Here is a 72,089-nt window from a genome sequence, read left to right as displayed (position 1 = left end):
AGATTTAAAACAAATTGTACTGTCGATGTTTAATTTTGTTTCAGAGTTCGAGGGGATCAAGGGGTGGAAAATGTTGGAATAGCAAGATGCATGTTCACCATCCGGGGCTGTGGAAGAGGAAGCTTTCTGTCAGGCAAGAGTGTTCACAACCAAAGGTATGTGTAGTATTTGTATAAATGTCCCATGGAAATAAGAAAAATGTTCTTATATATTTTTCAATTCAGTGAATTTCTGGGTAAAATTCTGAAAACGTTGCCATATTTTGATGTTGAACAGAATAGAGCGCCTGTGGCGAGATGTGTGGATGGCTGTTTCAAGCGTGCACTATGAAACCCTTCACAACCTCGAGGATGAAGGCCTTCTGGATCCAACTGATGGTGTCCACATGTTTTGTGCCCAACATACATTTCTTCCACGTCTGCAGAGGGATCTGGATGTCTTTAGACAGGGTTGGGATAACCACCCTCTAAGGACAGAGAGGAATCTGTCCCCACAACAACTGTGGACACTGGGACTCCACCAGAATCCAGTTGATACTCCAGACACAGTGGAGGTACTAAAACAAATCTAAATTATACAATCCCTCTTTAATCAAGTTTCAAAAAGTGCACTTGGAGATGTTGAAAAAAACACGGTGTGCTGTCACTGCAGACTATCAGCTTTAAGTTGAGGGTATTTGCATCCAAATCAGTTAAAAGTTGTAGGAGTTACAACAGTCTGCATGTGTACCCCCCACTTGTTAAGTTACCAAAAGTAATGAGACAGAACATTAATCATAACTGAAACTGGATCGCAGAGACTTCAGCAGATGTTGGGCTTCATACCTGCTGATGCTCTGTCAGGCCTCTACTGCAACTGTCTTCGCTTCCAGCTATTATTGAGGCATTTGCCCTTCAATTTTGTCTTCAGCAATGAAACACTGCTCCGTCAGATTCAGGTCAAGTGATTGACGTGGCCACTGCATAACATTCCACTTCTTTTAACTATTTGTTTTTTTTCTGCAGAATGCTTTAAGTGATTGTCCATCTGGACCATCAAGTGCTGCCTCATGAGTTTCAAAGCATTTGGCTGAATATGAGCAGATATATTGCCCAAAACACTTCAAAATTTATCCTGCTGTTTTTGTCAGGAGTTGCTTCACTAAATACAAGAATATCACATCCCTGGCCATGGAACATCAGAGAAGCCAATTGTTCCATTACTTTTGGTCCCTTAAGTGGAAGGCACATATGAAAACAGTTCAAATACCTCTGCAGTTATAGCCAATCGTGTTAGTTTCATTTCAAATCCATTGCGTGGCATATAGAGCCAAAAGTAGAATTCCCATGTTCCAATATTTATGGAGCTGACTGTTTGTCTTGAATTTCCCAACACTGTTTTTGAATTGTCATTTGAAATATCTTTTTTTTAAAAATCATCACAGGAAATCGAGGATGCGTACTTGGATGTCAACTCTATTGGTGAGCTGGATGGGAGCAATCCTGGAGTAATTCTTCCATCTGTTGAATGTCCTCTATCTGAGGAGGACATGGCAAGACTAAGAGACACTGTCAATGTAACAAGGCCCTCTCAGTCACATGGCCGAGACATTTATTTGGATGTACTTAACTTTGTACTAACTCACCGTTCCTAGGCGGCAACATTTTTATTTTGAATTTTCAACCCAGAGAAGGTTCATGAATAGCTCAGACTTTTATTTGATGTGATATACATGTAAAATGAACCTGCCAGGAAATTTTTATGTGAACACTCAAACATCACATTACAAACTATTTTTTTTGTCTCTGGCACATTTTTCAACAGTAAACCTGTATGTTTTTGTGTGCTTCATGCCACTCATTAAAGAACTCTGGCTGTCAATCTCCAACTTTGATGAAATGTGCTTCCTGAACATTAAATGGAAGGAGCAGCATTTTGAGTTACACCTCAAAACTATTGATAGACAATGCTATGCTTTACACATTGTTAAATTCCTGGCCAAGATGAAAAGCCTCCAGCAGAACCATTCTGAATTGACTATAGGACTTCATATGTTTCACAGGCAGGACAATGGTCTTAGCACAGGATGATACAACAGGATAGCAGATGCTGTGATTTCCAAAGTCAGCTTCACAATTGTGATTAAATTTTACCACCACAGCAAAGTCCTTCTTTTCTGAGGGGAGGAGAGGAACATGGCCTTGACCGGTGATCCATTGCAGAAACCTGGCAGGTGTGATAGATCTTGGGCCATCTTCGTCAGCTACATGTTCTTGACCTTCTGTTAGGATAAGAGTGAATTTTAAGACGTTTTGAAGAACCCTGGCCTTTTGGACAAAAAAAATATCTAAATATTTGAATTCGATACAAGTGTAACTTTTGTCACAAAAACCTTAGAATATAATTTTGGAATGTGACAACTATAAACTAGACAAAAATAACCATTTACCTTCTGACTCATAAAGCAAGTCCTGAATGAAGTTAACCAGGTCCAGCTCAACCTGATGCTTGGAGGTTCCCTTCTCACTCAGCTGAGGGTGAATGGACGCCATGACAAACTCGGCACTGACCTATGATGATATTAGAAAGCAAAGCAACCCAACGGCTTGATTACTTCAGGGCTGCAGTATTCGGGCCCTAGAACTTTTCCACAGTTTGTCACATTATAGCCACAAACATGAATATATTTTATTGGAATTCAACATAAAAGACCAATAAAAAGTGGTAAACAATTGAGAATTGTAACAAAATTCATCCATGATTCCAAACATTTTTTTACAAATAAATAACTGAAAAGTGTGGTGTGTGTAATTATTCAGCCCCCTCAGTCAATACTTTTTAGAAACACCTTTTGCTGCAATTACAGCTCCCAGTCTTTTAGGGTATTTTTCTACCAGCTTTGCACATCTACAGACTGACATTCTTGCTCATTCTTCTTTGCCAAACTGCTCCAGCTCAGTCAGATTAGATAGACAGCGTTTGTGAACAGCAGTTTTCAGATCTTGCCACAGATTCTGGATTGGATTTAGATCTGGACATTGACTGGGCTGTTCTAACACATGGAAATGTTTTGTTTTTCTATTGTTGCCCTGGCTTTACTGTATGTTTAGCAATCATCAGGAAATGTCTATGGGCAACTGACTACACTGAGACCAAAGGGGGCTGAATAATTACACACACCACACTTTTCAGTTATTTATTTGTAATAAATATTTGGCATCATGTATGATTTTTGTTCCACTTCTCTAATGTACACCACTTTGTGTAGGTGTTTCATTTAGAGTTCAAATAAAATAGATTCATATTTGTGTCTGTAATGTAACAAAATGTGTAAATGTATGTAATACATACATGTAAAACTGAAAATACGTTTGTACTCACTTTCACATCTCCCCCAAGGACGAAGAGAGGCTGGCAGATTTCTGGGTATTGCTTAATCAGCAGGTGGAGGCCATACAGCTGCAAACCCTCCTTGAGTTGTTCCAACATTGGCTGCAATCTAAGCACAGCATGGAGTGTAATGGCTCTGTGGGTACAAAAAAGAGATTAAACAACATCTTCAGATGCTATTTTTCTTACATTCATATAGAAAAACGAAAACATGTCACAGCATACCGGACAATCGGTTCCTTGTTTTGAACTGAGATGGCTCCAGTGAATCCACAGTTTAAAATCTCATCAGTAAGGCCCTGAAGTGACTGCTCAGTTGAAGATTCCACCTAAAAGTAATTTAACAGATGAAATTATATAGCTGCAATGTGTACTAAGGCAATATTTTTACTAGTTATACAGCACCTGGTCAATCAGTAACCGCAACTGTGAATCTGCCACTGTATTTTTATCCAGCTGTGTTGGGTTGATCTGCCCATTGCAGAGGTAACTGTAAGCCCACTGGCTGAAAAATGTAGGGGCAGGACCTCCTTGTGCCAAACTGACGGCCAGAATCTCACCAACAGTCCTACTTATACAAACAGCATGAGTGTATTGCTTATAGTATAAAACATGACAGTTTTCCCTTTCTTTAAAATAAACATGCCTGAAGAGTCCACTGTCAAAGTCAGTAAGGGAATAGCGTGGACTTTTTTGGTGTGGTGGTCCTTCAAAGAAACGAGTCTCGATTCCGGCGACCATTTCTATTGAGAGAAGAAAGTTATGAATTATCCGATGTAAAACATTCATTTAGAGCTGGGTGAAATAAGATTTTTTTCATATCACAGTATTTTTTTCATTTGAGGCAATACTGATATATATATATATATATATATATATCATAATGTGTCTCACTGATTTTGAAGGCTTAACATGACAGATGTACTGAAGGAACATCATACATCTGTTCCAGATATGTAAAAATTCCATTCAAAATGAAAATATTGATTCAAAAAAGATGCCCTGCGATGGACTGGCGACCCATCCAGGTTGTACCCCGCCTCTCGCCCTGTGACCGCTGGAGATAGGCACCAGCACTCCCCGCGACCCCACAAGGGATAAGCGGCCAAGAAAATGGATGGATGGATGGATGATTCAAAAAAGAAATCATAGTATACAGAAAGGTGTACTTGAGACAATAATATTGACACCTTTTATCAACACCAAACCAGTAAGCTCATAACACAACATAGTCACATCACAGCCATGCTATGGTAAAAAAAAAAAAGACTATTTTCCCTGTGTTACCGGTGTTTTGGTTTTCGACCTTGGTTTTCTCATTTTTGGTTTCGGCCAAGAACTTTCATATCAGTCCATCCCAAATTATAAACATGATTGATGTATAGTTTAGTAAAGGAGAAATATAGTCATATTTACAACACAACTGGAGCAGAGTTCACTTAGAAGATAAAATATATATTACAGAAGTATAAAATTTAGGGATTGGTCATTTCTTCAACATAAATAATACGATAGGAAAAGTAATTGATCTCTTTAAGTTCACCTGTGAGAAATTCTTTTCGAAGGGCACCAGTGTCGATTCCTGCTTCCCCAAAGAAGGACACCTTCAACATGGCAGTGGGTGAATTTTTCTTTTGACGTTGCCACTGCAGAAGGCCTCTCTCCAGAATGTTTGTTCTTGAAATAAGGATGCTGAACTGCTTCTCCACATCAACTCTTTGACAAATCGCATCCAACACATCGTCGACACTAAAAAAATCCATAAATGAAAGAATAAACACTCTTTATTCAGTTCAGAGTATTAATAGTCATCTGTGTGTGTGATGTTTTTTACCTTTTCATATGGTCCTCTTCTACTATGTTCTCCTCAATTTCATCCACGTCTATTACATTTTTGCTTCTAATAAAAATAAAGAAAAAGTTGGTGTGTCAATGGGAAATTCTCAAGATGTTATATCCTATATGTAATTTTAAAAGCCCTGCTTTTTCAACTACCTTTCTCCACATGTGCTTGCATGGATTTCAAGGAAATAAGGTGCAAATTTCAAGTTACAGATAGGACACTGAAGTTTCTAAAACAGAAATGAGAGTTAAAATATTGAATAGAGTTCCATTGTAGTTATGTTAATGGTCTATACTCATTTCTATTAAGATATTACTTCTTCATCCAATTCCTCTGTGTCGGTGTGCTCTTCAGAAGGCTGCAGGGACACTATTTGGACCTCGGTTTGACATGCCTATCATAATTAATAGACATATAACATTGCTGATTAAGATAAAAAAAAGTGGGACAATTTTTTTATTGCCATTTCAATGCAATGCAATTTCATTAAAATAAATGCATATATTGTTCTAAGATGTATGTACCTCTGTGTCCTCAGCTGAAGACCTAGACTCTGTGCACTCCTGCACATGAAGAGCCAAAATATGCAATGGCAGACTTACTTTGCATGTTTGGCATTGTGCTTTGGGCATATTTTTAAATTCAACTGCATCAGGAGGTAACGGAGTAAGGTCAAATTCTTGCTGTAAAGGTACTATATACAGCAAGTTTTTCCCATTTCCTGTCATACTGCGTATTAGGGTCCCTGTGTAACCTTCAGAATCAGGAGGGACCAGTGTCAGTTTCCTTTTACCCTGACCGTCTGAAAAAAGTAGAGCCCAGATCTAGTTCACATAGGTGCAAATTATGGGACTATCATGTAATAAACATTTGTTACCCCAACCTGTAGCCTTGTAGAGCAACCATCCTCCAGTCAGACCCTGCATTTTAGGATATTCACTTTGAAGAAGTCCAAATAACTGCTGAAGAAGATCAATATTGTGATGCCTGCAGACTTGATGATCTTTACAGAGACATATAAGTATATATATATATTCCTTTAACCTCTTCATGGTTCATGTCCCTGGACATTGTGAGATGTCTTTTACCCAGTCCTGCCTGTGCAAGCTGAAATTCCTCAGAGGAGGTAGGTGTTGTTTCTGCATTACAGTTCAGCAAGTATACATAGAAACTGAAAGGCTTCCATGCTTCAAAAGGTGGTGTCACAGGGATCTTTGGATTATGCATCTTTCGTTTTCCAAGAAAACTTTTTTTTCCAAAGAAACCAGGGAAAGATCTGAACGGAATTAGAAAAATACATGAAAATGACAGCACAGTTATAACACACCAAAAAGGTTAAAAACTTTTTAAATAATTTATTTTCATATTTAATTTAAAACCTTGCCATCTCTTGATCTACAGAGGGAGGTCCCTGTTCCTGCCTTACTCCCTGTGCTGCCTGGTGCTGTCCCTGAGAAAGATTCTGAGTGAGCACAGTAATAAGATTCTGTGCAGCGGCTTCCACTGTAGAATTGTAGTTCACATTCTAAAAAACACATATATAAAAAAAAATAATAGGTAAAACATAACAGAAATTATGAAATATGTTAAACATAGGGATGCACCGATACCGGTGTCGGCCTCGATACCAGATTTTCTAAAGTACTCGTTAAAACTCCCCCGATACCATGGTTTGAGAAATGTCTATGTTTGAGCGTCGTGTGAGGGGTTAATCACGTTTTTTTTCTCTAAATAATTAGTTATTCTATAATATGTTACATACAGCATGCTTTAGTTTTCATTTTAAATAAATGTTCTTAATTCCATAATAGTCCCTTGTTTTTCTGTAAAATCATATGACTATGTGACTGTAACTTGTAAATTTAAATCATGTTTTTATTAAGTACTCGGTATCGGCATCAGCGTGTACTGAAATGCAAGTACTCGTACCCGTACTCGTTTTCCAAAAAAGTGGTATCGGTGCATCCCTAGTTAAACATAAATAAGTATGCATCAGCATGATAGTGTATAATGCTAGCACAAACAAAAATCTGGGAGACACTCAAGAATGTTTGCCTCCACTTAATTAATTCTTGTTTTTAATGGCCTTTCATTTTCTATGTGATGACCAGTGAATCACCAGTGCTGTTTTCACATGCTCTAAAGTAATAATTGCAAATAACATGTTGACACATCATTTATTGTTATTTACTTAAACATGACACATAGTTTAGGGAAGATTTCGCAGTTCTGTCATTTCAACTGGAATCATTCAGCTGCACATTACTTGGGGGAAAAAAGGCCTTCTGAAAAAGATCTCTTACTTCTTGCTTTAGAACATGATACTATTATTGCTTTTTATCTATAACTCACGCATATGTATATTGTAGGAAAACCGTGAAAATTTGACACGTTTTTCCCTCGTGATAATTTGTAGCATTGCAAAGGCGTACATTATTGAACCAGATAATGGATGGATGAGAGTCTTGCAACATTGCCGTAGCGCAGGTGATGAAGACTGCATCCCAAGCCCGATTAGTTATGGAGTCTTTTAAAATGTTTTCCATATTTTTGGGGAAGGATCAAATTGTTAATATTACTTTACCTTTCGAAGTAAGTTTCAGCCGAAAATGATAGCGAGGCGTTTCTGTTGAGCTAGCATTTCAGCAAAAAACGTTATAAAATAAAAAAACAGAATAGCTGAAAAATTAACCGTAACAATAGCCACTTCTTAAATTCGTAGTATTCACAGACTGCAGTGTAATTGTTCCAAACTTAAACACTCACCTGATTGTTCGCGCCAGCAGTGTTGTTGGAAGACGACGCCATCGTTCACTGAGGGACAAGTTAACAGCAGCCCCCACCCGATACAATGCGCGCTACTTTGACCACTTCTCACGTAGTGGCTGGGAAAACGTCTCATAATTGATCAGTTACGGCGTAATTTGTACACATTACTGCTTGAAAGAGCTTTAGTAACTGAGTTTTAGCAGTTATGCATGACATGTTTTCTAAACATTATCAAATAATACAGTGCAGGAGGTGTTTGATAAATTATGTTCATTCCCAGGTTTCCTGAAGGCAACATGAAAAATGGACCATCTTGAGCCTGCAGCGGTCTGCTGTCACTCATGATTCCCCGCCCCTCTCTGTGTAGCCACGCCCACCAGGCCAAAACAGGGCCAAAAGTCTGTAACTGAAAAATAGAGATCTGAAAGTGAAAAAAAAAAAATTGAAGCTGAGAGAAAAATCCGAACCTGAAGAATTTTTTTTTGTACATTAATTTAAAAGATCTGAATCTGAAAAAATGTAATCTGAGACTGAATAGATTTTTTAAAAATAATAATAATAATAAAAAGATTACTGAAAATTTTTAAATAAAGTTTACTCAGAGAAATTATAGATAAAAGAACCATTGGGTTTTCAGTTAATACAAATATTCAAAACGTTTGATTTTATTTTAAATCCAACTCTTTCTTTTTCAAAGTTCACTCTAAAAATGTGACTTTTGCTTTCAGTTTACATATTTTCGATTTCAAATTTTTCTTTTAACTACACAAACATTATGGCCCTGATTTAACTCCATAGATTTGTACTTTTTGTGATTTCCTTGTTCATTTCGGTTTTTGTTGCTGTGTATTTTGAACTTTCAGACATAAATGCTAAATGAGGTTGACTCCTGCCCCCCATAGTCCCAGACTTTCTTTAAAACTTCTCTACAACAAACATCAGAGCAAAGCCAACATTGCATCTGTAGAGCTCTTTCTCAGCATGAAGCCATACTATTGCTCACTGTTCATCACCTTTTGTCTTAACCTAGCTTCAACAACTTTCCCATATCTTCACTTATTAGTCCTTTATTTATCCAGGTAAAAATCTCATTTACATTAAAATCTCATTACCAAGAGAGACCTGGCATCAAGGCAGCAAAAGTCAAAAACACATGCATCTCAATAACAATTTAAAAAAATACAACATTCTGTACAAACATGAAAAATATACAATAACAGATCAGGAAGGCTGGCTCTGTGGTCAGCATAAAGCTAGACACTGATGACAATGGCAGAGAAGAGGACACTACAAAAACGGCTAGACATTATGGACAATGTTGGGTATCCTCTGCATATAGTCATAAACAACCAGAGGAGTCTCCTCAGCGAACGATTGCATCTCCCATAATCTTAGACCAACTGTCATGGTCCTGAGTCCGTGGACTCAGTAATTTTGTGTTTGGTGTATTTATTGTTGTTATCATCATTATTATTTGTGGGCTTTTTTGGGATGGTTTGTGTTTTGGGGTTTTGGATACTGGGTTTCTGAGTTTGTGCTCCCTCTGTTGGTCCCTGCTGTTAGTGTTCCCCTGTCTCGTCAGGTTAATCAGGTCCAGCTGTGTCTCCCACCTGTGTGTGATTTCCCAGTGTCCCTCTGTGTATTTAAAGTGTGTGTCTGCCTCTGTTCCTCATCGCGTCGTCTGTATTCATCCTCTGTGTTCATTCCCTGTGTTTCTCTGCATTACTCCGCATTACTCCGTCATCTCCGTGAATCCACTGCGAGTTCTCCCTGCTGTCCTCCCTTTGTGTTCAGGTTTGCTGTTCTATGGTTTAGTTTCTCACAGTTTAGTTTATCCTTAGTTCTGTTTTGCCATCCCCACTTTGTATTCTGTTTTCATAATAAACTACGCTCACATCTCAGTAAGTGCTGCCTTCAAGTCCTCTTTTCCACACAACACACGGCTGCTGCCCCAGTCGTGACACCAACAGACTCCTTTGTCCCACTCTGCACTATGTGTAATTGTCCTCAGCTGTGCTCCTCGCGTGTTCCCACGTCCCTCATTGCCTTCTGTGTATTTATGTCATCCCTCATGCTGTTCCCTAGTGTGCCTCTCTGTGAAGTTTATATTTTCCCAGTCTAGTTTAGTATCTCTCCTTTGAGTTAATAAATAAAGCTTTATTTTGAGTTCATTCCCGTGTGTTGTGAGTCCTGCATTTTGGGTCCAATTTCCTGCCTGCACACAGCGCTTCTTGATGCTCGGGCTTCTCACAGCGTAGGAGGGCCAGGAGAGAAAGATGCCAACTCCACGGAACATCAAGTGGTTACCTTTATGGTCCAATGGTGTTAAAGTGGACTACAACAACACTGAGGCTTGCCACCCTCTACCCTGAAAAAATGACAGTGACAAACCAGCCATCTTCAACACAAATCGCACTGATAAAACAAGGAAAGAATCTGAAAGGATCCGATGTCTTCATGAAGGAAGACATGATGAAAAAACTAAATGCGGACATTGACAGGAAAGCACGCTACTTGAAGAAAGAGGGAAAAATTCAAAATACATGGACCACAAACTGTAAAGTATTCATTAAACTCAATGGAACACAGGAACAAGCCAAAGTCATCTGATGACCAACACTTTGGCTTGGTCCTGGAGCTGGACAAATACTGATGTTCATCTTACACTGGAGGTACGAATACATATGTGACATGATACACAACGCATGGCACAATCTGAAAGAACTTCATCTGTATCCGGCAACAATATCACTATAATTCATTGAATTTCTGGTTATGAGAATCTGGAACTGAGAACATTTCAATACACAGACCATAATGTTCTAGACTTGGAAAAGGATCCAGAAAAAAAGAAAAAATAAGAAGATCCAGAGAGTGAATTCTTCTACAGCATCAACAATAATTTCTGCTACTTCACTGATGAACACTTTAAACACACCACCAACACGGAAAACAAATAATACATTTAATAGCAGAGGTCTGTATGCCATTTCAATAATATAAAGGAATATGTAAATCAGTTGACAAAACCATTCGGAATTATTGCCATATCTGAAACATGGATCAATGCAGAGAAAGGACTGGACTTTGGACTGGAGGGATATGATGTGAATTGTGTAAATAGAAGGAACAAAAGTGGACAAAAGTGGAGGGGGAGTAGCTGTGTATGTGGATAAAAATTTAAATTATAAGGTGGTAGAAAGTATGACAACTGCAATTGATAATTTATAAGAATGTATAACAATTGAAATGTTTAAGGAAAAAGAGAAAAGTACAATAATTAGCTGTATATAGAGAACACCTGTCTCTAGTATTCAAGTTTAGTGACTTCATAGAAGAAGTATTCTCTAAAACAAATTTAAAAAGTTATGTTTCTCTGTGATGGTTTTAACATTGACCTGTTGAATCCAAAAAAGCATAAAATGACCGAAGATGTTCTAAACACTATGTAAAGTTTACATCCTAAAATAACCAGGCCCACTGCACCACCTGGTGGAAAAACACATTGTGACTGGATTATTAATTAATTACATCAATGATCACTTACCAGTTTTTGCAGTTTATGACACTAATTACAAGAGAAATCATGGAGAGGAACAACTGAGACATGTATGGACAGAAGAAACCATGAATGCACTTAAGAATCACTGCCATCTGTAGACTGTAGTGAAAAGCCTGATTGATAGGAACCCTAACAGCAGTGGAGGAAAAAGAAATAATTGATATTGTAAACATGTAAATACAAAACATCCACTGATCGTGACGATATTGAAATGAAAATTGTCAAGAAGGTCATAGAAGGAATCGTAGAACCACTAACATACATCTGCAACTTATCATTTCAGACTGTAAAAGTTCCAAACAAAATGAAAATAGCTGAAGTTGTGCCAATGTATAAAACTGGGGATAGACACCACTTCACAAATTACATGTCTGTTTCTTTACAACCACAATTCTCCAAAATCCTACAAAACCTGTTTAATAAACTATTAGACAAATTCTTAGATGAATATAAATTACTCTCTGACAGTTAATATGGATTCAGATCGAAAATGGCATCATTGTCATTAATCAAATAAATTGAGGAGATTACAAATGCTAGACAGTGGGATGCAAAAGTTTGGGCAACCTTGTTAATAGTCATCATTTTCCTGTATAAATCATTGGTTGTTACAATAAAAAATGTCAGTTAAATATATCATATAGGAGACACACACAGTGATATTTGAGAAGTGAAATGAAGTTTATTGGATTTACAGAAAGTGTGCAATAATTGTTTAAACAAAATCAGGCAGGTGCATAAATTTGGGCACTGTTGTCATTGTATTGATTCCAAAACCTTTAGAACTAATTGTTGGAAGCTGGTATACCCGCCAAAACACCGTGCATTTATCGAGACTTTCAACCCCAGGTAGGTCAATTATGGATCTTCGGATCCACATCATGTCAGCAGCTATTCTCCACCATGAACTATGTTAAAAACGCCGCTCACACCTCACAGATGACAGCTTACAGTCCTGCGTAAAGATGAAAGTGACTTCGTATAGCCCCGATTTGCAGACGCAGTGCGCAGAGGTTCAGGAGCAGAAGTCCCATTGTAAACATACCACGGCAGACCCGATGATGTTTCCATGAACATGCTTTTCAGCATCTCTTTATTGACCACTTTTCACACACGGTCGCTGTACGCATGCAGCCGGCTGTTAAAAGATAAAGAAAATATTGTCAATGTTTAGATCACATGCTACCCTTTCTCTGAAAAAGCACATCACCCACCTGCAGAAGTGGAAGAAGGCTATGAAGTGAAGGAAAGTGATGAAGATGATGATGAGGAAGAATCTGAACTATGTTCAAGTAGGTTCTCAGGCATCCAGGACATGGTAGTCTGAGGAGCTTGGAAAGAAAGTGACTGGGCTTCTTGAAGTTTCTTTAATTTTCAGAATGTGAAACTGAAATAGAAGATGTGTCAGAGGACTACACATCTTCCATTTCAATTATGATGAAGAAAAGAATCAAGCAGGAAAGAAGAGTCAGCTGAGACAGAGGAATATTTGCAGTAATGTGAGGAAACATTGATCTGGTCTTCTATCCTTCCCAGTGACAGACGATGCATGACTCTCTCATGTGCCTCAGAGAAAGACAATCTACCACAGTCCAAGCACGTGTGCCAGGTCCCATACTCCTTCAGTGGCTTTTGTACTCGAGTACTGAAAGCATTACACACCATGTATTCTGCTTGTATTCTGCTTTTTAACGTTCACATGCCAATAGATGCATCAGAGACCAAGTTGGGGTTCAGTAACTTGCCCAAGGACACCTTGGTAAGAACTCCAGACTAGATCACACAGAGATTGAACCAACAACCATCCAATTAGCAGATGACCTGCTCTACAGCCAACTCAATGACGAACAAGGAGGGACAACGAGAGAGGAAGAAAAATGGACCGAATGCAGCTGTAGGCATATGTGGGTGTGTTGATTCTTACTGCCGTGCATCCAGTAGAGTCGCTACGGCCAGTTTATGACATCCTGAGTCTGGTAGAGAAGTTTTAAAGGTGACTCAAGATTAATCATAGAAGCACAAAAAGGATATAATTTCTTGATAAAGACACAATAGATGATCATCGTTCATGACACAAGCGTGCTCCCATTTGAGGTGTATGGAACAAGTGGGTGTTTCTCCTGCTGTGATGTAAGATCCTGGTACTGATGTGACTGTATGAGCACCAAGTCCCCTTCAGAGGACTCTGTCCAACAGAACATCCAAGTAAACCAGGGAGCTATGAGATACAAACATGGGCAGCATGTGATGCAGGTCCAGCTGTACATGGAACATGCTAGTGTACGATGGCAAACCGTCTGTCCTGCAGTCAGGACACGCGAGTTTTCCCTAACATTGCAGGTTTCCAAAAGAAAACAATCACCAGTAACAACTTGTTTACTGTATATGACCCTTGGCCTGCAACTGCAGAAAAGAAAGCTGTCCATGATGGGACCAGTGCAGAGGAATAAACCTGAGCTTCCTCCTGCACTTGGGTCAAATATGAACACGCCTTTGTCCTCATGAAAGTTTGCCTTCACTCAGACCCATGCCCTGGTGTTCCTACCATGCCAAAATACAGAAAACCATCAGGTAATGAGTTGGAATAAAGTTGAATAAAACCTTGAAACACAGAGATGGATGATATTTTATACTTGTTGCTTTATAAACAGTCAAAGCAAACAGGGTCATTTTTGAGCCCAGAAGACAACAGATGTGATTATTTGCTGCCAGTAAAAAACTTGAAGTAGTTTAAAAACAGCTTTCAAGGTTCAAGGTTCAAGGTTCTTTATTTGTCACATGCATAGTTATACAAGTATAACACACAGTGAAATGTTACCTGACACGCTCCTCGACATGTGCAAAAATGGGGGGGGGCAGAGGAAGGACATTATATATATATATATATATATATATATATATATATATATATATATATATATAGTATATACATTGGGTGAATGTGCAGTAGTAGCAGCAAGCAGGTGAATTCTGTACATTAATAAGAATAGACAATCTGACTATTTTACAGAATAGACAATATAAACATATTTAAAATTAAAGGAATTTGGAATGTACATTGTGCCTTGGTTTAGAGTGTCTGGAAGAGAGTCCTGTCTCAGTCAATTATAGATGATGTGAGAGGGCGGGTGTGTGTGTGTTTAGGGCCCGGATGGCTTGGGGATAGAAGCTCCTCTTGAGTCTCTCTGTCCTTGCCCGGATGATGCGGAACCTTCTACCAGATTGCAGAAGTTGGAACAGTTTGTTGGCAGGATGGGACGGGTCCTTCAGTATCTGCGCTGCTCTAGTCCGGCATCTCCTGGTGTAGGTGTCCTGAAGCGGGGGGAGAGCAATCCTGCAGCAGCGTTCTGCTGTACGGATCACTCTCTGGAGAGCTTTTTGGTCCTTCACACAGCTGTTCCCAAACCACGATGTCATGTTCTGTGTGAGGATGCTCTCCACAGAGCCTGTATAGAAAATCCTGAGGATCTTTGGAGAGACCCTGAACTTCCTCAGTTGTCGTAGGTGATACAGGCGCTGCCTAGCCTTTTTGGTCTGGACCTGAATGTGGGCAGCCCATGTCAGGTCTGAGGAGATGTGGACACTGAGATACTTGAAGGACTGCACCCTCTCCACTGGAGCTCCATTGATGATAATGGGCTTGTAGTCTCTGTGCTGACCCCTTCTGAAGTCCACCACCAGCTCCTTGGTCTTGCCGACGTTCAGCTGGAGGTGGTTGTCCTGGCACCATGATGCCAGATTCTTCACTTCATCCATGTAGGCCGCCTCATCGTTGTTGGAGATGGCACCCAACACCACTGTGTCGTCAGCAAACTTCACAATGGTGTTGGAGCCATGGGTGGCCACACAGTCTGAAGTGTAGAGGGAGTAGAGCAGTGGCGAGAGGACACATCCCTGAGGTGCTCCTGTGTTGATGGTGATGCTGTTAGAGACGCATCTACCCACCCTCACCACCTGAGTTCTGCCAGTGAGGAAGTCCAACACCCATGCACATAGACGGCTGTTAAGTCCCAGATCCCTGAGCTTTGTGAACAGTCTGCAGGGCACTATTGTGTTAAACGCTGAACTGTAATCAACAAACAGCATTCGCACATAGTTACCCTGTTTCTTGTCCACGTGGCTGAGGGTGGTGTGCAGGACGTGGGCGATGGCATCCTCTGTGGATCTGTTGGATCGGTAGGCGAACTGCAGCGGATCTGTGGTGTCTGGGATGGAGGAGGAGATGATGTTCTTCAGCAGCCTCTCAAACACCTTCATTACTACCGAGGTCAATGCAACTGGCCGGTAATCGTTCAGGGATGAGGGTTTGCTGTTCTTGGGCACAGGGATGATTCAATTCAATTCAATTCAATTTTTTTTTTATATAGCGCCAAATCACAACAAAAGTCGCCTCAAGGCGCTTCATAGATACAGAGAAAAACCCAACAATCATATGACCCCCTATGAGCAAGCACTTTGGCGACAGTGGGAAGGAAAAACTCCCTTTTAACAGGAAGAAACCTCCGGCAGAACCAGGCTCAGGGAGGGGCGGCCATCTGCTGCGACCGGTTGGGGTGAGAGAAGGAAGACAGGATAAAAGACATGCTGTGGAAGAGAGACAGAGGTTAATAACAGATATGATTCAATGCAGAGAGGTCTATTAATACATAGTGAGTGAGAAAGGTGACTGGAAAGGAAAAACTCAATGCATCTTGGGAATCCCCCGGCAGCCTACGTCTATTGCAGCATAACTAAGGGAGGATTCAGGGTCACCTGGTCCAGCCCTAACTATATGCTTTAGCAAAAAGGAAAGTTTTAAGCCTAATCTTAAAAGTAGAGATAGTTTCTGTCTCCCGAATCCAAACTGGAAGCTGGTTACACAGAAGAGGGGCCTGAAAACTGAAGGCTCTGCCTCCCATTCTACTTTTAAATACTCTAGGAACAACAAGTAGGCCTGCAGACCGAGAGCGAAGTGCTCTAATAGGGTGATATGGTACTACAAGGTCATTAAGATAAGATGGGGCCTGATTATTTAAGACCTTGTATGTGAGGAGCAGGATTTTGAATTCAATTCTGGATTTAACAGGAAGCCAATGAAGGGAAGCCAAAACAGGAGAAATATGCTCTCTCCTTCTAGTCCCTGTCAGTACTCTTGCTGCAGCATTTTGGATTAGCTGAAGGCTTTTCAGTGAGTTTTTTGGACATCCTAATAATAATGAATTACAGTAGTCCAGCCTGGAAGTAATAAATGCATGAACTAGTTTTTTAGCGTCACTCTGAGACAGGATATTTCTAATTTTAGAGATGTTGCGCAAATGGAAGAAAGCAGTCTTACATATTTGTTTAATATGTGCGTTGAAGGACAAGGATGATGGTGGATCTTTTGAAGCATGTGGGGACCACAGACTTCGCCAGGGACTCGTTGAAGATGTAAGTGAACACACCTGCTAGCTGGTCAGCACAGCAGCGCAGCAGACGGCCGGTGATGCCGTCTGACCCCGCCGCTTTCCTTGTGTTCACTCTCCTCAATGCCGCTCGGACGTCATGCTCCGCGATGCTGGTCACCGGTCTCTCGCTGATGACGTCACTGTCCTCGGTATTCAGGCGGTAGATAGCATTAGCCGCCTGGCTAACCTCGAAACGGGCGTAGAACTGATTCAGCTCGTTGGTGAATGCAGAGTCGGCGTTGATCGGCGCAGTGTCCCTGGCTTTGTAGTCCGTAATGGTGCGTAGTCCGTGCCACATACTCCGTGTGTCGCCCTGGTGGAAGCGGGACTCCACACGCTCCCGGTACCAGCGTTTGGCATCTCTCACCGCACGCCGTATGAGGCCGCTTTGTAGGCGCTCATATCGCCAGTGGCGAGACCCGCGTTGTAGGAGGCGGTCCTGGCGTTTACTGCAGTGCGGATCGATCTGTCCATCCACGGTTTCTGGTTTGGGAATGTGGTGACCCTCGCAGTGGGGATAATCTCCTCCGCTAGCATATTGACGAAGCATACTGCTACTTCCGTAAACTCGTTGATGTCGACTGCGCATACTCTGAACATGTCCCAGTCGACGTCGTCGAGTGCGTCCTGTAGCGTAGCTTCTGATTGGGCAGTCCACCGTTTTACCTCCCTCGTGGTTACGTCTTCCCTCCGTATGTTTTGTTTATACTGGGGAATGAGGAAGATGGCGTTGTGGTCAGACTTCCCAAAAGCCGGGTGTGAGACAGCTTTGTAGCCCTGCTTGTATGGCGTGTAGCAGTGATCCAAAATTCGATCCCCTCTCATTGGACACGAGACATGCTGGTAAAAGTTTGGCATGACTTGTCTGAGGTTTGCTTTATTAAAGTCTCCTGCTACAATGAGGGCTGCGCCCGGGTCCTTGTTTTGAAGCAAGCTCAGCACATCATGTAATTCGGACAAAGCCATACCTGTGTCCGCTTGGGGTGGGATGTAGACCACCGTGGCGATGACCGAGGTGAACTCACGGGGCAGATAGAAAGGGCGGCACTTAATGCTCAGGAACTCCAGATGCGGCGAGCAGCCGCTGGAGAGAGTAGAAATGCTCCTGGCATCACACCACTTTCTGTTTACCATGAAACACATTCCTCCACCTTTGGTTTTGTTCGACAGCCATGTCTCCGTGAAGCACAGAATGTTGCAGTCCCTCATGTCACGTTGGAAGGTGACCCTTGCTCTTAGGTCATCGAGCTTGTTCTCCATGGATTGTACGTTGGCCAGTAGGATACTGGGCAGTGGTGCGCGATGCGCCTGCTGTCTCAGTCTGTTCCTAATGCCAGCGCGGTTCCCCCGGCGCTTCTTTGTTCTGCGCCTCGGATGAGCGGCCCGTCCTTAGTTGTTCTCCGCGCCGCGTAGAATCTCTGGCGGCCAGGAAGGGTCGGGTTTAAAAGTGTCCAAGATTAGATGTGCAACCTTGTCACCGATGTTTACAAGTGATCCGCTGTCGTATACTATAAGACTAGAGGATTTTGGGATGTAAACCAGAGCAAAAAATAAGTAAAAAACAAGAAAAGTGGATAGTCGGAGCGGAGCGGTCAGGAAGGCGTCTGGACGTGGCCGCGCCATCTTGTACATTCTAAATTAACTTTGACATAAACCCGTCTGTGATCATCTGTTAAAGCAACCGACTCTGGTTGTGAAACAATAATCACAATAACTGATGATTTAATTTATTTTTTGCCCGAAAACAGAAAAAAATTATTTTTATGAGGTTTGTATCAGACTTAAGATTAAAAAAATGGTTTGATGTAAATAAATTATCTTTGAATCTGACAAAAACGAAATTCATGATATTTGGCAATCGTGTAAAGGAGGAAGAAGTCATTATGTCCATTAATGGAAAATTGATTGAAAGATTTACTGAATTTCGCTTTTTGGGTGTAATAGTAGATGAAAATTTGACGTGGAAATCACATATTGAGTATATTAGAAAGAAGATGGTTAAAAACATTTATATTTTGGGAAATGTAAGAGATTTATTAGACTACAAAGCAATGCACATTTTATATTGTTCATTGTTTTTCTCATACTTTAGTTACTGTGTCGAAGTTTGGGGGAATACATATGAGAATACTATAAAACCTCTAAACTTATTACAGAAGAAAGTGATACGAATGATTCATAACGTTAAATATAGAGAACATACAAATAAATTATTTATAAAAATCTAAATTATTAAAATTAGGAGATGTAGTGAAACTACGGACACTATTAATTATGTTTAAGGCTAAAAATAATATTTTGCCTTTTAAGTTACAAAGAGTATTTTTAATGTGTTCGGGGGGAGAAGACAGCAGAAAGAAATTTTATTTTAAGCATCAGCTAGCTAGGACAACACAAAGATTAATGAGTCCAACGGTTAGAGGTATACGACTGTGGAACTCTCTTCATTATAATTTAAAGAATTGTATAAATTTACATCGTTTCAAAAAGTGTTACATGTCTAAAACGATAACTCAATATGAAGAATGTGAATGAAATTGGAGTTACTATGTGGAGTGGTATATTCTGATTGTAAATTTGTTGTTTGGTTTGAGTTAGGACCGGAGATAAATGTTAATGTTAGTTTGTTCCTTGATTTTTGGTGCCCACTTGCAATATAAGTTGGATTGTAGATAGGGGGCGGGGTTTAATAAGAATATATTCTTCTTCCTGCTTTACTGATAGAAAGTGTGGTTGGTTTGTCTGAAAGAACTAACTGTGGAAACTGTTGTACCAAGTGTGAAATAAATAAATACATGAAATGAAAATGAAAGTTTAGAGTGGGCTTGTATGAGTGGGGGTGAATGAGGCATGTTGTATAGAGTGCTTTGAGTACTCCGGGAGAGTAGAAAAGCGCTATATAAGAATCAGTTCATTTACCATTTACTCTACAGGAAAGGGCAGAGCAGGCTGTATCTGCTGTGGAGACTTTTGGAGTGAAGGGCCCACTCCTGAAGACCTATGACTCTGTGGTGGCCTCAGCTATCTTTTGTGTGGTCTGCTGGGCAACCTCTTGTGGGAATTATATCATTTTTATATCATGTTTATTCTTTTATATCCTTTTTATTAAGCTTTGAGCAGTGGCAGTTGATGAAAACATTTATTCAATTTATTAAACATATAGTTTAATCATGTTATTACACACATTGCATATGTGCTCATGAGAGAGTTAAGCACTCAGTCCTGTGAAGGTCGTCGGAAGCTTCGTTCAGCGTGATGTCTGAACTGATATATAGTAGGAATGACTTGGAGTGCTGTGAATGAATGCGCAACATGCTTACATACACACAGACATTAAGTACAATTTCTAGGGTAAAGGTGAAGCACATCTTGCTCTGCTTGTCTCTGCTTAGCAACGAGTGACGCAGAAGGTGTTAAAGATAAGCATGCCATGAATAAGTCTACAGGAAACATCTGGAGAAGCCAGACAACCATATAGGGCAAAATGCTGTTGAACACGGAAACTTGTTTAACTGTCATTAATTAGAACCTATGCATGTGATATTCTTTCTGACGCGAGAAGAGGCATGAACCCTGACATAATAAAACTATTCTGAAAGTATGTTTTAACGGGAGATCTGTGTTGACAATATTGAGCTGTGTATCTTCCCATACATGTGTTTAATAAAATCATTGTTTTGACGCACTTGGACCAGTGGTCGTTTGTCTCACAACTCAATCACAAATCGGGACACTCTCTACCGGGGGACAGGAAGAGACTGAACAGGCCAGCTCTGTTCTAGGATGCCCTCTGGACCCAGTGGAGGAGGTGAATGACAGGAGAATGGTGGCTAAGCTGTCATCCCTGTCGGACAACATCTCCGACCCCATGCAGGAGACTCTAAAAGCACTGAGCAGGTCCTTCAGTGGCTGCGGCACCCACGATGTGGGACGGAGCGATTTCGCAGGTCTTTCCTCCCCACTGCTGTTAGACTCTACAACAAAGACTTCAACTGATCAATTTATTAATTGTATATAGCATTTGTATTCTATTTTATTCGATTGTATATAGTATTTTATTTTATTTCATTTTATTCTATTCTATTGTGTACAGTATCTCATAGATATATTATTCCAGTTTTATTTCTCTAATTTCTCTGTGCAACTTTGCACTGTCCACTGCTGTAACAAAACAAATTTCCCACACGTGGGACTAATAAAGTTTATCTTATTTTATCTTGTCTTATCTTATCTTATCACAAGAAGAAAGCTTTAAAAAAAATCACTATTATTTGATTATTAAAATGTTACTGTGTGTCTTGCTTTGTTTTAAAAAAACAAACAACAACAACAAAAACGTAATTTTCTATTTTTCTCCCTTTTAATCATTGTCTCTATCTTATTTGTTTAGTTATACATACTCTTCCACTTTATTATAATTTTGCACTACAATTGTACAACGTCTCCTCCATGTATAATATTTGCTGTTATTGTTCCAGTTGAAATAAAGCTAGAGGGAAAAAAAGCTAAACAAAAAACAAACAATCAGCCAATCACGAGTTTTGCAGCTCGGCGATTGGCTGATTTAATGCGTGATTGGAGCGTGCACCTTAGATTTATTGCTGCGAACTAACAGACGTTTCCAGCCACTCTGTTTCGCTGTTTTTCTCAGAGGCTTTGCATTTGAAGAGGAACAAACAGCAGCTGGGGTGGAACATTTTCACCTGACACATACCTGACAGCAACTTTTCTCACTGGCAGAGCTATTAGCGGACACGCCTGTGCAGCAAAGCTCCCGACCGGACAGAGAAGGGCGCTGGAGAAGCATGCGGGACTGCGGTCCACTAAACCCGGCGAGTAGGAGAAGAAGTAGGAACCTTATTATTTATCAAGTTTTTATTGTCTGTGGGGGTTCTGGCAGTGTTAGCATAACCGCTCTCGCTGATATTTTTCACCTGTTAGGTAAGCTAACTTTTTCTTTTTCGTCAGTCTGTGAGCAGAAACCAGATTTAACCAGTTTGAAGACACAAATTTCACCTCTTAACTTTATTGTCCGTTGTTATTTCGACACATGGTGCTTGTTTAGATTTTCTCCTAATTAAACCGCTGGTAACATGGATAAATTTATGCACATAACAAAGTAATGTCATTGTAATATTACCGTCCTTAACTGTTAGCGACGGAAAGCAGCGGTGAAAGCCCAGAGGCCTCTAGCTGAATTTGATCTCACATTTTGCTGCTAAATAAGATTATTAGGCCTTAATACTCTGAACAGTCCCCAAACCTGAGTTGGCCTGTATCTCACTGCTGTTAATGAAGACCAAAGGTCTTTAGCTCGCTAAATGTTGACTTCAAATTAGAGTCTGAGTTGCTGTTAATTTTTATCCTTCTGTTTTTAAACTGACATTTTAGTTTTAGTGTTATCAACAAAAAATGCATGTCCTGCTTCAGCAACAGTGAGTTAGAAGCTCTTCCCCTACTGGGTACTCCCGCTATTCTGTTTTCAGTTGTCAATGTTTTTTGTCCCTCCAGATTTTCCACTTATTTCTGTGTTCCAAGGGTGTAGATTTGGTTTTGGCATTGGTGGGGACGGATGATTCAACCACCAAACCCTGCCCTGTTTCTTTGTTTTTCCTTTTTGTCTTGGCTTCTTGATAAAAAAAAAAGGGAGAAATATACTTGCCTACATATGCTATTCTACATGCTTTTAAACCATTTAATTCATAGTTTAATATGTGAATTATATAATGTTAAATTACTATTAAACAAATGTATTTTATACTTTAGTTTACTTCAGCCATATTCCATATAAATCAGGTATCATACAAAAATAAAAATAGCTTCAAATACAGTCATGACAATAAAAGAATATGACTTTAAGGGCTTAACAACATTACTTCAGTTATAGTACACCAACATCTCTTATATACTAGTGATGGGATTTCCGGCTCTTTTTACAGAACCGGCTCTTTCGGCTCCGAACCGGCTCTTCAGGTTGTTTTGTTGCTTTAATTAATTTATTATTAACAATAATATAAAATTATGCACAAAAGGAATTACTAACGTAAAAAAAAGTGGTTTTATTTATATATGTTTATATACAAATATATGCGGTGGCCCCTAGAGACAAAACACGTACAAACTCCAAAACACATTGCTAGTGTTAACTGACCTTCCAAAACAGCTACCTAGATCACTTAAATTACACAATTGAAAGCATGTGTGTATTGTTTGTGTATTTATACACAGGAACTCATATATATTCAAATCATTTTAAAAAAAAGTTAATTTACCTGTTACTACCACACACCAAATCCGGTCGTTGGTACTTGCTGGCTTGTGTAGCCACAAGATAACAAAAGCTCAACACTGCGCCCAGCATCCTGGAGCACTTCTGTTGTCTTTTGTACGTGTTTTGAGTTTTTATGTGCTTCTGAGTTTTTACGTGTTTTGGAGTTTTTACGTGTTTTGGAGTTTGTACGTGTTTTTACGTGTTTTGGAGTTTGTACGTGCTTCAGAGTTCGTATGTGATTTGAAGTTTGTATGTGCTTTGTCTCTAGGGGCCACCGTAAATATACTTTTATTTATTCACTCCACATAAAATGTAATAAATAAATCATATAATACAAAAAACAACTATTCACATTTCAACTTTTAACTATTTAAATTTTCAGCTTTTTCCTTTTACAAATTTAAAGTGAAAACAACACAAAACACTGCAAACCACAACACAATTAAATATAAATTATAATATGAAAACAAAAAGAACATGCATATTCTCTGTCATATGGGCCTGCATGAATAAACTTTCTGAATCCTTTATCATCTGCAACCGAAAATAGTTGTGGATGATTACTATACCTTTCTAATGTGACGTTGTTGTCCCTGGCTCTCTTTCTCTCTCTCTCCCTCTGGCTCTGTTCCTGTGCTACTGAGTGTAACTACCGCCCCTCCCCCCTCTGCCCAGCGTAAAGCACAAGGCTCGCGTGCAGAGTGAAGCGGAAAAAAAGTGCGAGAGAGAGAGGGTGAGAGAAAGAAAAAAAAAAAACCCACGTGACGGCTCGCGATAAGGAGCCGGCTCGCGTCGTTCACGTCAAAGAGCCGGCTCTAAGAGCCATTTCGTTTGCGAACGACCCATCACTATTATATACATTAGCACTAAAGGAACACTGAATGACCTGGTGGGTTTTGTCCATAAAACTACTCATCTAAGATTACCACAAAGTAACAGATCTCTCAGCAAAATTATGCAACATTTGAGGCACACTATACAAACATGACTGATGAGTCACTCATCAGTCATGTTTGTAAGGTGAGTGCATTTTTAAAACAATTTGTGCAAACTGCACTACAAGGTGGAATATTTGCAAAATCATGGCTACCTCATGATATATTGTCTCAAAAATTAACCCTATGAATATGTCAGTGCCATTAGGATGAAATTTTAACATTAGACGTATAACTTTAACAGCCTCTGTGAACTAATATCCTGGGTTGCCCGAGCCTGCCGTTTTCTCTGACAGTTTCAATCAAAATTAGAAATGTTACTCTGGGAGACTGAGAGAACTAATAGGGCTGCCTGTTGTGTAGTTAGTTTCCAAAACACGTTATTCATGGTTACATACAATTTTAAAATGATGTGGGCCAAAACCTAGCATAGCCTGTAACGTTATTATGACGGACACATTTTATGAGTGAGCTTGACTTTAGGCGACTTACAGGTTTCTTTGAAAAATACTTTCTTATATCCAGGTTCTTCCTTTTTGCTGCCGTCCTCCTCTCCTCCTCGCAGTGCAGGCTTGCCGCTGCTAAAACTAAACAGAGCGCCCTGAAAGGCTCAGCCAATCACATTGGCCATATTTGTTACATGAGGTAGGACTCCAGTAGAGAACGTAATTTAACTCTTTCTGCACCGCTGGTTGAATGAGACGGTGACAGATCGCTTTTTCTTTCTATCGGGTTTTTTTTTTCTTTACTCGAAGAGATCAAATTATTGGTGGGGAAAATTCAATAATCGCTGGATATTGGTGGGGACATGTCCCTTCCGTCTATGCCAAATCTACGCCCTTGCTGTGTTCACATCCATTCTCATAGCTTTAGAAATGGCCCTCCAGGAATCTGCTGACGTGTAAGTCATTAAGGTAATGCTGTGATTATTATTCCTTAAAGTATAAGTATTCTCTCGCTGATAAATTTAAAAATGCGATTAAAAAGTATCTAGAAATGCACAGGAGGAATCGAGAGTGCTGAACAGACCAATCACAGCAGCTGTGATTTCCTGCTGAAATGTAATCCTGATTCTGATATTTCCGTTGACCAAACTGGGTTTAAAACAAGACATAGTGTGGAGCTGAAGTACTCTGTGTATTCTGTGTGTACTGTATATCCCTTATTTTAGGGTTGCACAGCAGGGTTTTCTAACATTCTGGTGTCCTTTTGTGTCCGACCTGTCGTGCTCCATTCCTGCAGCCCTGTCAGTCCTAGATGGATTTAGTCTGGATATAAGCTAAATCAGAGTCAGGTGTTGGCTGTTAACAGGCAAAAGAGTATCTGCCTGAAAATCTAAATTTACGATCTCTAACTCTGGGTTTTTGTGTCTTGCAGTGCATGTAGCTGACAAAATGATTAATCTTTATGAGAAAATTAAATATTACTCAGTGATGGTCCCTCCTAAAGCCTAGTTTGTCTGCTATGTATACCTTCTGATGATACTGCCTAAGAGAAGCATGTATAATGTAAACAGAATTGATTCTAGCACTGAACCCTGTGGAACTCCATAATTAACCTTACTGTGTGAAGAGGACTCTCCATTTACATGAACAAATTGGAGTTTATTAGATATGATATAAACCACTGCAGTACAAACCACCTACAGCGTGCTCTAATAGGATATTATGGTTGACAGTAATGCATGTTGCACTGAAGTCTAGCAGGACAAGCACAGAAATGAGTCCACTGTCAGAGGCGATAAAAAGATCATTTGTAACTTTAAATAAAGCTGTTTCTGTGCTGTGATGGGCTCTGAAACCTGACTGAAACGTCTCTGCTACAAACCTAGTAGGCAGAAAGCCGACTGACCTGGAGCAGCATCTAGTTGTGTTTGAGGTCAAGCAGGATAATTTCACGATGTCGTCGTACATTAGTGATGGGAATTCCAGCTCTTTTTAGAGAACCAGCTCTTTGGGCTCGGCTCACTAAAAAGAGTCTATTCTTTCGGCTCCCAACCGGCTCTTCAAGTTGTTTTGTTGCTTTAATTAATTTATAATCAACAACAATATAAAATTATGCAAAAAAAGAAATTACTAATGTAAAAAAACGTGGTTTTATTTATATGTTTACATATAAATATATACGGTGGCCCTAGAGACAAAGCATGTACAAACTCCAAAACACGTACAAACTCCAAAACACAAAACAGAGCTACCTAGATCACTTAAATTACACAATTGAAAGCATATGTGTATGGTTTGTGTATTTATACACAGGCACTCATATATATTCAAATAATTTAAAAAAATGTTTGTTTACCTGTTACTACCACACACCAAATCCGGTCGTTGGTACTTCCTGGCTTGTGTAGCCACTAGGTAACAAAAGCTCAACACTGCCCCCTAGCATCCTGGAGCACTTCTGTTGTGTTTTGGAGCTTGTACGTGCTTCTGAGTTTGTACGTGTTTTGTCTCTAGAGGCCACTGTAAATATACGTTTATTTATTCACTCCACATAAAATGTAATAAATAAATCTTATATTACAAAAAACAACTATTTACATTTCAACTTTTAACTATTTAAATTTTCAGCTTTTTCCTTTCAAACAAATTTAAAGTGAAACAACACAAAACACTGCAAACCACAACACAATTAAATATAAATTAAAATATGAAAACAAAAAGAAGATGCACATTCTCTGTCATATGGGCCTGCATGAATAAACTTTCTGAATCCTTTATCACCTGCAACTGAAAATAGTTGTGGACCATTACTATATCTTTCTAATGTGACAATGTTGTCTCTTGTTGTTGTTGTCCCTGGCTCTCTTTCCCTCCGGCTGTTTCTGTGCCACTGCGAGTGTAACTACCGCCCCTCTGCCCAGCGCAAAGCACAAGGCTCGCGTGCGGAGTGAAGCGGGAAAAAAGTGCGAGAGAGAGGGTGAGAGAAAGAAAAAAAACACGGCTCCCAACAAGGAGCCGGCTCGCGTCGTTCACTTCAAATAGTCGGCTCTTAGAGTCATTTCGTTCGCGACCGACACATCACTATCGTACAATCAGTACCAGTGCCTAAGTTGAATTATGAACGCACTTCTTACCAAATGCAGCGATGTGATTGACGCGATCCATTTAAAAAAACACACACACACGCACCTCTCTCATATATAGGGTATGACTTGATTAAAAAAATGATGCTTTCTAATTAATCTCAATTAATCACATTTAATCACACAGGAAAATTTGCCCCAAAGTGCAATTTTTTATTTATTTGTTTTTTTTATGTTAAAGGGTTTTAGTGGGCAACAGAATAAATAAATAAACATGAATATTGTAAATTCGAGCTCTTTTAATTTATGGGGGAGAAAAAAAAGAAAAGAAAGGCAGATATACAAAAGGTTATTTGAACAGCTTCACCTTGAAACTCTGAGTAACCTTGTCATGTACAGCGTGCGGGCGGCAGGAATGGTGGACCCAAAGTGCAGACTACAGCAGGCCACAGTGCATTCAAAACAACTTCTATTGCTGGAAAGCAAAAAAAGAGAACTAAACTGGAAATATAAACTAAGCATAAACAGGTTGACAAGCAGAACAGACAGCATGGTAAGGTGGAGATGGCGACACAGACCAAGGAAAACAGTGTTTAAATACACAGGAGTAATAAGGGAATAGGAGACACAGCTGGGACAAATCAGGGCTAATGAGACTAGGAAAGCAAGAGTAGAAATGCTGACATGAGACATAATGCAGACATTCAAAATAAAACAACAGGAATTTCTATTCCTGTTATCAGGGAGTCTTGTCTTGTCTTTGCGCTAATGGCTCAATTTACAAGGCAAATTAAGTTGGACTTAGTCTACGTTCACACTGCAGGTCTTAATGCTCAATTCCGATTTTTTGATCAAATCCGATTTTTTTGTCTGCTCGTTCACACTACAAATAAAATGTGACAGCAAACGCGCTCCAGTGTGAACGCTCAAAGCGGCCGCATGCGCAAAAGAAGACGTCACACACAACGCGCTCTGTTTAGACCCAGAGCAAACAATATTGCTTGACTGATGGCCCTTAATATAAAGACTTCGGACTTTACGTTTCCCAATTTTTGCTTTAAGTTAATTTGTTATTTACATAATAATGTAAATAACCTAATAATTATCCTTATTGCTGTTTTAGAGGAGCGGTGCTTCAAAGGATAGTTGCAGATTTCTGTCAGAATCTGCAGATTATACAGTACAAATAAAATGTTCACGTTTCTCCAACGTTGTCTTCCCAACAGTTTCACTAACATCTACGCTGGATGGCCAGGAAGCGTTCGCGATGTCTTCTCAGGCGCTCATAATTGGCGTCTGTCTTGTGTCGGTGACGTAAAAGACGGATTTAATACGACATGACCGTTCAAACAGCAGTCGCTGTATCGGATTCAGTACCACATACGAAAGTGACCCAGATCGGATTTGAAAATATCGGATTTGCGCCGTTTACACTGTCATACCGTGATCGGATATGGGTCGCATAGGGTCAAAAAAATCGGATTTGATGCGCTTTCGCCTGCAGTGTGAATGTAGCCTTAGACAGCAAAGCTGTCTAGTTCCTCTCTCTAGTTGGAATCTCTTTTTCAATGAGCCGTTAACTTTTATTCTTGCAGTCGGTTTGTCATAGAGAGATTTGATACATTGAGTTGATTTTGTATTGAACCCAAACTTTGCCATGCTTAGGTACAAGAAGTCCCAGCTGACTTGATCAAAGGCTTTCTAATATTATCTTGTACCTGTCTATTTTTGACAAAACCTGCTTGGTCCTCATTTATCAGGTCTGGTATAAACGACTGGAGCCTATTTGATAAGATTGTATCGTAGATTTTATAATCAACATTTAACACTGATATAGGCCTGTAATTTTGGCAGTATTTTTTTTTTATTATTGTTTGGCAGCACCGTGATAATTGCCTCCCTCCAAGAGGGGGGAATCACATGTTTAGTGTGAATCCAATTAAAAGTCAAGGGTATAAGTTCTTTTCCAAATTTTTTTATACCATTCAGCAGGAAACCCATCACTGCCTGGCGCCTTGTTTGTTCTTAACTTTGCAATCACTTTCTAAATTCCTCTACTGTTATCCGTGCTGTCATGTGATAATTTTGTATTTTTCCAATAGAGGGTAGATCCAAGGAGTCTAAAAACGTTTAAATATCATATAAGTCATTATTAGTAAGTGCATTTTGGTTATACAGGTCCTTATAATATATATATATATATATATATATATATATATATATATATATATATATATATATATATATAAAACACCCAGCACGCCCCTGCGGGCGGTTTTATCCTTCAAGCTCGGGTCCTCTACCAGAGGCCTGGGAGCTTGAGGGTCCTGCGCAGTATCTTAGCTGTTCCCAGGACTGCGCTCTTCTGGACAGAGATCTCCGATGTTGTTCCTGGGATCTGCTGGAGCCACTCGCCTAGCTTGGGAGTCACCGCACCTAGTGCTCCGATTACCACGGGGACCACTGTTACCTTCACCCTCCACATCCTCTCGAGCTCTTCTCTGAGCCCTTGGTATTTCTCCAGCTTCTCGTGTTCCTTCTTCCTGATGTTGCTGTCATTTGGAACCGCTACATTCATCACTACGGCCGTCTTCTTCTGTTTGTCTACCACCACTATGTCCGGTTGGTTAGCCACCACCATTTTGTCCGTCTGTATCTGGAAGTCCCACAGGATCTTAGCTCGGTCATTCTCCACTACCCTTGGGGGCATCTCCCATTTTGACCTCGGGACTTCCAGGTTATACTCGGCACAGATGTTCCTGTACACTATGCCGGCCACTTAGTTATGGCGTTCCATGTATGCCTTCCCTGCTAGCATCTTGCACTCCGCTGTTATGTGCTGGATTGTCTCTGAGGCATCTTTACACAGCCTGCACCTGGGGTCTTGCCTGGTGTGATAGACCCCAGCCTCTATGGATCTTGTACTCAGAGCTTGTTCTTGTGCTGCCATGATTAGTGCCTCTGTGCTGTCTTTCAGTCCAGCTTTGTCCAGCCACTGGTAGGATTTCTGGATATCAGCCACCTTCTCTATCTGCCGGTGGTACATACCGTGCAGGGGCCTGTCCTTCCATGCTGGTTCCTCGTCTCCCTCCTCTTTCTTGGGTTTCTGCTGCCTGAGGTATTCACTGAGCACTCGGTCAGTTGGGGCCATCTTCCCAATGTATTCTTGGATGTTCGTTGTCTCATCCTGGACTGTGGTGCTGACACTCACCAGTCCCCGGCCCCCTTCCTTCGGCTTAGCGTACAGCCTCAGGGTGCTGGACTTGGGGTGAAACCCTCCATGCATGGTAAGGAGCTTTCTTGTCTTTATGTCAGTGGCTTCTATCTCCTCCTTTGGCCAGCCTATTACCCCAGCAGGGTACCTGATCACGGGCAGGGCGTAGGTGTTGATGGCCCGGATCTTGTTCTTACCATTCAGCTGACTCCTCAGGACTTGCCTGACCCTCTGCAGGTACTTGGTGGTTGCAGCTTTTCTAGCGGCCTCTTCATGGTTCCCATTCGCCTGCGGGATCCCCAGGTACTTGTAACTGTCCTCTATGTCTGCAATGTTGCCTTCTGGTAGTTCAATCCCCTCAGTTCTGACTACCTTCCCTCTCTTTGTTACCATCTGAATACACTTCTCCAGTCCGAACGACATTCCAATGTCATTGCTGTATATCCTGGTGGTGTGGATCAGTGAATCGATGTCTCGTTCACTCTTGGCATACAGCTTGATGTCATCCATGTACAGGAGGTGGCTGACAACTGAATAGGATGAGGGACCTATGGATATATATATATATATATACATATATATATATATATATATATATATATATATATATATATATATATTAGGGGTGCAACGATACACAAAATTCACGGTTCGGTTCGATACTTTGGTGTCACGGTTCGATATTTTTTCGATACAAAAAAAAATGTTCATGTTTTTTTAATTTGTCATTTATTAAAATTATAAATATATATTTTAATTCAAAAGTACAGTTTTTAAATTTAATGTTGCTGAAACAACAAAGTAATAAAAAAATACATCTATCTGATCGAGGAATTACTCATCTTTGGAAAAGAGAGTTTATTACAGAGAAATTGCTCTGTCCAAAATAAAAGCTATACTATACGCTTCTTCTGGGCTATAATCTCAGCAGCATATTAAACATATCAGGTCCCCATAAGGAGAATCATGTGCTAACGGCTGTCTAAATGACTCGGGTAAAGTTTGTAGCATGCGTGCTTGTTGTTTTTGTCTGCTTCCACTTGTCTTTGCACTAGGATGCTGTCAGAGTAAATGTGCAGTCATATTCGTTGTGTTCCCACTAGTGCTGTCAGCGTTAATCTGAAATGACGTTAACGCCACAACACGGCAAATCTCCGTTAACGAGCTACCGCGGATCGCCCCGTGCACGGGGCTGGACAGCCAACATGTTAACGAGCAAACTGCGCTAACACAGTAGTTCCCACCCATGTAATTGAGCATTGCGGGGCACATCCAACATACTGTTTTACTTTTGTCCATGACGCGCTTACCTTCAGGGTCATACGTCACATGAAAACCAAAATAGTTCCAAACGCCAGATCTGAATGAGGGTGGGGGAGGTTCAATTTGCCATGTTGCAACGAGCTTAGCTTCTGTCTCGCTAGCTTGCCCTGCGCTCAGTGAATCTGCGTTCGACTACGCCTAGGCTGCACTGTCGAGCGCAGATCCACTGAGCGCTCAACACAGACAGCATCGTCAGAAGGAAAGTTGATCAAATAAATTACAATTTTTGTATTGTTCGATACATATGCGTACCGAACCGAAAGCACTGTATCGAACGGTTCAATATCGATACGAGTATTGTTGCACCCCTAATATATATATATATATATAATATATAATAATAATCTGTAAAAATACTTTCTATCTCTTCTAGGTTATGTGTCATTTGTTCTGTCTTGGGATTGTGCAGTTTACTGACTGTTGTTTCTGCCTGTTGTTTTCGTAAACGTCTTGGCAATAGCCGTGCAGCTTTAGGGACTGATTGATAATAGCTCTGTTATACATACCTTGCCTTGCTTTTATTTCTGTTTCATATTAGAGTAGATTATTCATTTTCTTATTAATATCTTTCATTTGTTGTTGTATTTTGACATCTACCTTGAGTTTGTGTTTATTCTCCAATTGTGACAATTCAGGTACATATTTGTTATATTGCTTCATCCTTTCTCTTTTAAGGTTGCTTGATATTGCAGTTAGTTTCCCACGTATAACTGCCTTCAAAAATCCCATAGAATAACTGGATCGGTTTCACCGTTGTCATTTTCTTCTACATATGTTTTGACATCTTTTTGTATTTGTTCTACCACAGATTTATGTCCCACATTCAGTCTCCATATTGTGTTTTTGGTCTAACTTCCAAATGGATTTTTAAGTAGATAGCACTATGATCTGATACATCTGCCACTCCAATCCAACAATCTCTTATTATATCTCTATTCCCTTTTTGCATGAAGAAGTAATCTATTCTTGACTATACAGAATGTGTTGCTGAATAATGACTATAATTCCTCCGTAGCAGATGCAAAGCTATACTATAACATATCTAGCTTCCTTATCCTTTATTTCATTGTGAGATTCAAACTTAAGGGAATTAGTTATGAGAATTGCAACCCCTCTTTTCCTTGAATTTGTATGAGAGCTATAGAAGGTATTTTTGAACCCAAATTTCCTTAATTTTTCGTGTTCTATTTTTGATAAATGAGTTTCTTGTAGGAAAATTATCTGTCTTCTCCTTTTTGAGTTTAGTGATAATATTGGCTCTTTTAACTGGGTTACCAATGCCATTAACATTTAAGGACACACTTTATTTCTTCATGTGTTCTAGAGCAGGGCGATATGACCAAAAATATTTATCACGATATACATTTGAAAATTTGCGATAACGATATAACTGACGATATAATTGACACTAGACAAAATACTTTACAACTCCACTACTTTATTCGTGCAAAAAAAAAAAAAAAAAATCAATGTATTTTCACTTAAACAAGCAGCTGTTTTTTTTATGTGCATTAAAGTTATATAAAAATTTAACAGTGCAAATGAAAATTCTTTGCTGACAGTTTAACCAAAAGGCATTTCCAGTGGAAACTGGCCGACATATCCTCAGCATAACCGTGTATAACATCCACACAACTTAAAAAGAGGTTATACACACACAATACGGTAATATTATGTTGAAGCACAGTACATATCACTCCACGAGGCTCCTGCCTACGATAGCCGTAATGCTCCGACAGTCCATCAAGCGGTGCGGCTTCGTAGCTTAGCAAAGTCGCACTAAAACATTTGACAGATTTTCCAGCGCCGTGTACATAAAATCATTTCAAGGTCAGTAAACACAACCAGAATTCATACATAAGGCACACGGGATTATAAGGGGCACTGTCGACTTTCAGAAAAATCAAAGGATTGATTTTAAGTGTGCCGTATTTTCCAAACAACACGGTAATAACGACGGCCCGCTAGCATGCGCTACCAAAAATAGCACTTTGTTGTGTATCTGACGGACGAAAGCCAAACCAGTTCCACACCACTGAAGTTGCAGCATTTTTACAAACCAGTTCTGGTTCATCTGTTTCATTCAACGATCCGCTTTCACCCTTCTCGTTCTCCCTCGCCGCCATGCTTTTTCCGCCATGTGCGTATGAAAACAAAGGCACTGCGCATGCGCGCTTTACCCATATTCTATCGCCATGTTTCATTTTCTTATCGTTGCCCGACATTACACCGGTATTACCGTGAACGGTATGATATGGCCCAGCCCTAATGTGTAGTATGCATTATTCCTCTGTGATTTACTGACTGTCTTTTGAGGCCCCCACAGGCACTCCATTGAACCCTTGTTTAAACAAAGCATTTTCATTAACAAACTGCATAGTTTAACTATGTACAAATAAGAGGACTTCCATAAAGAGGTACCAGCCACCTTCCTCGTCTGTTGTTCCTCTTTTTGTTTTTGGGGGGTATGTCCCTCCAGTAATGAGACTCACGAAAGATTGTCACACTCATACTAGAGCTGGGCGATAGAACAATAATGATATGTCTTGCGAAATAACTTTTTCTCTATAGAAAAATGAAACTATTGCAATAGACCTCATCTCTCTCTTTTCCTCTCTTAAAAAAACAACAGCCAATCCAAATTAAGTAGCGCAGAGCCAAACCAATCACAGCCGCAGCGTCACGTAACGTGACTTGTTACGTACAGCAAAAGTGCCAAGCCGCACATGTTTATTTGTTTGGGAAGCAGCCGGCCGCCGTGCCGGCCGTGTAATGGAGGAAATGAGTGTGCCGACTAGAGAAAAATCAACCGAGAGCTTGGGTGACCAGGTTACCGAAGAGAACACAGATGACGGTTCCAATGCCGGCGAGATTGTGGAAAGGAAGGGCCAGAGAAGTTCCGTAGTGTGGAGGTATTTCGGCTATTTGAAGTCTGACAAAAAACAGTAGCGCGCACTGTAGATTGTGCCGAAAGCATGTTCCAAAGCAAAGGCAAAGCGTTACCTGTGCATCCCCGCAACCAGCAGCCCCTCTGAGAGGGTATTTAGTACAGGGGGTAATATTGTGACTTGCCACAGGGCCGCTTTAAAGCCTGAAGCAGTGGATAGACTTATCTTCCTGTCCCCCAACCTGTAGGTTTTTGTCAGACTAAAGTTTTATATATATATAGTTGCACCTTGGATGTGCACCTATGATTTGATTTAAAATAAACCCTGCTTCCGTCCAGACTGACTGTTTTCTTTTCCCATGCCTTTTTGAGTATCATCTCTTTGGTTGTGAATTGTTGGAAATTGACAATGACTGACGTCGGGGGGAGACCCGCTCTCAGTTTTGGAGTTAACGCTCGGTGTGCGCGTTGAATCTTTAAGTTAGCTCAACATTGAGCTCCTCTCTGAGCCAGACTTCTAGAAACTGAGCCAGCGATTCTTCCTTAGATTCAGCTCCCTTTTGTATTCCATAAATCCATAGATTGTTATGTGTAGATCATAGTTCCAAGTCATCCAATTTGGCCATCATCGATTTTTGTTCTCTCATTAGTTCCGTGCGGGTCAGCGCAGCTTCTGATTTCCCTTCTTGTTCTTTAGGTTCTGTATTACTGTAGGGTCTACCTTAAAAACTCTGATTCAGGAAAATGACTAGATGTTATAGTCCCTGATATTGCATTGCTTTAAATGGAGAGAATTTTGAGGAATGGCTGTTATGAGGAAAGGCAGCCCAGAAACTTTACCAGCAGCACACATCGTTGTGTGCCTCAACTTTCGGTCTTTTACCCAAGCTAATCTGCCATTTTTGGGGATCTGGCTTCCCACACCTCCCCGCCGGATCAGGCTGTACGCTCTACCTCCCCACTGCCTCCCAGAAAAGGGAAGAAGAGCGGAATATTTTCCTTTCTCTCGCAGTTAGCTGACTGCCTTAGCTGCCCAAGTGATGTCAGCCCTTTTTAATCATAGCCAGTGGCTGGTCCTCTCAGCAGTGTTAGCTAATTCTCTTATAGCCTGCCATTGCACCTGTCCTCTGATCCCAATCTCTCTAAGCAGTTTTGATGTTGTACTGGCAACAAAGCCCCTGCACCCCACTGAAACTCCTCTTGGTTCGTGAAAGGTTGAGGGTTGATGGTTTTTCTTTGTACTCAACTTTCTCTGCTAGACACCTGAGGACCTGGTTGTGTCTCCATGTGTATCTGCCCTGGGTAAGTCTTGTCCTACAACCAACCAAGATGTGCTTGAGTGTGGCTGGGACTGTACACAGGGGGCAGGATGGGTCCTTTCCAAACCAAAGCTGCAGATTTATTGGGGAAGGTAGCACATCATATGTCGCTCAGATGATGAAACTTATTCTATTAGACTCAATTCCTCAGATGTCACTCCATGAGAGTTTTCTCTTTTCTACATTCTCCCAATTCATCCAGCGACCCTGCTTAGCCAGTGCTATGGCTCTTACATGCCTGGCTGTTTCCTCCTGTCGACACACCTTCTCCACCACCATTTTTCGACGTTCGGTTACAGATGCCTGTTGCCACGGAGGTGTTACTGCTCCAAGACCAAATCCTCCACTGCCCTGTTGAACGTGACCCACCACGTCACGATGCTGAAGAGCAGATTTGGCCTGTGTCACAGATGTGGCTGGGGTCCACTTCCTCCCCGTTGCTAGGGTGGGAGCAGTGCCTCTCACTATGTGGTCCCAGGAGTCCGTGAGTGACAACTCAAGCCTCAATTTTGCACATTTAAACTCCTCTACCACACTAAGGATAGGCAATGACAGTATCCCGTTGCTATAGAGTCCAATGCTGCTGAGGCATTTGGGAAGTCCGAACCACTTCTTAGCGTAGGAGCTCACTGGCCTCTCTAGTCGATTGGCATGCTTGAGTCAGACCTTGTACATTGTCAACGGCCACAGTAGTCTGAGTAATAACCCAAACTGGAAGCACCAGAGCTTCAGGCTTTAAAATATAAAGCCCCTTGAGGCGACTGTTGTTGTGATTTGGCACTATATAAATAAAATTGAATTGAATTGAATTGTAGTTATTAGAACTACCACGACTAGTCACGATTACGTCGACTATTAAAATCGTTGAGGACTAATTTAATAGTCGACACGTCGTTTGAAGCTTTGTAAGATCCCGAAAAATGCAGGAATAAGTAGTAGGATTTAAGAGTTTAATCACGGAATGAAACAGAAGATGGCAGCACTGCATGTCCAGGGATGCCAGCTGCCGTTAAACCCCGAAAAAGAAGAAGCAGTGTCCGGTTTCATAGCTGTGTCCAAATTTAGCGGCTGCATCCTTCGGAGGCTGCATTTGTAGGCCAATTGTCAGGTTGCTGCGTGCGGATGCGAAGAAGTGACCCAAACGCAGGACTTGTGGATAGTGATGAACTTAAGATGGTTTATTATAAAGAGTGGATGAACAGAAGATGAACGAACACTGACTGGCTGGATAACTGAATGGCTGGCTGAACTGAGAGCACACACGGGAAAGACGCCATCAATGACGCGACGGTGAACAGAAGGAAACTGAAGACTTAAATACTCTAATGGATGATGACGATTGGAGACCGGTGAGTACACAGCTGAACATAATCTGACTAATGACACATGCAGTGGAACTAGAACATAATGCACAGAGACAGAAGGTTGGCACAGTGAAACACGAGCATATGGATAATAAACTGAACCCGAACAAACTGAAATCACTGGGTCAACGACCCAGGAACCCTAACACCAATTACGTTACAGCAACGCGGCAAAGCCTGTCCAAATTCGAAGACTCGGCCAAACGCGGCCGAAAAATGCATCCTTTATTACCCCAGATTTGAAGGATGGGTCGGGTGTATCCTTCGTGGCCCAACCTATCTCACAATTCATAGCGCGGCCCAGCCAATTCCAGTTTTCAACCGTGGCGGCAGCTACTTAGTTTTAATATTACTCTTATTTCTCTTTCTGGGTCACAAAATAAAACTTTCAACATATTTTCAGGCGAGAATGTAGCTATGTAAACTTTAAATATCTGCTCGTTTTTTTTAAGACATCACACAGTTGCAGAAGTGCTCCGACGTTTTCGGAGACCCACCAGCTCGTTAGCTAGAGGTCTTTCGCTACTCAGGTTAAACATGATATATAGGTCACTCAGATCATTTAAAAATGTTATTGTTTGGCTTTTTTCAGTGTGTTATTTGTTCCTCAGTAAATTGGTTTGGCTGAGATTAAAGTTAGAGTTTTTACACAGATGAATAAATGTCAAACAGAGAACTGATTAAACAGAAGTGTGAGATGGTAGAGAATTTACACCAGTATCCTGTTATATTTTACATAGAAAGAACAGATGGCAGAGTTTATTAAACTCCACCGAGTCCACCAATCTGCAAATTTCATTAAAAGTTTAACAAATTATCATCTCGTCTTTATTTTTAGTTAGCACATGCCTTAAACACTTCAAGCTGTAAGCTAATGATAGTTATTTAAGAGCAGATGCATGCTGGTGCAATAAGCTGTACATTTTACGTCCAGCGGATGCATGATCTGATTAGTCAACTAATCGCAAAAATCATCGGTGACTAGTCGACTATCAAAATAATTTTTTGTGGCAGCCCTAGTAGTCATGTTCTTAAACTTCTGGTCGATGTCTTCTTTGAATTTATTCAGTTCGTGTTTCATTTGACCGGTAATTTCTTCTTTGAATGTTATGAAGTCCGATTTCAGGTTGTTTTGGAGGGATTGAATTTGTTTGCTAATACAGTCTAGCCCGTTTTGAAAGGTAGCCATATTAGCTTTGGGTGGTAGCTTGCCCTCGTTGTTCAGGTGTTTTATGTCTTTACCTTGGGTTTCTGGGGATTTTTTATTCTTTGCTTTTGTTGTCCCTCCCCTCATCTTCCAAAGTTGTTTTGCCTCAAGCTTTAATTCGTGTTTTAGCTGAGTTTATCTGGTTGGCTTGCGGGAGGTCTGTACTTATGTGACCATACTGCTCTACCGTCACACCGGTGTTCTGACAAACCATCCTACTTTGGCAAAACGTCCTACCTTAAGTAGTTTATGCACATTTCTGTCGTCACAGAATAATTCCAGGACAAATTTAAGTAGATATGACGGTTTGCCACTTAACTTTGCCCATCAGAGTGTGCTTGTAGCTCTTATTTATAAAGCCAGGATGGTTTGCCACTTCATTTTACCCGTTAAAGTTTCTAGCTCTTATTAACAAAGGTAGGATAATTTGCAACTTACTTTTAGCTGTTAAAGTATGCTTGTAGGTAACATTCACAAAGGTAGAAAGGTTCGCAACTGAATTTTAGCTGTTAAAATTTCTAGCTCTTATTAACAAAGGTAGGACAATTTGCAACTTACTTTTAGCTGTTAAAGTATGTTCTAGCTAGTGGTGCAACGGATCAAAAAACTCACGGATCGGATCAATTTTCAGATCAGCAAAAAAAGACAAGACAAATTTAACTGTCCGTTTCAACTGTAGAATCATTCCACACAATTATATAAAAACAAATTAAGGTGCATTATAGGGCATTATAATTATTTCCTTTAATGTGGATACAATCAAAAACAACTTAAAATGCAATTTAAGGTATCATTGCTTCTTACTTTGAACATTTGGAGAATGAAATAAAAACTAGCTTATGTCCACATCATCAAAAAAGAAGAAAGAAAGCAAAGCAGATGTGAGGTTATAACTTCAAATTTTTTTTAAAAAAAGATGAGGATGTCTACATTTTCTGGGGAGAGTGTAGACCTCTTTGCTGTAACGATGTCCCCTGCTGTTGAGAACACCCTCTCGCTAGGCACTGAAGTGGCAGGCACAGCCAGATAGCGTCTTGCCATTATGGCAAGGTGAGGGTATTTACAGTCATTACTTTTCCACCACGTCAGTGGATCACCATCCACTGGAATGCCACTTGCTGCCTCATAGGATGCCACCTCCTCTTTGATGGTGTCAAAAGCCTTGCTGCCCATGTCCTTCTGTACAAAGGTGTGGCCAAAAAGCTCTGCCATTGCCGGCTTCTTTTGAGGAGGACGTGTCTGCTCCTGTTGGTGCTGCTTGACCCTACAGGGAAAGTTACTTTATTGATTAAAACAATTATTATTATTTTTTAATATTTCATTGACATTAAAATGTGGCAATAACTTTGAAGAAAAACATTATCATTAAAAATAAAAAAATATAATTTCTAAATATTTATTTTCTTTACCTCTTCACAGTCTGCAGTTCCAAGACTGCTCACAGTCTCAGTAGTGAGATCACTGTATGTCCTCAGGCGTAGGGCCAGGTCTAGGTGAGACAGGGACTTGAACCTTGGATCAAGTGCAGTAGCTCTGTGAAGGTCCTCCTGTAGGGCTGGTGGTGAAGTGTATCTGTGCTTCAGGTCCTCTCTAATGGCAGTCTTGACATCTCTTGTGATGGTGCTGTCTTCCTCACTTGGGACCATGGCTTGTAGGATCCTTGTTTTCAGAAGCAGGATCATGGACACAGATGGTGCAGTTTCACTGCTCAACAGAGTTGTGGTTTGAGTGGTTTGAGCAGCTGGAGGACCTCCTCTGCCACTCTAACATCATCATCAGACAAGGTGACGATGTCTCTGACATTTTTCTTCAGGGTTTTGTCTGTTAGTGCAGAGTATATAGCTGTCTGCTGCTCAAGATAACGATCCAACATATCATAAGTGGAGTTCCACCTTGTTGGGACATCATGTATGAGCTTATGAGTAGGCAGCTGTAGCATATCTCGCTTGGTCTTAAGCACATGAGCAGCTGTTGAACTTCGGTGGAAGTAGGAAACCACCTTTCTTATCCTCCCAAGGAGGCGGTCCATCTTACTCACTTTAATTCCCTTTTGGGATGCTAAATTAACTGCATGTGCAAAGCACCCTATCTGTGGGCCCAGTCCTGCCTCGTTCACTGCATTTATTTGGTTGTTAGCATTATCTGTTGTGACTGGGATATTGGTATTGGGCCTCTCTATCCTCCACGCTGCCATGGCTTCCGTCAGTAAGTGCGCCAGATTTGTACCTGTGTGACTCTCATAGAGGGGGCGTGTCTGCAGTACAGGGCTTCGTATCTCCCACTCGGCTGTGATGTAATGAGCGGTCACGGTCACGTAGCTTTCCGTTGCCCTGGAGGTCCAACCATCTGTAGTTAGCGCAACAGAAGATGCCTGGGACAGTTCAGCCATAACTTTAGACTTTTCCAGCTCATACATGCTTGGAACGATCTTTTCACTGAAGTGGGTGCGCGACGGGATGTCATACCGTGGCTCAAGCACATTCATCAAATGTTTAAACCCCTTGTTTTGTACAACAGAATATGGCCTCATGTCTGCAGCTATAAACACACCAATAGCTTCGGTAATAGCTTTAGCCCGGTCGGATTGTGCATCAAGGGGCTGCTTAAATGCCGCGGATGTCAGCGGTTGTTGCGCAGCCCTCGTCTTAGCTCCTGTCACACTAGGGTGATGTCGTTTCAAATGAGTCCCCATGCTCCACGTGTTGCCAGTGTCATAAGACTTCCTCGTGCCACACTGTCGACAAACTGTTATCCACCACCCTTTTCCCATCTATATGTTTAATGGGGAAGCCAAAATGCTCCCATACATGAGATTTAAGTGATGCTGGAGGTTTCTCGAGCTCCTCTGCTCTTTCAGTTCTTTGGATCACGTGCGTTCCGAACCGTGGAGAGGGATCGGTTCGGATCATGGATCAACAGTGATCCGTTGCACCACTACTTCTAGCTCAGTTTAACAAAGGTAGGACAATTTGCCAATTTTAGCTGTTAGAGTATGCTTGTAGGTCACATTCACAAAGGTAGGATGGTTTGACACTTAATTTCGTGTTGTGCGCATGCGCAGAAACAACAGGTAGGATGGTTTGTCAGGTAGGATGGATTCCCAGAGCACCGGAAGCCCTCAATAGTGCTCTTTTAACAGCACCTGCTTTCATCTGCAAGCAAATGCACCATCCTCAGAGTGCGGCCAGTTGCATTGATTCATCTACTCAAACTCATAGTACAAAGAAAGAAAGGCAGTAGCCTATGTTCAGAAAAAAACATTCGGATGGTGGACACATACATGCTCATGCAAGTTAGTCATGTTTGTGTCACGGTTAGTGCTGGCCTACCGTGGGGATGTGAGGAAGGAGGACCCAAATGCTGGACTCTTTAATGAAGGCAGTGCGTTTATTTACAGTGACGTAAATAACAAGTACACAATAAATTCCCGTAGCTCCCTAGACTCCCGTGTCGTGTCTCACTCCAACGTCCGTGCTCGTGCTCGCCACTCCCGTGTTTCTGCACACCCCGTGCGTGTCCTTTTCTGCTCCACGCTCCTCCTGCAGGGACACAACAAAGGCAGCCATCAAACACCAACTCCTGTCGGCAAACACGACCGGCAAGATACTATATGTAGACACACACTAACTTGGAGTGTAACTTAATGATCCCGCGTTGAGGAGCTCTCAGCTACACTCCTATGTAGCTCCCCGGATGAACCAGATCAGCTGCAGGTTTGTGAGGTCCTTAGGCGTGGCCAGCCACCTGGCAGGACACACCCAGCAGGCCTGAAGACTCCTGTAGACCAGTGCTCAGCACACATACACCCCCCCCACACACACACACACACAAACCCACAAACCAGGTAGCAGCACCAAAAATACACATGTCCAGAACTGCCCAGAGACCCTGGGTCGCTCACACCCAGGACCCTGACAGTTTGAATCCTTTGCTTGCACTATACGTCTGCACAAGTGGCACACTGCTTTGGTTACGTCCTTGGGTTTACTTCTTTCATCTGGTTTAAAGCCAAAGAAAACCCAAATTGTCGACTTTATATTTTTTTGGGGCAATTAATTTGTCTGTGTTTAGACTTCTTAAATCAGTCCGTGATTACATGATTACATTGCTCCACCCACCAAAAAGCATGCGTGAATATATCGCCCAATAATCCTAAATTGATTATTGGACTTAGGATTGTCGAGCTGGTGCTGCTGTGGAACCAAAGAAAACCTGCAGCTGTTCAACGTCAGCCAGTTGTTTATCGCAGGTATGTTGTCATTAGCGTCAGTAGGCTCTGTTTGAGCCTCTGAGGAGGTCTTTGTTTTCTCATGATGAAATTTGGGGGATCTGATTCTCCATTAAGATCATAAAGAGTCCTGGCAGAAAACACTCAGTTCTTGTGCCTCTGTGGCTGCAGACTTTTGCTCCGTGTCAGCTGACATGTGTTTTGGTGCTGTCGTTGTGAACAGGGGCAGGAGTGGAACCAGACTCCTGAGGCCTGGCCGTGACGCTGACTCAGAGTGATGTTAAAGATGAGTGAATACACCCCAACCCAGCACCAGAGCCTGACCAGCTAACAAAGGCAGTGATGAACAGTTCATTCATAAATCTGTGATATAGTTTGTTTAATTTGCATCTGTATTTCACTTCCTTTGAGTAAAGTAATTTATCTAGTTTCACACTGAAGTTTGAATTTTAGCTCATTGGTTTCTTTCTTTATCCATAGGGCCTAATATGATGTCATCCTACCCTGTGCAGCTACAGGTTTGAGTGTTTGTGGGAATTTTCTTTCAGAAGTGAGCTGGTAAGGTCAGACACCAATGTTGGATGAGAAGCCCTGGCTTGTAGTCTCTGCTCTAATAAATTTCAGAGGTGTTCTTTCAGGTGCAGGCCGTGTTATTACTGGTCCATTTTGACCAATAACAATTCCTGGTCTCTTCTACTCAGGGCAGGCCACTTGCTTGTAATACACCTCGTCTTGAGCTGCATACTTCACATCTGTGTGACGAGTCTGTGTCCGCAGTGCTCTCCATATTCTCTGTGAACTTTTTGCTTCTGTAAAAACTTTCTTGATGCATCTAAAGCACAAGTGTGACTTGCTGCCTAGAAGGCACAGCAAGGAGTATTGTAGCCAAAAACGTGTTCTTTGCCATAAGAGCCCAGTCCATTGCAGTGTTCCAGTGGCAGCAGTTACTTGCCGTGACATTTTTATTTCTGGGAGTTCTTGATTGCGTTCCTCAAGCAGTCCATTACTCCATGGGCAGTATGCAGCTGTTGTCTTTACCTCTGTGTTGAAATTTTCTGCCATGTCTCTCACGTCATCGTCATTAAACTCTCCCCCATTGTCACTAAATTGTTTGAGAGGAGCCATGTGCACGCATCGCGTCATGAACAAAGTGTTTGACTATTTCAAAAGATTTCTGTGAGTTTAGGATTCTGCCTGCACTAAACTGGTCAATAATGTGGGGATACCACTCATGGTTAAAGTTCACACAGTTCCACAGACACAGTCTCATTGTATTCAGATGTTGGTGTTGCTAGTGCGAGTTTTCTTGTGTCTTTGACATATCAATATTCACGAACAGTTTTCTGCAGGATTGTGTGGCATTCTGCATCGTTGTCCTAAGCTTTTTAAAGTCACATGTAATCTTGATTCCCGTTTAAATCTTACAGGAAAAAGTAGAATAAAGTTACTCTGTGATGTTTTTTCAACTCGTTTCAATTTTAATGATTCAGTTTTTTGAGCAGAAGGTGTCCTGCTTGCCGTGGTGCTGGGGACAGGAGCTCGGTGAGGGGGCGCTCCTGGCACAACCTCCCTTTGTGTGAAGATGCACCAGCACTGCTGCCCGGTCAAAGTCTTCAATATCATGAGCAACCTCAAACTGTCACCGTGTAAAACTGGCTCGACACCAAGACACTCACCACCAAGCATGCGCAGCAGGTGCTGCGGTGGAGGGACTAGATTCAGGTGAAACGCTCAGCCGGCTTTTAAACCCGCAGCTCTGTCTTTACCTGATCATTTTTTCCAAATTTAGATTTCTTTGACTGCCAACATTAAGACCGCCAACACTACACGAAGGTGGTGGTTTGGGAGGGGCTGTAGCACACAGCCTAACAGGACGCTGCTCAGGAGGACGCAGAGACAGCGTGATGGAGGCTGGACTGGGTTCTGCTGTGTACCCGAGGTCATCACAGGTATGTCATCATCGGTGCTGCCGGACTGCGTTTGAACCTCTGAGGAGGTCTTTCTTTTTCTCATGATGAGATGGTGACGGTCTGATTATCCAATATGATCATGAAGCATCCTGAAAGAAAACATTCAGCTTTTCCAGCAGCTGTGGCTGCAGATGTTTGCTCTGTGTCAGCTGACCTGTGTTGTGGTGGTTTCTGTGCGAACAGGGGCGGAGGGCTTCTACCAGTAACGAGTCAGGCAGGAGTTGAAGTGGAGCGTCGATGTGGAGAGTAGGTCAGCAGAAGGAGAGCACATGTGGTACAGACATACACATAATCCTTAACATCCTGAACTAAAATTTACCACCAAAACAAACTGAAGGAGGGTATGTTGCGATTGTTACCAGGATGGCTGGTGTGTGCAGAGTAGATACCTTGTGAAGGGACACTAGAGGGAACATACTGGCGATTGGGGGTTACGGCATCTCTCTTTGTGGGTTACGAGACGCATGTCTGGAAGCGATAGTGAAGTTAAATTGTGTGAAAAAAAGGAGACCATCTGGCTTGTCCAGCGTTGAGTTGGTTTGCCGTCTGTCGTTTGGGTTCGTTGACTATTTTACCCACCTGCACATCAAAGTAAATCATAAAGTCACGTGGCCGCAGAAAGACTACACCGTAAAAAAAATCCTAAAAAAACAGTAATATTCCAGCAGCTGGGGCGCCAAAATAATACCAGAAAATAACTTTCTCATGAAAATACGGTTATTTTCAGTAATGACAATACAGTTTGTTGCCCTAATTTTACATGGGCTTTTGCCTTTTTCAAGTGCTTTTAAACATTAAATTAGGAACATTTTAATGTGATTAAACAAAGAAATTACCTATAAACAAGGTCAATGAATGCAGCAATATGAATAATAATACTTAAATGTACAGAAATATACAGTTAACACTTAACTAATAATGGATTGCATTCATATAGCGCTTTATGAGACCCTCAAAGCGCTTTACAATTCCACTTTATAATTCCCCTCTGGCCATCACCAGTAGGTGAAGTGTCTTGCCCAAGGACACAACGACCGAAAGTGTCCGAGCCGGGGCTCGAACCGGCAACCTTCTGATTACAAGGCAAACTGCCAACTCTTGAGCCACGATCGCCCTAAATAGCAATAATTATTATTATTATTTGATGTAAAAAAAAGTTTATACGAATCATTTTATATATTTTTCCATAGCATTACATTTGAATTTAACAGTTCAATCTTTCAAATAACGGACAGATATTTGTGAAATCATGACACATTTCTGAATTATTTTAACAAAACTAAATATGCATATGTACAGACAGATACATTTAAAAAACAAGGAAATTATGTTTTATTACATTTACAGTGATTTTACGTTAATTTACATTTGAAATGTAAAATCAGTCTATTGATGTGAATTTAATGATATTCTAGAAGAACAGAACAAAACTGTAAAATACACAGTAAAATACTTTTATATTACAATTTTTTTTACAGTGTAACTTTGAAAGAGGTGTCACTTCACTTTCAACACACGTTGGACTAAAAAACAACTGGAAGAGATTAAAGTTAGAAATGGTTGTAATTATCTAAGCCATGACAGTGATGCTACGCAAGAGCAAATGTTACATGCTGAAAGAGTTAGCAGATGTAAGTGAAGAAACCAGTGAAAGTCATCTTTGTGATTTAGAAAACAGCTACAGCACAATTTAATATCTCTGCTGTTAAAGATGCAAACTGTTCTGCACATACCACAGAGTGCTGTGCCTCAAGTAATCATATATCTTTGTGAAATCAGAAAGCTGTCAGAGCCACTTCCACAAAACCAAGTGAGGGCTGCAATAAAAACAATGTTACGCTAACATGAAAGAAAGAGGTGGTCAGCACCGTGTCACAAAGTGACTTGATGATATTTTGTGCCAAAGATGGTCCCGTAGGAACTTCTAAAATGAGTGCAGCCTATTTACAAAGAGCGTTTCCACTGGTGAACCTCATACAGTATGTTGTAGAAAGAGATAGCTTTTGTTGACTACAGCCTATTAGACTTTAAAAACACAGAGACATAAAAATAATCACTTTTTGGCACAACACTCAAGGAGAACAGAGTGGATTGCTGCTCTGCAGAGCAGCGGAGAAAGCTTAGCTGAACTGAGCAGAGAGCCCAGAGCGTGGAGAACCAATCGAAGCAAAAAAAAAAAAAACGAAAACTGGAGCAAAGCAGCCAAATCAGACAGTTTCAGACCTCAGGGGGTGAAGCTGAAGAGTGAAAAACTGGCAGGAGAGAGTTCTCCAGCTGTTACAATAAAGTTTAACATTGAGACGTTTAACATTGAGAAGAAAGTGAATCTACAAGGTTCAATCAAGGTCGAAGTTATCAGGAAGTTATGTTGCTAGTTTCTATCCAAACATGATACAAATGAGGTGATAACCTTTCTGAACTTGTCACCTGACCTGCTGCAGGGTTTGTCCTCCTGAAAGCGTCGCTGTTCTTTTATTAAGTAAGAAAAGATTTTGTATGTTTCTATTTACCCCTTCTCTATGTACAAGGTCTGTGTACACACAGGGTCTGTGATAGACTTATGGAGGATGAAGCTGGTACTGCTACGGACCCAAGAAAACCTCCAGCTGTTCAACAGCAGCAAGCAGTTCATCATGGGTACGTTGTCATTCACGCCATCAGGCTCCTTTTGAGCTTCAGAAGAGGTTTCTGAGTTTCTCATGATGAGATACGGTTAATCTGATTATCCAATATGATCATAAAATGTCCTGACAGAAAACATTCAGCTCTTCATGCAGCTGTGGCTGCAGATGTTTGCTCCGTGTCAGCTGATCCATGTTGTGGTGTTTTCTGTCAGACAGGAGCTTAAGTAGAACTGGGTTCTGAAGCTGGAGGGGAGGAAGGAGGAAACGTGACTGTCCACCTCGTCGCCAAAGTTACAATTAGTGAGTTCCAAGGTTGGTTAGTTTTAATTTAAGATAAGATAAGATAACCTTTATTAGTCCCACACATGGGAAATTTATTTGGTTACAGCAGAAAGTGGACAGTGCAAAGTTACATAGCAAAAATTAGAAAAACCCTGGAATAGGATAAGAATAACATACTGTACATAACTGTACACAATATAATAAAATAGAATACAAATACTATATACAACTGAGTCAAAAAAAAGAGTGTTGCCCTTAGTGTTATTCCTATTGCACATGTGTGGGTTTGTGTGTGTTTGATCAGTTGAAGTCTTTGTTGTGGAGTTTTTTTTCCAATAGGAAGAGGGCCATGTGACACATCAAACTTATTGGTAATGTCACAAGAAAAACAATGGTGTGCTTGGTTTCAACGTAACTTTATTTGGACAGCCAAATCAGAGCAGTGGTCAAGTCCAGTTTTTATCATTAAAGGCGACTGGTGAGAGTGAAATCTTTTCTTTCTAGGAAGCACTCAGTGATCCGTGCTTTTATTTCTTCCCGTCTGGACAACTGTAACTCACTTTATGTGGGGGTCAGTCAGTCGCTGCTCTCACGTCTGCAACTGGTTCAAAATGCAGCTGCACGACTGTTAAACAGGAACTCGTAAAGTCAGCATATAACCCTGTGCTGGCCTCACTGCACTGGCTGCCTGTGTCTTTTAGAGTTCATTTTAAAATTCTAATATTTGTTTTTAATTGCTTTCACAATCTTGCCCCGCTTTACCTCTCTGAGCTTCTTCATCCCTACACACCCTGTCAGTCTCTCAGGTCAGCTGACCAGCTGCTCCTGGAGGTACCGAGATCCAGGAGGAAGCTCAGAGGGGGTGGAGCCTTTTCTGTCTTTGCCTCCTAAAATATGGAATAATTTGCCATTTGCAGCTGAATAAAACTTTAAAGTCCATGATTCATTCAATAAGGTTGGACCTTATTAAAGAAAACTGTGAACAAGGTCCAAGCCCAGCGAAAAATGAAACTGAATACTTTATGGACCTACACTTTGGGAAGGTTGTCATGAGAGAATTTGCTCCAAGCCCATCTTTGAATTGAATTGTTAGTCTAGACCATTTTACTGGTCAGATAAAGACCCAGGTACTTAAATGAATCCACTGTCTCAAAGTTCAAGCCCTGGATGTTTAATGGTGTAGGTAGGTGGTGGGTGTTTTTGCATGTGAAAGTCCACCACCAGCTCCTTGTTTATCTTAGTGTTTGTCTGGAGGTGATTCGGCTGGTATCAACTGACAAAGTTGTCAGCCAGTTCTCCCCATTATTCCCATTGGCAAGGAGGCCAACAATTTCTGAACAAGAGAACTTTTGCAGGGAGCAGTCAGCAGAGCTGTAGAAGTCTGCAGAGTATATGGTGAATAGAAATGGAGCCAGGAAAGTTCACTGTGTGGTGCCTGTACTGCCGATGACCCTGTCATAGTTCTGGATCCTCACGTACTGAGGGCAGGTGGTAAAAAATGTTTGGAATAATGCCGTTGTTTCATTTACTTTCCGATGTGCTCATTTCAGTGTAGTTTTATTTGAAAATGTTCAGTGTTAGGTTTCCAGCATATGGAGGCAATGTTCAGTAACATCAGTACATTACAATAAAAACACCGAATTTCAAAACACTCAATAAACATGTCCATCCACGCCTCATCAGGGAAGTTGTGATAACAAATTTTACCAACAGAGCCAAAGGCTTTCCTCTGTTTTCATTTGATTTTACTTTTCCAAGTTCACACAGTTGTTTAGGTTAGTTTTAATTTCATTCAGCTGTTCATTTTTTAATGTCAGTTACCTTTTTTGGGTAACTATAGCAACCTTGCTGGGATTTTGTTGATCTGGACTTCTTTTACGACGTACTAAAGTGGCTTGCTTTTAGTACACAGTCTTATTTGACGAGCACAGCGTGTGCAATTTCCCTTCCGGAATATATCTACAGAATAAATAATAAAATATAATTTACAGAGATGGTTTGAAGGGTTGCCATCCAGGAGGTGAATGGAGGCGGCGTGATGGACTTTTGGAAGGTGGAGCTGGTGTTGCTGTGAACCCGAGAAAACCTTCAGCTGTTAAGCAGGAGCCAGCAGTTCATCACAGGTACGTTATCATCAGTGCGCCGGGCGCCGTACAAACCTCTGGGGAAGTCTTTGTTTTTCTCGTGATGAGACTCTGACCATCTGATTATCCAATATGATCAAGAAATGTCCTGACAGAAAACATTCAGCTCTCCATGCAGCTGTAGCTGCAGATGTTTGCTCCGTGTCAGCTGACCCATAGTGTGGTGGTTTCTGTGTGAACAGGGGCAGAGAGCGAGTAAGGGTTGCAGTGGAACTGGGTTCTGAAGCTGGACGAAACATGACCGTCGACCTCGTCACCAAAGTCACCATCAGTGAGTTCAAAGCGTGGTCAGATTTTAACCTGTGACCGTTAATCTGTGACTCAAGGGCTCAAACTATTCCTATTTAATATATATTGTTTGAATAATATCATCAACAACAGAACCAATGACTAATCAAAATTATTAATAAACTGTTATATTGCATTATCTCATTTATTTTGTACTTTTTTGTATTTTTCTCCTGCTATCTGTACCTGAGCTGAGGTAACGCACAAATTTCCCCACCGTGGGATCAGTAAAGTCTTATCTTATCTTGCCTTATCTTATTTTATCTTAAGTTAATCAATTTTACTTGTATGTGTAATATATAATTAATGTATTAATAATGGGGACATTAGGGTTCGACCCTAGAGTAAGCATGTTTAGTCTGTGTTATGCCATTTAACAGAGACTTTTAGTTTTTACTTGGGTGAACAAAATTAGATTACAGGTCAAACAGTCATGCCAGTCATCTCTCCTATACTGTTAGAAATCATGGAGTAGTTCTGCATAGCTCCCTAAAATTAGACAAGCAAGTTTCTTTGTTTGGCTCTCGGCGAAGGCGGTCGCACTTTTCTCCTCTCCTCCTTCCCCTTGTCTTCCCTGCTTAACCTCTTGTGTCCTTGTCTTGTCTCGGGTGTATTACTTTCCCTGGAACACTCTCTCACAGTCTGTTCTCTAAAACCTAAAAGAGAATTATGGATTTGATCAACTGGTCCCTGAATGCTATTGACACCCTTTTCTCAACGAGAAGTCTGGGCTCGGGAGAGCCCGAGTGCCCTGGAGGGACTTTCCCTGCCGGATACACGATGGACGGGTGGCAGAAATAGAGGATCGTGGCTCCCCACACTCCCTAGCAGATCGTTACATGGAGAAACCTTTGGAATACAAGCATGCTGATCCACACAGGTGTGCACACAGGTGTACACACGGGTGTTCACAGACGCGGACTACACCTTTCTTGGCTGCTGCCTCAAAGCACATTGTGCGCTGTCTATCTTGCGTGCTGCACAATATTGTTTATTATTTAGTATCTACTGTTATCTACTGCGAGCTAGTTTATTGTGATGGTGCTGTTTTTATTATGTTGCTCTTTGTTGTTTGCTTTCTCTTCTGTTTTTTTTCTCCATACAGGTGATCCAGGTGTTTTGTTTGTTTGTTTGTTTGTTTTTTCCTTTCTTCCCCCCTTTCTCACCGTCTCTTCTCCCCTTTGGTTTTCTTTCTCTCCCTCTCTTTCTTTCATTCTTTCTCCCTGTCCTATCCCCCAGTCACGTCTGTCCCGTTTGTAGCAACTGAAAATAAAATAAATTCATAATTATAATAAAGGTCAATCAAATGGACCAATATGGCAAGGCCATGATGATCCACTTGGTAAAATAAATCCGCTTGGCATCTTTCTTGGCCTTAAGACAACAATTCTGATGGCTAAAGATCCAAACGGGACACAAAAAAGAAAAAAAAAAAAAGAGGATCGTGTGCCTGGTGGGACTGTCGATCGAGGACGCTGAAGATATCTACCTATTCGGAACCATGATAACAGGGTTCTTGCTGATCGGAGCTGGCTTGGCCCTGACTTAACGGAGAATTAAGAAAGTGGAACCGGCTGTTCAAACCCCCCCAAGGCTGCCCGCTGGGATTGAAACGATGGGACGAGGCGCAACTTCTCAGAAAGGGCTCATTGAAAGCAGCATGGTTAAGAGCCGTGAATACTCAGAATAAGATCTCTGAGCAAAAGTTGGATTACATCGTGGAGCAGCTCACTGCAGTCGTGAATTCTCAGAATCGGCTCTCTGAGCACAAGAATGACAAGACCACGGAGCGCAAGTTTGATAACATCATGGAGAAGCTCGCGGCTCTCCAATGGGAGATTGAGAGACCAGTGTCAGAGTGTTAAAGAACAGCTTTGAAATTCTCATGAGTTGTTCGCATAAAAGAAAAATCAACTTCATAATGCGGCTATCCCTTCCGTGGGCTGAAGGCTGGAGCCGAACAAAAACACCCTGATAACGACTGTGTTTAGACTGTTCTTCCCACTCCATGCAAGGCCACCTGGGTTGGCTGGTAGACTTTACTTAGCCTGGTAGGGCAAAGGACACTGTCTCCGCTGAACTATGGACCAAGGTTTTAATAGTTTTGCAATTTTCATTAGTTTTTATTTTTATTTAGTTTTGACTTCAGATTTTCAATTCTATATCAGTTTTAACTAGAAAGTGCATTTTCTGAAGAAACTGCAGTGTGAATGCTTGAATCTGAATGTATGCACTGAAATGAATTAATTGCTGAATTTAAGTCAAAAATTTTGAATTAGATAAAAAGAAAACAGAATTTAATCTGAAAACAAAAGTGCTAAAAGCTGATATTCACACAGAAGAAGTTGGAAAATAGCTGAAAATGTTTTAATTGTAAATTAGAAAAACCTAAGAAATGAGAAAATGAAATTTAGAGTCAGAAAACATCTGAATGAATATTAAAAGTTCATATTCTTTGAATCACTGAATGACTAAAATGTGATCCCTCCACTTGGAGCCACACAGTTTAAAAAGTTTACATCTCTGAGGTTTTAAAGACACTGTGTTGGAAAGAGAACAACAATGGCTATGATTTGAGGGTAAAATGATGGCTGTAGAGCAAACACTGTGGACACAGCAGCAGTTGAAAGAGAAGTGTTTAAGATGAATCTTGGCACAGTGGCAGGCAGAGCTCGTTAGGCAGGCAGGTGTGAGCCTGGTTGCTATAGTGACTGCACCCAATGGCTCCATACACACGGACACAGACATGCGCCTCACTTTTGCTGCTTAAAATGAACAGAAACGTCAGGCCGAAACAAATCGTTCCCAAATGAAAAGTACAGGTCGTATTGACAAAATTCTTTCACCGTGAGCACCAGCAATGTCCAGTCTACCAAATTGTCAGTTTTCATGCCTGTGGAGTTTATTATATGGACGTGGTGACAGTGTAAAGACAGCCTGTACTTCTGATTTTCAAACAACCTTTCTGTGCCCTTTTAACATTAGAATCTATGGAAGAGTTGGAGGGAGGAGGCTGTGCATTGGTGACATTTACGAAAGAACCATAACACCTAGTACAATAATAAACACATTGGATGAAAGAGGACAGCGATGGCTACGTTTTGAGGGTAAAATCATACCGGTAGAGCAAACGCTGTGGACACAGCAGCAGTTTTAAAAAAGATTTTAAGATTAATTTTTTCGCTCCTCTCACTCTAGCAGTTGAGCTGTCTCACTCTAGCGGCAACATTCCGTCCTATACACACCCATTATAAACTCTGAAACGGGTGAAAAAACATCATGAAACTTAAACTGGAACTGAAGAAAAAGTATAATAGATATTGAAAAGATAAATACAAGTTGAATAGTTGAATGTCTTGTCTTTGTTTTAAAGTTTGAATGGAGGCTCTACGTCAATGTATGTGGAAGTAGATACAGTTTAAAGAGGAGTAAGTTGAATGAGAATTTGAAGGGTCTCTCCATTGAAATACATGGGAAATTTTTGTTGAATAAAGTTGAATAATTTGAAAATTATAAATGTTAAAAATGAGAATAATAGAAGCAGTCATGTCCAAAAGAAGAGGAATCTAACGGTGTTTGAATGGTTTTTCTAAGTTGAACGGTTTTGAAGGAGTAGGACTACAAAAAACGTACGGAATAGATAAAATATAATAATAATAAAGATTAGAAGAACAATACTGTGAATGCTTTTACAAGCATTCACACTAATAAAGATTACAACAACAATACTGTAAATGCTTTTACAAGCATTCACACTAATAATAATAATAAAGATTACAACAACAATGCTGTGAATGCCATTACAAGCATTCACACTAATAATAATAATAAAGATTACAACAACAATACTGTGAATGCCATTACAAGCATTCACACTAACTAGAAAGTGCATTTTCTGAAGAAACTGCAGTGTGAATGCTTGAATCTGAATGTATGCACTGAAATGAATTAATTGCTGAATTTAAGTTAAAAATTTTGAATGAGATGAAAAATACAGAAATTTTCGACTGAAAACAAAAGTGCTGAACTGCTAAAAGCTGACATTCACACAGAAGAAGTTGGAAAATAGCTGAAAATGTTTTAATTGTAAATTAGAAAAACCTAAGAAATGAGAAAATGAAATTTAGAGTCAGAAAACATCTGAATGAATATTAAAAGTTCATATTCTTTGAATCACTGAATGACTAAAATGTGATCCCTCCACTTGGATCCACACAGTTTAAAAAGTTGACATTTCTGAGCTTTCAAAGACATTGTGTTGGACAGAGAACAAAAATGGCTATGATTTGAGGGTAAAATGATGGCTGTAGAGAAAACACTGTGGACACAGCAGCAGTTGAAAGAGAAGTGTTTAAGATGAATCTTGGCACAGTGGCAGGCAGAGCTCGTTAAGCAGGCAGGTGTGAGCCTGGTTGCTATAGTGACTGCACCCAATGGCTCCATACACACGGACACAGACATGCACCTCACTTTTGCTGCTTAAAATGAACAGAAAAGTCAGGTCGAAACAAATCGCTCCCAAATGAAAAGTACAAGTCGTATTGACGAAATTCTTTCACCGTGAGCGCCAGCAATGTGTAGTCTACTGAATTCTCAGTTTTCATGCCTGTGGAGTTTATTATATGGACGTGGTGACAGTGGAAAGACACCATGCTCTTCTCATTTTCAAACGAACCTTCTGAGCCCTTTTAACATTAGAGTCTATGGAAGAGTTGGAAGGAGGAGGCTGTGCATTGGTGACATTTATGAAAGAACCATAACACCTAGTACAATAGTAAACACATTGGATGAAAGAGGACAGCGATGGCTACGTTTTGAGGGTAAAATCATACCGGTAGAGCAAACGCTGTGGACACAGCAGCAGTTTTAAAAAAGATTTTAAGATTAATTTTTTTGCTCCTCTCACTCTAGCAGTTGAGCTGTCTCACTCTAGCCCCAACATTCCATCCCATACACACCCATTATAAACTCTGAAACGGGTGAAAAAACATCATGAAACTTAAACTGGAACTGAAGAAAAAGTATAATAGATATTGAAAAGATAAATACAAGTTGAATAGTTGAATGTCTTGTCTTCGTTTTAAAGTTTGAATGGTGGCTCTACGTCAATGTATATGGAAGTAGTAAGAGTTTAAAAATGAGAAAGTTGAATGAGGATTTGAAGGGTCTCTCCATTGAAATACATGGGAAATTTTTGTTGAAAAAAGTTGAATAAAATTAAAAATATAAATGTTAAAAATGAGAAAAATAGAAGCAGTCATGTCCAAAAGATGAGGAATCTAATGGTGTTTGAATGGTTTTTCTAAGTTGAACAGTTTTGAAGGAGTAGGACTTCAAAAAACGTACGGAATACAGAATAAACTAGAAAGTGCATTTTCTGAAGAAACTGCAGTGTGAATGCTTGAATCTGAATGTATGCACTGAAATGAATTAATTGCTGAATTTTGAGTTGAAAATTTTGAATGAGATAAAAAAAAACAACCCGAATTTAACCTGAAAACAAAAGTGCTGAACTGCTAAAAGCTGACATTCACACAGAAGAAGAAGTTGGAAAAAAGCTGAAAATGTTATAGTTGTATAATTAGAAAAACCTAAGAAATGAGAAAAGAAAGTTCAGAAAACATCTGAATGAATACTAAAAGTTCATATTCTTTAAATCACTGAATGACTAAAATGTGATCCCTCCACTTGGATCCACACAGTTTAAAAAGTTTACATCTCTGAGCTTTGAAAGACACAGTGTTGGAAAGAGAACAATGATGGCGACATTTTGAGGGTAAAATGATGGCTGTAGAGCAAACACTGTGGACACAGCAGCAGTTGAAAGAGAAGTGTTTAAGATGAATCTTGGCACAGTGGCAGGCAGAGCTCGTTAAGCAGGCAGGTGTGAGCCTGGTTGCTATAGTGACTGCACCCAATGGCTCCATACACACGGACACAGACATGCACCTCACTTTTGCTGCTTAAAATGAACAGAAAAGTCAGGCCGAAACAAATCGTTCCCAAATGAAAAGTACAAGTTGTATTGACGAAATTCTTTCACCGTGAGCGCCAGCAATGTCCAGTCTACCAAATTCTCAGTTTTCATGCCTGTGGAGTTTATTATATGGACGTGGTGACAGTGTAAAGACAGCCTGTACTTCTGGTTTTCAAACCAACCTTCTGAGCCATTTTAACATTAGAGTCTATGGAAGAGTTGGAAGGAGGAGGCTGTGCATTGGTGACATTTATGAAAGAACCATAACACCTAGTACAATAGTAAACACATTGGATGAAAGAGGACAGCGATGGCTACGTTTTGAGGGTAAAATCATACCTGTAGAGCAAACGCTGTGGACACAGCAGCAGTTTTAAAAAAGATTTTAAGATTAATTTTTTCGCTCCTCTCACTCTAGCAGTTGAGCTGTCTCACTCTAGCCCCAACATTCCGTCCCATACACACCCATTATAAACTCTGAAACGGCTGAAAAAACATCATGAAACTTAAACTGGAACTGAAGAAAAAGTATAATAGATATTGAAAAGATAAATACAAGTTGAATAGTTGAATGTCTTGTCTTCGTTTTTAATTTTGAATGGTGGCTCTACGTCAACGTATGTGGAAGTAGTAAGAGTTTAAAAATGAGTAAGTTGAATGAGGATTTGAAGGGTCTCCCCATTGAAATACATGGGAAATTTTTGTTGAAAAAAGTTGAATAATTTTAAAAATATAAATGTTAAAAATGAGAAAAGTAGAAGCAGTCATGTCCAAAAGAAGAGGAATCTAACGGTGTTTGAATGGTTTTTCTAAGTTGAACGGTTTTGACGGAGATAGAGTACAAAAAACGTACGGAATAGATAAAATAGAAGAATAAAGATTAGAAGAACAATACTGTGAATGCTTTTACAAGCATTCACACTAAATATAACTAGAATGTGCATTTTCTGAAGAAACTGCAGTGTGAATGCTTGAATCTGAATGTATGCACTGAAATGAATTAATTGCTGAATTTTAAGTTACAAATGTTGAATGAGATGAAAAATACAGAAATTTGCACCTGAAAACAAAAGTGCTGAACTGCTAAAAGCTGACAACCACAGAGAAGAAGTTGGAAAATAGCTGAAAATGTTTTAAATGTAAATTAGAAAAACCTAAGAAATGAGAAAAGAAAATTTAGAGTCAGAAAACATCTGAATGAATATTAAAAGTTCATATTCTTTGAATCACTGAATGACTAAAATGTGATCCCTCCACTTGGATCCACACAGTTTAAAAAGTTTACATCTCTGAGCTTTGAAAGACACAGTGTTGGAAAGAGAACAATGATGGCGACATTTTGAGGGTAAAATGATGGCTGTAGAGCAAACACTGTGGACACAGCAGCAGTTGAAAGAGAAGTGTTTAAGATGAATCTTGGCACAGTGGCAGGCAGAGCTCGTTAAGCAGGCAGGTGTGAGCCTGGTTGCTATAGTGACTGCACCCAATGGCTCCATACACACGGACACAGACATGCACCTCACTTTTGCTGCTTAAAATGAACAGAAAAGTCAGGTCGAAACAAATCGCTCCCAAATGAAAAGTACAAGTCGTATTGACGAAATTCTTTCACCGTGAGCGCCAGCAATGTCTAGTCTACTGAATTCTCAGTTTTCATGCCTGTGGAGTTTATTATATGGACGTGGTGACAGTGGAAAGACACCATGCTCTTCTCATTTTCAAACGAACCTTCTGAGCCCTTTTAACATTAGAGTCTATGGAAGAGTTGGAAGGAGGAGGCTGTGCATTGGTGACATTTATGAAAGAACCATAACACCTAGTACAATAGTAAACACATTGGATGAAAGAGGACAGCGATGGCTACGTTTTGAGGGTAAAATCATACCGGTAGAGCAAACGCTGTGGACACAGCAGCAGTTTTAAAAAAGATTTTAAGATTAATTTTTTTGCTCCTCTCACTCTAGCAGTTGAGCTGTCTCACTCTAGCCCCAACATTCCATCCCATACACACCCATTATAAACTCTGAAACGGGTGAAAAAACATCATGAAACTTAAACTGGAACTGAAGAAAAAGTATAATAGATATTGAAAAGATAAATACAAGTTGAATAGTTGAATGTCTTGTCTTCGTTTTAAAGTTTGAATGGTGGCTCTACGTCAATGTATATGGAAGTAGTAAGAGTTTAAAAATGAGAAAGTTGAATGAGGATTTGAAGGGTCTCTCCATTGAAATACATGGGAAATTTTTGTTGAAAAAAGTTGAATAAAATTAAAAATATAAATGTTAAAAATGAGAAAAATAGAAGCAGTCATGTCCAAAAGATGAGGAATCTAATGGTGTTTGAATGGTTTTTCTAAGTTGAACAGTTTTGAAGGAGTAGGACTTCAAAAAACGTACGGAATACAGAATAAACTAGAAAGTGCATTTTCTGAAGAAACTGCAGTGTGAATGCTTGAATCTGAATGTATGCACTGAAATGAATTAATTGCTGAATTTTGAGTTGAAAATTTTGAATGAGATAAAAAAAAACAACCCGAATTTAACCTGAAAACAAAAGTGCTGAACTGCTAAAAGCTGACATTCACACAGAAGAAGAAGTTGGAAAAAAGCTGAAAATGTTATAGTTGTATAATTAGAAAAACCTAAGAAATGAGAAAAGAAAGTTCAGAAAACATCTGAATGAATACTAAAAGTTCATATTCTTTAAATCACTGAATGACTAAAATGTGATCCCTCCACTTGGATCCACACAGTTTAAAAAGTTTACATCTCTGAGCTTTGAAAGACACAGTGTTGGAAAGAGAACAATGATGGCGACATTTTGAGGGTAAAATGATGGCTGTAGAGCAAACACTGTGGACACAGCAGCAGTTGAAAGAGAAGTGTTTAAGATGAATCTTGGCACAGTGGCAGGCAGAGCTCGTTAAGCAGGCAGGTGTGAGCCTGGTTGCTATAGTGACTGCACCCAATGGCTCCATACACACGGACACAGACATGCACCTCACTTTTGCTGCTTAAAATGAACAGAAAAGTCAGGCCGAAACAAATCGTTCCCAAATGAAAAGTACAAGTTGTATTGACGAAATTCTTTCACCGTGAGCGCCAGCAATGTCCAGTCTACCAAATTCTCAGTTTTCATGCCTGTGGAGTTTATTATATGGACGTGGTGACAGTGTAAAGACAGCCTGTACTTCTGGTTTTCAAACCAACCTTCTGAGCCATTTTAACATTAGAGTCTATGGAAGAGTTGGAAGGAGGAGGCTGTGCATTGGTGACATTTATGAAAGAACCATAACACCTAGTACAATAGTAAACACATTGGATGAAAGAGGACAGCGATGGCTACGTTTTGAGGGTAAAATCATACCTGTAGAGCAAACGCTGTGGACACAGCAGCAGTTTTAAAAAAGATTTTAAGATTAATTTTTTCGCTCCTCTCACTCTAGCAGTTGAGCTGTCTCACTCTAGCCCCAACATTCCGTCCCATACACACCCATTATAAACTCTGAAACGGCTGAAAAAACATCATGAAACTTAAACTGGAACTGAAGAAAAAGTATAATAGATATTGAAAAGATAAATACAAGTTGAATAGTTGAATGTCTTGTCTTCGTTTTAAAGTTTGAATGGTGGCTCTACGTCAACGTATGTGGAAGTAGTAAGAGTTTAAAAATGAGTAAGTTGAATGAGGATTTGAAGGGTCTCCCCATTGAAATACATGGGAAATTTTTGTTGAAAAAAGTTGAATAATTTTAAAAATATAAATGTTAAAAATGAGAAAAGTAGAAGCAGTCATGTCCAAAAGAAGAGGAATCTAACGGTGTTTGAATGGTTTTTCTAAGTTGAACGGTTTTGACGGAGATAGAGTACAAAAAACGTACGGAATAGATAAAATAGAAGAATAAAGATTAGAAGAACAATACTGTGAATGCTTTTACAAGCATTCACACTAAATATAACTAGAATGTGCATTTTCTGAAGAAACTGCAGTGTGAATGCTTGAATCTGAATGTATGCACTGAAATGAATTAATTGCTGAATTTTAAGTTACAAATGTTGAATGAGATGAAAAATACAGAAATTTGCACCTGAAAACAAAAGTGCTGAACTGCTAAAAGCTGACAACCACAGAGAAGAAGTTGGAAAATAGCTGAAAATGTTTTAAATGTAAATTAGAAAAACCTAAGAAATGAGAAAAGAAAATTTAGAGTCAGAAAACATCTGAATGAATATTAAAAGTTCATATTCTTTGAATCACTGAATGACTAAAATGTGATCCCTCCACTTGGATCCACACAGTTTAAAAAGTTTACATCTCTGAGCTTTGAAAGACACAGTGTTGGAAAGAGAACAATGATGGCGACATTTTGAGGGTAAAATGATGGCTGTAGAGCAAACACTGTGGACACAGCAGCAGTTGAAAGAGAAGTGTTTAAGATGAATCTTGGCACAGTGGCAGGCAGAGCTCGTTAAGCAGGCAGGTGTGAGCCTGGTTGCTATAGTGACTGCACCCAATGGCTCCATACACACGGACACAGACATGCGCCTCACTTTTGCTGCTTAAAATGAACAGAAAAGTCAGGCCGAAACAAATCGTTCCCAAATGAAAAGTACAGGTCGTATTGACAAAATTCTTTCACCGTGAGCGACAGCAATGTCTAGTCTACTGAATTCTCAGTTTTCATGCCTGTGGAGTTTATTATATGGACGTGGTGACAGTGTAAAGACACCCTGTACTTCTGATTTTCAAACGAACCTTCTGAGCCATTTTAACATTAGAGTCTATGGAAGAGTTGGAGGGAGGAGGCTGTGCATTGGTGACATTTACGAAAGAACCATAACACCTAGTACAATAGTAAACACATTGGATGAAAGAGGACAGCGATGGCTACGTTTTGAGGGTAAAATCATACCTGTAGAGCAAACGCTGCGGACACAGCAGCAGTTTTAAAAAAGATTTTAAGATTAATTTTTTTGCTCCTCTCACTCTAGCAGTTGAGCTGTCTCACTCTAGCCCCAACATTCCGTCCCATACACACCCATTATAAACTCTGAAACGGCTGAAAAAACATCATGAAACTTAAACTGGAACTGAAGAAAAAGTATAATAGATATTGAAAAGATAAATACAAGTTCAATAGTTGAATGTCTTGGCTTCGTTTTAAAGTTTGAATGGTGGCTCTATGTCAACGTATGTGGAAGTAGTAGGAGTTTAAAAATGAGTGAGTTGAATGAGGATTTGAAGGGTCTCTCCATTGAAATACATGGGAAATTTTTGTTGAAAAAAGTTGAATAAAATTAAAAATATAAATGTTAAAAATTAGAAAAATAGAAGCAGTGATGTCCAAAAGAAGAGGAATCTAACGGTGTTTGAATGGTTTTTCTAAGTTGATCGGTTTTGAAGGAGTAGGACTACAAAAAACGTACGGAATAGATAATAAAATATAATAATAATAAAGATTACAACAACAATACTGTGAATGCTTTTACAAGCATTCACACTAACTAGAAAAATTTGCATTTCCTGCGAAAATGCAGTGTGGATGCTTTAAAGCTGAAGTTGCCTGCAAAAACTAGCTGAAAAAGCTGAAAAGTTGCAGAAATTGTAAAAACTTTGCAGAAGCAAAGGAACTTTGCTAAAATGTAAGCTGTCTGCTAAAAATAGTTGAAAATAGCTGAAGAAGCTGAAGAAATCAAAGTCAGTGTTTAAAAAGTTGTTGAAATTTTAATTTTGCAGAACAACATCAAGTTAACAAAAATGTAATAACTTAGCATACATGCAATAACTTAGAAGAAACATAACAATTCAGCAGAAATGTTGTAGTTTACCAGAAGCTACAACTTAGCAGAAATGTAATAATTTAGAATAACATAACTTAGCAGAAATAACATAATTTAGTAGAAAATTAATAACTTGGCAGAAATATTACAACTTATCAGAACTGCTATAATTTTGCAGAAATGTAATTATTAGGAAAAAACTGTAAACAGATAACAGCTGAAAACGATGAAGTAACCACAAAGTTACTTATTTAACTGTGAAAAATGACCAGAAACATTAGAAAAGGAAGAAAACCAATTCAATTCAATTTATATAGCGCCAAATCACAACAAAAGTCGCCTTAAGGCGCTTCATAGATACAGAGAAAAACCCAACAATCATATGACCCCCTATGAGCAAGCACTTTGGCGACAGTGGGAAGGAAAAACTCCCTTTTAATAGGAAGAAACCTCCGGCAGAACCAGGCTCAGGGAGGGGCGGCCATCTGCTGCGACCGGTTGGGGTGAGACAAGGAAGACAGGAATACCAGCCAGCAGATAAACTGATGTAAAACAAAACCAAGGTAAAATTGCAGAATTTACACAGTTGGTGAAATGTAAAAATGGCAACAAAAAAACCCCCACACAAACAACATTTAGGTAATAAATGCACAAGATGATTTGATGATAAATATGGTACCAATCTACAAAATACTGTCGAAATGAAGTCCACATTGTGATATATTTGAGGTGTGGAGAGTCACACAGCTGAACAATCGATGTGCATATTTAAAGAAACAAGGATCAAATAAAGAACATTGTTGTGGAATAAATTACAGTGAAAAATAATCACTGCCCTGCGTTAGAGACTGACTTATGATGAGGTATTAATTGGCTTAACTTTACCTCTAACAGCTTTTCACATAGTGCTGTGACCAGGGTGAAATCCATCATAAAGTAACTGTAAACAGTAGAACCATTAGCATGAATGTTATGGTTCTACTCTGATCAAAACTCAAGTCAGCTGTGTGACCTGATATAAAATGATAAAGAGGAACACATATAAATGACCTTTATGAACTTTTCAAAATGACTTTATATGTCTGACCCATTATCTATATATATTAGAGCAGATGTGGAAAACCACTGTTAGACCTACTCTATACTAACACAAACACAGTCAAAAATTCATTGCTAGTGTGACATATGGTCCCTTTTGCCTTTGACCAATGATATTCTGGTTACTTGGACCAGTTTAGTATTTGCTGTCACAGAGGAATGTTAACCATAAATCCAAAAGACAAAACTGAAAAAATATGTTAATTGCAAACATGTTTTTGCTTAGTAAAATGATTGAAATAACATGGAAACTGTCACCTTAAAGCCTCATTGTAAATATCATCACAAACAGATGTTTTCCACACAGTTAACAAAGCTCCACCACATCCAATCACTGCATATAAATCTAAAAGAAAAGAACAGCAAATAAAATGTAATTAACACAAGGGAAGTCTAAGGAGCTTGGAAAGAAAAGCGTCTGGACTTCTTTGAGTTGCTTGAAGACGTTTCACCTCTCATCCGAGAAGCTTCTTCATTTCTAAGGGTCAATGGTGGAGAGTTCTAACCCAGTGGGAGTTTCCCCCCAAAGAGGGACAAAGGACCCCCTGATGATCCTCTACCTAATCACATGAGCCAAGGTGTGAAAGTGGGTGTGGGTCCCAATCAGCCAGGGTTTCGGGTGAGCTTATTGTGAAACCTGGCCCCACCCTATCATGTGATTTCCTGAGGTCAGATGGCCCAGGATGTGAGTGGGCGTTAAGGTGTCTGGGGAGGGAACTCAAAACTGGATTATAGATGGCAGACAGTTGGTGTCATAAACCACCGCCTCTGTTCAAAGATGGTCGCTCACAGTGGACGTAAATGGCTTCTTTCACTCCTCTTTCAAACCATCTGTCCTCTCTGTCCAAAATGTGAACATTGGCATCCTCAAAAGAGTGACCTTTGACCTTTAGATGCAGATGAACTGCTGAGTCTTGTCCTGTGGAGGTGGCTCTTCTATGTTGTGCCATGCGCTTGTGAAGTGCCTGTTTGGTCTCTCCGATGTAGAGGTCTGGGCATTCCTCGCTGCACTGTACAGCATACACCACATTGTTAAGTTTGTGTTTAGGAGTTTTGTCTTTCGGGTGAACCAGTTTCTGTCTGAGTGTGTTACTGGGTCTGAAGTACACTGGGATGTCGTGCTTGGAGAAAACCCTCCTGAGTTTCTCTGATACACCGGCTACATAGGGGATGACAATGTTGTTGTGTCTGTCCTTCTTATCCTCCCTCGCTGGTGTCTGATGTTCTTTTCTGTGAAGCTGGAATGCAGGCAAACTGGACGAGCTTGTTCTAAAAAAATACAGAAAAAGGAACATTTTATTTGTGTTAAGGCCTAAAAACTACAAATAAGTTATACAATGAACAATATTGAAATACCTTATAGGTGCTGCAGGCCACATAACCAGAATCCAGAGCAATCTCACACTCACATGATGGTGAGGAAAGACATGAGCTCTGCAGTGAGGTTTGAATGTCTCAGTTGGGACACTGAAGAACTCAGAAGACAGCAATACCTGCACAGAGAGACAGAGTAGGAAAAGCATAGATTTGTAATCCATAATGTGAATTAAAACTCAAAAAGTGTCAACAAGTATAATCATTTGAGTGTGGAATTATTTATGCAATAAACAGGATTTAAATTAATTAATTGAATTAAAAACACTGACATTTTTTATCAAAGATAAAGAATAATACCTCTCTCTGCTCTGAGGATCACTGAGCATCTCTGACAGGAAATACAGTTTCCTCAGTATCAGTCATAATTGATGGTCTCAGAGGTGTGTAGTGTGGCAGCATGATGATGGTCTCCAGATCAAGCAGGAGGTCAGGTGATGGGTGTGTCATCTTCTCCATTGAAGACACACTGGTATGGCAATTCATAACACAGCAGTCTCCTTGTGGCATGTAGTTATCTGTGCAGTCCAGCACTGATGGATCAGGTTTGGCTCAGCAGTTCATGAAGATGGTGTTAAGATGTTGTTGTTTCAGCTGAGGATGGTGAAGTTTGAAGGTTTTGCCACAAAGGAGACTGTGCCCTGTCTGAAAAAATACATCTACAAAACAAGTGCTTATAACACCACCCACCCAGCTCAGCCCCCAAGTGTCTATGTAATGCTGGTATAGGGTGTCGGTTATTAAGTCTAATTAGTACATAGGGGATGACAATGTTGTTGCATCTGTCTGTCTTATCCTCCCTCGCTGGTGTCTGATGTTCTTTTCTGTGCATCTTTGCTGACTTTATAAACGCCCAATTAGGATAGCCACATGTTTTAAGTGCTTCCTTTACATGTGTGTGTTCCTTCTTTTTTCCTTCAGGCTTAGAGGGAACATGTTCTGCCCGGGAGGGGGTACGGTCCTAATTACTCCAAGTTTGTGTTCCAGAGGGTGATGGGAGTCAAAGAGGAGGTACTGGTCCGTGTGTGTGGGCTTCCGATAAACTTCAATGTTGAGGTGGCCGTTCTCTTCAATGTGCACAGCGCAGTCCAGGAAAGGCAAACAGTCGTCCTTTGTGTCTTCCCTGGTGAACTTGATGTTCTTATCCACGGCATTAATGTGCGCAGTGAAGGATTCCACTTCTTGTGTTTTGATTTTGACCCAGGTGTCGTCTACATATCTGTACCAGTGGCTGGGTACTCTCCCTTTAAAAGAGCCAAGAGCCTTCCTTTCCACTTCCTCCATGCAAAGGTTGGCTACAATAGGTGACACGGGGGAGCCCATGGCGCAGCCATGTTTTTGTCTGTAGAAACCCTCGTTGTATTTGAAATATGTAGTGGTGAGGCAGAGGTCTAACAGTGTGCAAATCTGATCGGGTGTGAAGTTGGTCCTGTCTTCTAAGGAGCTGTCTTCTTGTAGTCGTTTTCTGACAGTCTCCACTGCCTCTGTAGTGGGTATGCAAGTGAAGAGAGAGACTACATCATGAGAACCTTCACAGACATAACACAAGGGAAGACTTTTGATTTAATAACTAAGCTTAAAACAAGTGTTACCTTTGAATATTTGTGGGAAAAATCTGATGCTACCCCAAGAATACAAAGCCACACTGGAAATGATGACAGGCTTGCAGCCCTCTGTCTTCCTGGAGTGAGGTGCCTGATCAGTAGCAGTGAGTTGACAGAAGTCGGTGTCTGTAAGAGTGGTCAAACACTGATACTCTTTCCACTTGCGTAGAGTCTAAGAAGCTGGAATGCAGGCACACTGGACGAGCTTGTTCTAAAAAATACAGAAAAAGGAACATTTTTTTTGTCTGTAGAAACCCTAAAAACTACAAATAAGTTGTACAATGAACAATATTGAAATACCTTATAGGTGCTGCAGGCCACATAACCAGACTCCAGAGCAATCTCACGCTCACATGATGGTGAGGAAAGACATGAGCTCTGCAATGAGGTTTGAATGTCTCAGTTGGGACACTGAAGAACTCAGAAGACAGCAGTACCTGCACAGAGAGACAGAGTAGAAAAAGCATAGATTTGTAATCCATAATGTGAATTAAAACTCAAAAAGTGTCAACAAGTATAATCATTTGAGTGTGGAATTATTTATGCAATAAACAGGATTTAAATTAATTAATTGAATTAAAAACACTGACATTTTTTATCAAAGATAAAGAATCATACCTCTCTCTGCTCTGAGGATCACTGAGCATCTCTGACAGGAAATACAGTTTCCTCAGTATCAGTCATCATTGATGGTCTCAGAGGTGTGTAGTGTGGCAGCATGATGATGGTCTCCAGATCAGGCAGGAGGTCAGGTGATGGGTGTGTCATCTTCTCCATTGAAGACACACTGGTATGGCAATTCATAACACAGCAGTCTCCTTGTGGCATGTAGTTATCTGTGCAGTCCAGCACTGATGGATCAGGTTTGGCTCAGCAGTTCATGAAGATGGTGTTAAGATGTTGTTGTTTCAGCTGAGGATGGTGAAGTTTGAAGGTTTTGCCACAAAGGAGACTGTGCCCTGTCTGAAAAAATACATCTACAAAACAAGTGCTTATAACACCACCCACCCAGCTCAGCCCCCAAGTGTCTATGTAATGCTGGTATGGGGTGTCGGTTACTAAGTCTAATTAGTGCATCAGAAAGCGTGGGCTACACCTAAAGCCCACACTTTCTGATGCCTTTGTTTATTAGCAGCTTTTTCCAGCTGCTCAGAGAATTCTGACTTGGCCTTTATCCACCCGAACCCAAACCCACCCGGATAAAGGCCAAGTCAAACTCACACACCATACCAGCATTACATAGACACTTGGGGGCTGAGCTGGGTGGGTGGTGTTAAACTGTAGTCGGGAACTTTCAGAAAACTATCCATTTACTTCTAAATCAGTTTTTATACATATTCTGTAAGCTGTACTAATGTTTTTCTCTACATAATGTATCATTATAGACATCTCTGGTAGCCTAAAGATAGTTTAAAACTTTTGACATTTTTTACCTGTAAAACATGAGGAAAAACTCATTCATCACAAAAACTTTTGATTCTACAAAATCTACTATAATCAAGAAAATATAATTGTCTGTATTTATTTATGTGACCCATAATAAATACCTGCATTTATCTGGGATTTATGTATTTACTATTTCATATTTTAAAGCTCTTGGAGGGGAAGATCTCGTTTGTTGAGCTACATACGTCACAGTAAAAAGATTTAGTCATTTAAAACATGAGAATAAAAGAAATGATGTTGGTTTAATAAATGTTGCAGCCCATTTCAGATCTGAGGTGCATGATAGCAGAAAGCAGATCTCCCTGCTCTGCATGAAGTTCAGCAATGATTTGGTGAAATGATTAATAACATTGCAATAAGAAAGGGTCTTCTGACAGACAGAGTAGGGAAGACCCTTTTTCAATGAAAAATCTTTTTCATGCTCTACAATCAGTAAACTTTGTAACAAACATGATCTGTAATTGTTTCAAAACTCACCACACGAGTTCATGATTGGCTCAAGGACAGGACACAAAACACAGGGTTGTGGTAACTGTAATATGTCCTCAGGACACCTGAATGAAGACTTTTCTGTGGCTGAGAAATAAAAATGAGGTCAAGCAGGGTGTCCTTGTCTGTAGTGGCAGAAGTGATCAGCTGTGAATACCCTCTCGACTGAAACTGCTCCAGAATCTGTTTTCTTCCACTCTGTAACTGGTTCTCATTAAAATCTCCACACACAATTATTGGGTGACAGTCCATTATTTCAAGTGAATCTAAAAGACTTACCAGGTTTTGCATGAATGGTGTCAAACTGTAGTCAGGGGGTCTGTACACAACCGCAATGAGCACAGGGAATGGAGCCTGAACCTTCAACACTAAAAACTCAAGATCAGTGACATTATGCAGATACTGTTTTACCTGAACCTGAAAATGATTTCTCAAATACACAACAACCCCACCACCACTTCTGCTGGCCATGTGAGGAAAGTTTGTGTAGGACACATGTCTGTTGCGTTTGAACATGGTGTAGCCGTCCAAATGAAGACTGTCTGCAACAAAGGAGCCTTGGAGGTGAGACTCTGTGAGACACAAAACATCTGCTAAACACATTTCATGATGACTCTTGATGTCACTGATGTGAGATGGCAAACCCTCCGTATTGTGATGGATCAGTGTAAGAGTGTCAAGTCTGCTGGCTGTTTCTCTGACCTGAAGAAGAGGCATCATTTCCTCAACGCTGGCTTGTCTCATGGTTTGGAGCGCTGCAGTTACCTCTGGATTGGCGTAAATCTTTTTCTCATCCAAGTCCTGTAAATACAATCCACTGAGAGACGTCACCCTGCTGAGAGCAACATAAGCCATACCTGGTTCAAAAATGTTCTTCATTGAAACTACAGCTGTCTGTGTCGTAAGACCCTGAGTTTTGTGAATTGTGCAGGCGAATGCCAGCTTTACAGGAAACTGTCTGCGTACCGCTCCTTTAAACTTCAGACTCTCCTCTGCTCTCTCAATGTAAACCAGATCATCAGATGCTGCATTAGAACTGCGGTTGTGTCTCATAGGCTGCCGGTTGTCCATTCTGAGCCCCAGTTTGATTATGTGTCCATCATTTTCAGATCTCACCACCTTTATCAGTATACCAAAAGCACCATTGACTAAACCGTTTAGTGTGTCCAAGTTTCTGGTCAGCATGACTTGAGCTCCTTCAGCAACATTCAGAGTGTCAGGTAAATCATTTCTCCCACCTGTAAATGGTTTGTCTCTTCGTGCCATTCTGCCTGTACCTTTATCCTTCTGGAAATCGTCTGCATTGATGATTATAATGTTTGAATGAAGCTTCTTCAGGGTATCTGTGTTGTGGGATTCCACATTCTTGTTGGTGGCATAGATGTGTAAGACCTCAGTTGGACATTCTTCTGGTGCAGTCACGGCCTGTGACAACAAATCTCTGTCGCACTGAGAAAGCTCATCTGTCTTTTCTTTGACTCTAATCCTGTTCAGCATCTCTGCAAAGGCCACATCATCTTTCTGACGCATGATCTCGGTTAGAGTGATCATCTGAAAATGTTCCTGCCACAGGTCAATCTGTTCTGGATCGTAAACACAGAGAGGTTTAGACTGTCGCACTGGTGGCAGCTGGTAAAAATCTCCAACAGCTAAAACTGACATTCCACCAAAAGGTCTCTGAGTGCCTTTGATTTGTTTCAGTCTTGCATCCACATAAGCAAAAAGGGGTTTTGAAACCATTGAAATCTCATCAATAACAATAATTTCTGCATTTATAAGCTCAGATCTGACTTCATCCAGTTGGTTACCAAGTCCTTGAATGGGTGGTTTCAGACTCCTGGGTAGTTTGAGTAGAGAATGTAATGTAGAGCCACTGATAGAAAAAGCTGCTGTACCGATAAATGAAGTCAGTAAAACAGTTGGATTTGATATGTCAGCTTCTTCTGCATTAGCAGGCAGTCTGCTCAGGATCTTTGATGCTTCAGAGTGAATACACTTAATCAGATGTGACTTTCCAGTTCCTGCACCACCGTTGACATAGAAGAAAAATGGATCTGGGTTCAAACCACAAACGCGCTGAATACACCAGTCTCTTATAGCATAGAACACGCAGGCCTGCTTCTGGTTCAGATTCTGATACATTACACGTACCACAGCTGGATCTACTGCAGGTTGTTCTCTGATGGCTCTGATCTCTGTTACAGCATCAGACTGACGACTGTAGTCGGGGACATTTTCCTGTTCGTTCTCATCATCAGAATGTCTCTCAGGAAGATTCTCATCACATTGCAGCCTCACAACTTCAGATTCAGGAGCCAGATTACACCATTCATCGATCACAACATCCCTATTTTGTTCAAACTCTTCCAGTGCACTCTCAATATCCTCAGAGTTCTTCTCATACTTGTCTTTATTTCTCTTCACAACCCTTTTCACAAACTCACTGTGGTCTGAACATGGAAGTCGCACAAAACCCGAGTTGTAGAAGGACTGATAGGTTTGGAACCCTTGTGGTTTCAGATCCTGCTCTGATCTGTGTGGAAGGTAAAGTCTCAACAGTCGACCATAATATTGCTCAGGATCTTTTTCTTGTGAGCTGTGGTAATACCTGATTATAGCTGGTTTATCATTCTTTCGCCTTTGTACAAATCCAAGCTGGTTTAGAAGAGGAAGCACATCTTTTCCTTCATTTGGACCACTCACCAACCGGCACAGGGCAGCAAAATCAGCCAGGGACATTTCCTCATATTCTGGTGTCTCAGGTCTGCATTTGTATTTATCACTCAAACTTGTCATCCAAATATTACAGCTGCCGTGTGTTGTGCTTTCCAGGTAGCTCATCGGGCGACTCATTTTTACTGGGTTATCATCTGTTGGTACAAATACAACACTGCGGGAACACTTTTTCATTTTTATGCCACAGACACGAGTCACACACTCCTGTGCGCTGATTTCTCTCTTTTTTGAGTAAGCCTGCATCACAGCTCTCATTTCATCACATTCATTGACCGTGTTGTTTCCAGAGTTATCAATAACTGTCTTCAGGTATTCAGAGAGGCCAGATTCTTTCTTCGTTATATATTTACAGAGGTATTCTACACATGAATAGGCATTCAAAATTAATGAGACATCTAAATTAGAGTTCCAGGCTTCAAGCAGGTCTGGGTTGTAATTGTTGATCCAACAGTCCTTTGGGTCACGTTTCAGAATCAGAGCTGTTTTCTTGTTTATGTCTTGGAGGCATTGTTCATACTCATTCATTGTCAAGTTGCATCGTGACAGAATCTGCTCTATGGTGAGGGAAGCAGCTTCAGGTTCCTTCAGCAGGTTCAACAAAGGTCTGAGTTTGGCTTTTGCAGCTTCAGTGTCTGAATCCTCATCCTGTCTCACAATCATTGTTCTTGTGGCTGGTGGTTTTGGAAACCCAAATCTACAACCAGAGTTCACACTCTTAAAGCATGTTTTTGTGTGGTTTTTGCTGTGCTTTTGTAGTTCAGTGACTTTTTTGTGCAGTACAGGTTGTTTTTCTGGATCAGGGAGTTGAGCTGAGATGTATCTGTCCACAAAGTCACAGACCGTTTGGTCGTCATCCACATCTACTTCTACCTTTTCTTGAATCCAGAGCAACATGTGTATATGCGGACTACCTCTGTGCTGGAACTCAACTCTGTAAAAGTAATCAATGATCTCACCAAGGGGCTGTGCAGGAGAAAAAAGCAAATCTCTGAACAAAGCCTCAACACGCTTATCAAACATTCGCATGGTGGTTACTGGATTTGATCTTAGAATTTCACACTTTTCTGACCAGTCCAGGGCTTCAAAATCAACCTCTTCACCTTGCTGTCTCTTTATTGCTTGAATCACTTCAGGCCATCTCATCTCAGCAGCAGAGAAAGTGACAAAGAACTGAGGTGTTCCTATTTGACGAACCATACTGAATAGATCTTTGGTAGTTTTCTGCCAGTAAGCTGGAGTTCCTCTGAGTGGCTGCATAAATCTGATTGCATCTTTATTTCTTACCAGCTTCTCTACATCTGTCTTACTTTGTAACATTCCTGATGTGATTTTACGTCCATCTTTGGTCAAAGTTTTACCTTTCCTTAGCTGGATTGTCATGCTGGAATTAGCCAAGTGTATTTCAGTGACAAACTGTGAGAAAAACAGGTAATTTGTGTCTTTAGCAAATCTTGCATCAATGTTGAAAAGCCTTGACTTGAAGTAAGCACTCGGTGTGAGTTTAAGAAGTCTCTTTTCATCCAGTGTAT

General features: G+C 40.4%; 3 protein-coding genes and 2 long non-coding RNA genes across 8 annotated transcripts in view; 2 read left to right on the top strand and 3 right to left on the bottom strand.

The window, feature by feature from the left end:
- Nucleotides 1–1,867, top strand: part of LOC146365120 (uncharacterized) — a 4,577-nt gene extending 2,710 nt beyond the window's left edge. Inside the window, exons 5-7 of the mRNA XM_084915187.1 lie at nt 45–155; nt 277–553; nt 1,424–1,867. Coding sequence (XP_084771313.1) covers nt 45–155; nt 277–553; nt 1,424–1,633 — 598 coding nt within the window. The 3' untranslated portion in view covers nt 1,634–1,867. The remainder of the gene's footprint in view (nt 1–44; nt 156–276; nt 554–1,423) is intronic.
- A 20-nt stretch (nt 1,868–1,887) lies between these two features.
- On the bottom strand, nt 1,888–4,994 carry LOC146365119 (G2/M phase-specific E3 ubiquitin-protein ligase-like). The gene is made up of 6 exons (XM_084915186.1): nt 4,913–4,994; nt 3,775–4,112; nt 3,595–3,698; nt 3,361–3,505; nt 2,429–2,549; nt 1,888–2,260 (listed from the first exon to the last, which is right to left on the bottom strand). Exons 1-6 carry the CDS (start codon nt 4,980–4,982, stop codon nt 1,956–1,958), a joined length of 1,083 nt encoding a protein of 360 aa, XP_084771312.1. The 5' UTR covers nt 4,983–4,994; the 3' UTR covers nt 1,888–1,955.
- A 1,432-nt stretch (nt 4,995–6,426) lies between these two features.
- Nucleotides 6,427–8,551, bottom strand: LOC146365118 (uncharacterized). The gene is made up of 3 exons (XR_014798638.1): nt 7,979–8,551; nt 6,592–6,737; nt 6,427–6,488 (listed from the first exon to the last, which is right to left on the bottom strand). It is a non-coding gene; the product is annotated as an uncharacterized LOC146365118 (long non-coding RNA).
- Nucleotides 8,552–40,225: 31,674 nt separating this feature from the next.
- Nucleotides 40,226–41,287, bottom strand: LOC146365117 (zinc finger BED domain-containing protein 4-like). The gene has a single exon (XM_084915487.1). It carries the CDS (start codon nt 41,285–41,287, stop codon nt 40,226–40,228), a length of 1,062 nt encoding a protein of 353 aa, XP_084771613.1.
- A 2,265-nt stretch (nt 41,288–43,552) lies between these two features.
- LOC146365116 (uncharacterized) lies at nt 43,553–48,150 on the top strand. 4 transcript variants are annotated; one of them, XR_014798709.1, is made up of 5 exons: nt 43,553–44,467; nt 44,535–44,694; nt 44,899–44,965; nt 47,244–47,352; nt 47,556–48,150. It is a non-coding gene; the product is annotated as an uncharacterized LOC146365116 (long non-coding RNA). The 4 variants fall into 4 exon arrangements; XR_014798708.1 differs by having other exon boundaries at nt 47,552–48,150; XR_014798710.1 differs by having other exon boundaries at nt 44,899–44,989; nt 47,552–48,150.
- Nucleotides 48,151–72,089: the final 23,939 nt, after the last annotated feature.

Source organism: Perissodus microlepis, chromosome 19, assembly GCF_051167445.1.
Source record: "Perissodus microlepis isolate ML-2025 ecotype Zambia chromosome 19, ASM5116744v1, whole genome shotgun sequence".
In the NCBI taxonomy this organism is placed as follows: Eukaryota; Metazoa; Chordata; class Actinopteri; order Cichliformes; family Cichlidae; genus Perissodus; species Perissodus microlepis.
This window is presented reverse-complemented; position numbering and strand designations above follow the sequence as displayed.

What these genes read in the sequence shown, in the direction of transcription:
- LOC146365117 (XM_084915487.1), bottom strand. Translation starts at nt 41,287, where the DNA reads ATGGGAAAAGGGTGGTGGATAACAGTTTGTCGACAGTGTGGCACGAGG.
- LOC146365119 (XM_084915186.1), bottom strand. Translation starts at nt 4,982, where the DNA reads ATGTTGAAGGTGTCCTTCTTTGGGGAAGCAGGAATCGACACTGGTGCC. An exon ending in AACAAGGAACCGATTGTCCG is followed by an intron (nt 3,506 to 3,594) that starts GTATGCTGTGAC and finishes TTGTACCCACAG; the next exon opens with AGCCATTACACTCCATGCTG. An exon ending in TCCTTGGGGGAGATGTGAAA is followed by an intron (nt 2,550 to 3,360) that starts GTGAGTACAAAC and finishes ATATCATCATAG; the next exon opens with GTCAGTGCCGAGTTTGTCAT.